The 56,473-nt window shown below is 44.7% G+C and overlaps 1 protein-coding gene and 1 long non-coding RNA gene across 2 annotated transcripts; both read right to left on the bottom strand.

Annotated features, from left to right (window-relative positions):
- Positions 1–18,796: 18,796 nt before the first annotated feature.
- Positions 18,797–55,892, bottom strand: LOC141104971 (uncharacterized). The gene is given in 9 exon segments (XM_073594782.1): positions 18,797–20,053; positions 20,056–20,616; positions 47,294–49,069; positions 52,095–52,236; positions 53,180–53,323; positions 53,429–53,514; positions 53,631–53,754; positions 53,841–53,975; positions 55,756–55,892. Coding segments are annotated over 7 exon segments (2,841 nt in total). The 5' UTR covers positions 53,716–53,754; positions 53,841–53,975; positions 55,756–55,892; the 3' UTR covers positions 18,797–20,006.
- Positions 33,827–37,247, bottom strand: LOC141105018 (uncharacterized). Its single transcript, XR_012235521.1, has 3 exons — positions 37,064–37,247; positions 34,206–34,386; positions 33,827–33,925 (listed from the first exon to the last, which is right to left on the bottom strand). It is a non-coding gene; the product is annotated as an uncharacterized lncRNA (long non-coding RNA).
- Positions 55,893–56,473: the final 581 nt, after the last annotated feature.

Raw genomic sequence — 56,473 nt, 5'->3', positions numbered from 1 at the left:
TCCCCATCTGATCATAGAATCATAGAAGCTAGATATAAAAGTTATTTAAACAAAATAAGGAAAGCAGAATTTAGGCAGGGAAATATTAAAGAGTTAAAAGAAAGTGAGAGAATGATATGCATGTGTTGTGTACAAATGGGAAAAATGTAAGCGATTTTAGAGAGATATTGGTGTATGTGTGCGAATGCTGGGACCTTTAGTTCTATTGCTTGTGTGTGTCATGTACGCAGATGTGACCCCCTCCTTTGTGCTCTCCTGAAAGAATGTGGTCAGTGATAAGCTGGAAGGACACCATGCCAATTTCTGTTTTTTAGACAAAACATTTATAACAAAATGTGCCGGGTTAACGAATCTAATGGTAAACAATGTGATCACAATTATTTTGAATCTGTTTTCCAAACATGGTAAAATGAAGGTTACATTTAACCGTGTATTACACAAATTGAATATCCTTTGATAGTGGAAACAGTGCATTTAAAAAAGGGAAATTAAGTAAAATTAAGTAATAATGAGTATTAATTTCTAATATGAGTTTAACAATTTTATTAATAATATAGATATATTGAAACTGGTTTAGACAACCTTTGGTTGGAAATGAAGTCGAGGTTAATGGGGAAATTTGTAATGAATGAGATTAGTTTAGATTAAGATAACAATTTTGTAATTTTACATTTATTCAATAAGCCCTTATTGAGAGAAAAAAAAGATTAAGATGAGGTTGTTATTTGGAATACAGCTGACATAATATTTAACAAAGCCAAGATGAATGGGATACATAAAAAGTTTTTCTACAAAAATGAAATTTCAAGGTTCTTGATAATAACTTGATGTCAGTCCATGATGTGAGAGTTGTTATAAATAAAATTTAAATATAACAGACCCATCACATCAAGTCCACACACCCTGTTAGGATAGACGTCACCTGCAGCCAGTTGTTTTATAGTTTTTGATGCTTTCTGGTCCATCATACAGATTGGTCCTTTTGTTTTTATTTATTTTTATTTTTGAAATCCAAAGCAGAATGTGTGGATTGTGAAATGATGTGCCCCTTTTTCTTGTAAGTGCAGTGGTATAAGCAGAAGAATAGTTTTGGATTTATGGGCATCTCTCCATGACCGCAGGGTATTGTTATCATTTATTATAATATTGCCAGGAAAAAGTTGTCTTTTGAAACATGAGACTGGAGTTCTTACACAAATAGCGTGATAGAAAACAAGACATTGTAATATATTTATGCAAGCTGGACCCAGTAATGAAGGGTTCACCCCGATATATCAGAGCTGTAGCTTTTATGCAAAGGTGCTATTAGACAAAGTTAGATATTGTTTTGGTCAAACATTTAATTTTTAATGGTCCGACATTCTGTGCAGCAAATATACAGCTAACTAAATGTTTGTTTAATGAAAGGTTTAAAATATGAGTTTGTTTATGTACAAATCTAACCATGACAAATGTGTACATTTATTCAAAAGAAAGGAAAAGACACATGTGTTAAATTGATGGTGTAGGAATCAGCTGCTGTGAGCCCAGTGCAGGACACACTCCCTGAAGACCCAGATATTTAATTTTTTGTAGATTTGAGTATGCAGTTTATCACCCAGAAGGATACTCTGTATTCAAAGTCATTGGATCCTTTTTCCCCAGCTCAAGAAACAGAGCTCCATGTTTTAGCAAAGCCTGTGAGCTGTAAAAAGAGTGTATATTTATATAGATAGTCAAGATATAGAGAGCTTTTGGTTCCATTTAAAGGGCCAGAAGTTTGTGTTTACTTCGGCAGGTAAACCAATAAAGCATGCTAAGTTAATTTGATCGGCTGTTTTCAGCCTTCCAGGTTCTTGCTGAGGTAGCCATATTAACTTTCACACATGGAAGCAGACCAGGTGACTAAGGATGCTGCATTTACAGCCCCGGACACTTGATGGGTCTGTGCAACTCACAGATTCCACCCTAGTTCTGGCCCAGTATAGCTGGGATTAATAATTCAACTTTAAGGACCCCAGAACGAGAAGAACAAGTGGTCCACAGGGGGCAACTTCTTATGAAACAGGACTTTGGAAAAGGTGATTATTTATGTCTGCCAGCCACTCTTTTCCCTTCAGCTTGACACATGGACCGTGTCATCAGTCACAAGCAGTTATGGCTGCCTTAGTAAATGAGCATGGGATAGAGCCAGGGTTCTCCACAGTTGTTTTTATAACATACCACTTCTTGTTTTACCTGTTACCAAAGGTGTTATCAAAAGCTGAACATCCCTCCCAGAGATTACATAAAAGATATATCCAGATGCCCAAGTTAGGATCTTACGAGTATGCATTTTGTCTGTATGGACATGTTTTTTGGATGTCCAGTGGCAAATGCTACTGCAAAGGCCACAGTAAAAAGTGTTATCAGAAGTAGTTTGTAAGTACAGAGTGCCAGGGAGTACAGAGAGTAACAGAGGAAATCTTTTTTTATAGGAGAGTCCTTACTAGAAGTTTTGAGGTTTTATTTTTACACCCCCTACTGTCTACAATGTATCAGACAAAGTAGAGTAAGAAACTAGAAAACTTTTGCCTGAATGTTTTCTTATATTTTATGAAGCCCCTAAGGGGGATGTTGGACTCTCTCCCTATGGGATTTTGTTTGGGAGTGTGTTACTCACTTGCTTATATTTTGTCTCAGCAGCTGAAGTCCTTCATTCGGATCTCATAGAGAATGTTGCTGATCTTTTAAGGTTTTTGACAAACTCATTTATGTGTTTTCTCCCCAATTCCAGATCCTAAAAGTTTGGAAGGATCTAAAACTAAAGCCAGGTGACTTGTGGATTTTTAAGAGACATTTATATATAAGGAAATGTTTGGAGACTCAATACAGCATCTATTTCATGTACAGTTTTTGCAAAACTTGAAGGAAAAGTCACCTGGATCCACACCAGACACTGCAAAAATGACTAAATTAAAGAAATCTCTGTTTGATTTGTTTCCCTCTTGTGATCACAGTCTAGGGTACTTTTTGATTCAGTTACTTTAATTGTAAGGGATATATATATTTGAAAAATAGTTTAGCCATGTTGAAGTCATATTTGTCTTTTGTACGTCTTCCATTTTATGTAGAATTGTCTGTGTTTACATGTGCTGATAAGTCAGCATGCCAACAATTAAGCTAGAAGGCCATTCTGGCCACAGGAGTGTACAGCCAGTACTCTGTAAATATGTCTTATCAATCATTTGTTTTTCACAATAAAAAGTCATTTGGTAATGAAAAAGTTGCTCAGCTATTATTTTCTCCACAATGGAGTTTTTTGCCTCTTTGGCCAGGACTACCTCCACCTAAGCGTGTGGAGGTTCCAGGTTAAAGGTGATAGCAGGTATGGTTAGTGATCAAAATATTGATCAAAAGAGGGGAGACTGTAATGGAAATTTGTAAGTTGTGTATATAATTGTATTGTATTTTGTATGTATTGCACTCTGCCCTCACTGTGCACACGGCACTAATAATGTTTTCAGTAAATGTTTAAATTCTTTTGAGTCCTGATTAGAATAAGCCTGCCTATGTAACGCCCCTTGTTACCATAAACGTACAATTGTAATATTAATGTGATACCTACGTAATCATGTGCATAAAAACCTTCAATTGCGTCATAATAAAGCAGAACAGTAATTTGGAAAGATGCTGAGCGTATCTTTTGCGTCTGTTCCCTACTGCAGTAGTTATTATTAATTTGGAACCACTAATCAATATGAGGATAGGAGTTGCCTATCATCAATTCAACCGAGTCACTAGCAAAGGGCCAGGTGTCCAGAGGACGCGAGCTGGCTAAATTGCTTTGAGATTAGGCCTGCCCAGGCGGGTCGGAAAGGGGCTGGTGGACCATCAAGACGGTCTCATCAGGTCACACACGGTCCTCCATCAGCATTCCTTCCCCCAGATTCATCTGTACCCTGCTACAACGGCTAGAAGAAATAAGCAAGTGTTGCTGTCCTACGTGGATTAGCTGAAAACACAGGGAGCGGTGGTGCCCGTCCCGAACGGCAAAGAGTTCCGAGGAGTATACTCCCCTCTCTCCCTAGTTCATAAAAAAAAGAAGATTGGTGTCTCTTGTTAGACCTGACTTATCTATCCAAAACGGAGACTCTGGCTACCATTCAGCAAACTACACAAGCAGGAGATTGGTTAATCTCAATAGACTTGAAGGTTGCTTATTTCCACGTTCCTGTGCAGAGGTTTTCCACATATACCTTCAGTTCCAAGCCAGCCAAGAACATCTGCAGTTCACCTGCCTCCACTTTGGGCTGACAATCTCACCCCGAATATTCTTGAAAGTCCTTTGGGCTTTGGTGGCCCTCATCTGAACAAAAGGGATACGCTTGTACCACTACCCAGGCGATCTCTTGGTGCTGTCCCTAGACAAAGAAGCAGCTGCTGGTCCACAAGGAGCAAGTTAAGTACATATTGACAGAATTCGGGCTGCTCCTAAACCAAGAGAAAAGCCAGCTAAAACCAGTCCACTGCTTGATATACTTAGGGGCTCAGTTCATCAATGATGGAGAACACCATCTCTCTTCTAGTAGAGAAGATTCCAGTCATCTGCGGGAGAATCTCTCTGGCTCTGAGCTAAGCATGCCTGAAGGCCTCACAGTGTTTGAAAATTATAGGCACGATGGTCTCTAAGATCCCTATGGTTGAGTGAGCCCTATGGAGGGTACACCCTTTTCAGTCAGGGTCTATTCAACAATAGAATTCAGGGGACGTCAATCAGTCGATTCATATAACATCATTGATGAGGAACAGCCTCTTCTGGTGGCTTCAACGCAAAATTTGATCAATTACCACTCCATCGCTCCAGTCTCCTGAGTCACGGTCACAGCCGATGCCAGCAGGGCTGGTTGGGGGCCCTCTGCAGGGCCGAACTTGCACAAGTCAAGTGGGATGCCCTTCTTTAAAATCTGGGCTAGAATGTCCTGGAACTTTGGGCAACCTGGTGTGCCCTTCAGTCCTTCTCCTGGATGGGGAGTCAGTATTATTGGAAATGGACAACTCCACAGCGGTCTCCTACAGGAAGGGACAAGGAGATACTAGGAGCTCCATCCTGCTCCAAGAAGTCTAGCCCATCATGTCTTGGGCTCAGAAATATCTAGCCAATGTTTCAGCAGTCTTCATCCCCGGTGTCCAAAACGTCCAGGCAGACTTCCTGTCGCACACTCAGACAACAATGAATATTCTCTTCATGTACAGACATTCGAGCAGTTTCTGTCACTGAGTCAATCCCAAGATAGATCTATTCACTTTCCCCTGCAATTAAAAAAGAAAAAAAATTTTTACACTTGGGGCCGTTGCAGCCAGGCCTTCCGAATAGATGTGAAAGAAAATACATAAGTGCGCTTGCAATATAATGACTAACATATAATGATAAATCATATGTGAAAAAATTGGTCAGAGAATGGTGATTAAAGTTCATAAACTCTTTAAGAGGTGAATAAGGTCCATTCATAAACAAAAATTCAGTGAAAGAGGACAAGTGAGTCCAATAGACAGGAGTCCCACATCTGAAGTTCATCCACCTCAACCCACATGAGAGGGAAGGGGAAGAGCGAGATGTGAAGGGAACGCCCAGACTCCAGGTACATCCAGGTGCCAATAAGGTTATGCGCTTACCAGAATGGATGGACCTCCTCTGTGGCAAGGTCATACACACAAGCAGATACAGCCCTCTGCAGGGACAGATGAACTCCCACGTCAGGATCTCTGGATACTTGTAATAGTCGACCTTATTCACCTCTTAAGGAGTTTATGAACTTTATTCACCATTCTCTGACCAACTTTTTCACATATGATTTATCATTATATGTTAGTCATTTTTGTCACAGCTGCATCTTTCTATTAATTTTTTATGCTCTCAGCGCGGTATTTTTTCTTTATTTTTCCGAATAGATGCCCCGGCAGATCAGTGGAGATTCAGGAAGGCTTACCCAATTATCCTCCATGCAAAAGCGGTCAAAGTGGTGACGATAGCTCCCTATTGGCCGAACAAACCTTGGTTTCCCCTCCTGAGCCAGCTGTGCTTCCGGTCCCTCTCTTCCTCCTGGGCCGGACCTTCTTTTTCAGGGGGGACAGTCCTGCACCCTTGTCTGGCATTTCTAAGACTACTGTCTGGTGCGTGAGAGGGAAGGACTGGAATCTTTCGGGTACACCTCAAGAATGACTTAACTATTTTTCCTTCATGAGCTCAAGGAAGAAGAGCGTGAATAAAGTTTATAGCTGAATATGGGCTAAGTTAGTCAGGTTCTCATCTTCTTCGGACAGATCAGGTAGAAATCCAAAGCTCAGGATATCCTCAGCTTCCTTCATTCCGGTCTAGGTCTATCTCTATTCATCGGCTCTCCTAGAGTCCGAGCCTCAGCCTTGTTGGCTTTCTCTGGTACATCGCTGTTCACCCTTTAATCCAGCAGTTCTTCCGTGGGGCGTCAAGACTCAGACCACAAAGGAGACCAAGATTTCCCAAATGGGATCTACCCCTTGTTCTCAACTCAGTAACACGGGGTCCTCCCCGCTTTCCATTAAAGTCGCTTTCCTAGTAGCCATTACCTCAGCTAAAAGGGACCCGGAAGATCGGGTAACTAGGTCACGAAGAACCTTTTCTGACATTCTTTCTGGACCAGGTGGTCCTTATTCCTAGGCTCAAATACAAAAGTTACCTCAGGGTTCCTTAAGTTTCCAGAAATCATTCTGCCTACATTCAGGACACCCGAAGCCAACTAAGATTCATCCGCTAAACATAGGCAAAATTTCTGAAAGTATATCTGCAAGTTACTTCCTCCTTCACACACTCTAACTACCTGTCTGAACAGCACTCTGGCAATAACAGAGCGACTGGGCCTGGATTGTCCAATTCATCCAATACGCTTATAGAGCTAGGGGCCTGGCTGCTCCGGAGGCAGTAGCGGCATGCCCTATCATAGCGGCTTCATGGGCGGCAGCCCGGCACGTGGCTCCAGACATCATCTGCAAGCGGCCTCATGGGCCTCTGTTAAAACTTTAACGTCACATTACTATACTGAGCCTGCTCCGCTATCTTCTGTGAACTTTGGTTTATAAATCCTGTCGGTTGACAGGTCAAATTAAATTTATTTCTGTTCAGCATACCCACCCATGTGGATTGGCTAGTTATTTCCCACACGTAGGCTGCCATGGAGTCTGTCAGGAAAACTGAAAATTTATTATCAAATACTTACCATAATTTTCCTTTCCTGATGGACTCCATGGCAGACGGAGTTCCCACCCATCGGTCAAGAGTAGGCTAGTTATGGAACACAGTCCATACAGGTGAGCTCAATATTATAGGGTAGGGGGTCCTATAGCATTGGAGAGAAGGTGGGGTTAACCCACACGTAGGCTGCCATGGAGTCCATCAGGAAAGGAAAATTACGGTAAGTATTTGATAATAAATTTTCAGTTTTTTAGCATTGGTACATATCTCGCAGGCCACTACCCAGCTCTCTGTGTTCGACAATCCCTTGCCTATTAGCCCAGAAAAAACGGATTTTTAAAACAGCTTATCTGTAAAATCCTTTTTTTGGAGTACATCACGGTACACAGAGCACCTTAATAATGACTATGTGGGTTATACGCTTACCTTTAGGTGATTGGACACTGGCAACCAATAGTAAGACGGTTCCTCCCATATAACCCCTCCTATACCGGAAGTATAGGTTTATACCTCAGTTTTGTAGCAAGCGATGACGATCCCAGAAAGAGGGGCAGGACCTCTGTGTCCCGTGATGTACTCCAAGAAAAGGATTTTACAGGTAAGCTGTTTTAAAAATCCGTTTTTCTTTATCGTACATCACGGGACACAGAGCACCATAATAATGACTATGTGGGATGTCCTAAAGCAATGCACCTGGGGGGGGGGGGCACATTATTCCTAAGCCCAACGGGCCTGAGACTATAAAGCTGCCTGCAACACGCTGTGGTCAAAAACAGTCTCATTTTGAGATCTCACATCCAACTGGTAAAACCTGGTGAACATATCAACTGGAGACCAAGCGGCCGCTTTGCAAACCTGAGCCATAGACACCTGCTGGCGTACTGCCCATGATGCACTAACCCCTCTAGTGGAGTGTGCTCTGAAATCCCGGGGTGGAACCCTGCGCTTTAATCCATACACCTGGATAATAGTCTGACGAATGCACCTGGATGTAGTTGAACATGTTGCCGGCTGTCCTTTTTTATTACCCTCAGGCAAGACAAAAAAACAGTCAGTCAGTCTTCCAAAAGGGAGCTGACATTTCTAAGTAAACTTTTATTACCCTCACCACATCCAGTGAGTGAAACGACCTTTCCTCCCTAGTCTTAGGGTTTGGAAAAAAAGGAAGGTAAAATGATATCCTGATTCAAAAGAAATTTGGAAACCACCTTGGGTATAAAAAATCTGGACGAGGGCGCATGACCACTCTGTCCTGATGAAGAATCATAAAAGGTTCCTTGCAAGAAAGGGCGGCCAATTCTGACACCCTTCTAGCCGATGTTATAGCCACTAAGAAAACCAATTTCCTGGTCAATAGGACAAAAAGGATATGCCTAATAGGTTCAAAAGTTTGACTCTGTAAGGCTGACAGTACCAAATTTAGGTCCCAAGGACATAAAGGTGGTTCAAGCGGTGGCCTCAGGTGTGTTACTCCCTTGACAAAGGTTCGCACCAAAGAATGGGATGCAATTGGTCTTTGGAAAAAAAAACGATAATGCCAAAATCTGTCCTTTAATTGTCCCTAAAGAGAGCTGTAAGTCTACTCCTGTTTGAAGAAAGGCGAGAACTCTTCCAATCGTATACCTACGAGGGTTCTATTTCCTTTTCTCACACCAAGAAATGTATGACTTCCAGACTCTATAATAGATAGCTCTAGAAACTGACTTTCTAGAGTTTATCAAAGTGGACAAGACTGAACCCATAATACCACGGTCTTTCAATAGTCTGGTCTCAATAGCCAGGCCATCAAATTCAGCAACCGTAAAAAAGGATGGAATATGGGCCCTTGAGACAACATGTCTGGATGGCAAGGAATGACCAACGGGTCCCCTACTGCCAATTTCACAATCTTCGAGTACCATGATCTCCTGGGCCACTAAGATCACCGTCTTCCATTCCTCCCGTATTCTGCGTAGTAAGTGCGGCAGAATTTGGATCGGAGGGAAGGCATATATCAGAGAATACTGATCCCAAGGAACTATTAATGCGTCTATCCCGACAGAAAGCGGATCCTTGGTCCTGGATACAAACCTGTCCAGCTTGGCATTGAATCTTGATGCCATCAGATCCACATCTGGGGTCCCCCAGTATTGGCAGATCTGTAGAAAAACCTTGGGATGCAGGGACTATTCCCCTGGTAACAATTTTTGGTGACTTAGGAAATCTGCCTGCCAATTGTCCACCCCCGGAATAAACACTGCCGACAGAAACGGCACATGTTTCTCTGCCCAAGTCAATATATGATCTACCTCTCTTTGGGCTGCCCGACTCCTGGTACCTCCCTCGTGGTTCATATATGCCACTACTGTGGAGTTGTCGGACTGGACTCTGACAGGAAGACCCCGCAATCTGGATGTCCAGAATCACAGAGCCAGACGAGCTGCCCGGATCTCCAATAGATTGATGGGCAGGGTCCTTTCTGTCTGGGACCATACTCCCTAAACAGACGCTTCCTCTAGGACTGCTCCCCAGCCGAGAAGACTGGCGTCCGTGGTTACAACTTTCCAGGCTACCGGTGGGAAAGATTTCCCTCTTTTTAAGTTGCTGGTTCTTAACCACCAAGAGAGGTTCCATAGAACCTGTGGAGATAGAACCATAGGCTAATCCAGGGTTCGAGCTGACTTGTCCCAGGCCTTTAGAATACTGTTCTGGAACTTTTTCTGAGACCTTAGGGAAGCCAACACTGGGGCCAGTATCTTTGTGAAAACCCTGGGGGCCGTGGCCAGACCGAAGGGTAGTGCCACGAATTGGAAATGACTGCCCTCTACAGCAAAGCGTAAGAACCTTTGATGTGGACCGAAGATCGTCACATGAAGGTATGCGTCCTTGATATCTATGGACGCTAAATAGTCTCCCTTTCTCAGGGACTTTATTATTAAACGAACCGACTCCATGTGGAAGGATCGGACGTCTACAAAGAAGTATAGAGCCTTGAGGTCCAAAATGGGCCTTACTTCCCCATTTGGTTTTGGCACGGTGAATAGGTTTGAGTAAAACCCCTTGAATCTTTCCTTGTGTGGAACCTTTACAATTACCCCCTGCGTCAGCAGATGGTGTAAAGCTAGGAATAGGCATCTTCTTTTCTCTGGATCCGACGGGACCCTTGAGTACAGAAACCGGTTTGGGGGGGATCTCCCGGAACTCTATTCTGTAACCGTATTTTACAGTGGAAATGACCCATCTGCCTTGAACCAGTTCCTCCCAGGCCTCCCCGAACAGCCGAAGCCTGCCCCCCACCCATGAGAGCGGGGGCGCCCCTTCACAAGGTAGACTTGGAGTTGGGCTTGGGTGTCTTTGGGGCCCAGGGTTTCTTCAGATCCTGATGTCTTTTAAACCCAGACGGCTGAGGCCGTCGATACCGCCTAGGGGAAGGGGCACCAGGTCCTGGAGCATTAGGAATTTTATAAGAGGGTTGCTTCCCTTTCTTTTTAATAGGAAGCAGAGCACTCTTTCCTTCAGAGATCTTTGGATGTATTTATCCAGATCCTCGCCAAACAGGCGCTCTCCATGAAATGGAAAAGCTGCGAGTAGTCTTTTACATGGCGTTTCAGCAGACCAGTTCTTTACCAACCTTTTTAAGCGATCCTTTGGGGATTGGCAAATCCCAATAGCTGCGACTGCTGGCTGAACTGCTGCACCAGCCACCGAAAAGGAAGCCTTTAATAAGGACTCTAGCTTTTTATCAGCCGGATCCTTGAATACCTGGGCATTATCCACTGGACAGGTTAAACTTTTATTCACAGGAGATATGGCGGCGTCCACCAAAGGTGTGCCCCATTTTTTCCTGAACTTCTCCTCCATAGGATATAAGACAGAAAACCTTTTTGGAGGCAAGTATATCCTGTCAGGGTGTTCCCAGTCCGCGTAAACCACCTGCTCCAGTAACGGATGCAAAAGGAACGCTTGGGAAATTTGCTGAGGTCGCAAAGATCCCAAAGTAGAACAGGAGAGTGCAGACTCCTGAACCAGGGGTAACTTAAACCCAATTCGTACCATCTCCATTAGAGATTGGATAAACAATTTTTGGGAATGGGAGGCTGAAATTGGCTCTTCAGAGCCAGAGTCCTCACCCGAGGATTCTTCAGCCTCTCCTTCCTCTCGGTCCTTTATGACCACCTCTTCCAAATCCTCTGCCCATTCTGGTTCCAGATCACCTGGACCCATCTGGCTATAAGAGTCCTGGTGCTATAGTGACTCTCCACTTGGCCCATGTCAGGGCACCATTGGCACCGAACCGGGGCGTCGGCGTACGCCTATGCGCCGGCGCGCGCCGTTGCGCGCTATTCAGCAAAGGCCTGCTGTTCCCGGGCATCAGCGCGGCGCTAGGGCGCGCGCGGGTTCGCGGCGCTTGGGCGCGCGCGCATGTGCACGTGGGCGCGGACGGGCGTGCGCGCGTTCGCGATAGCGCCGGTTTGGCGCCAAAGTGCATTTAAAAGCCCCTCTGTGCTGTGACACATTGCTGCTTCGTCTCAGCTTCGTGATTCTAGTGTTTGTGATCTGTTTGCTTGCTACCTATCTGACCCGGCTTGTTTGACCATCCGTCCTGCTCCAATCCGACCCGGCTTGTCTGACTACTCTTGTGATACCTACCTGATACCGTTGCCGAACTCTGCCTGCCTTCTGACTCTGCCCCTGCCTGCTGTACCTGCCTTGTGATACCTACCTGATACCGTTGCCGAACTCTGCCTGCCTTCTGACTCTGCCCCTGCCTGCTGTACCTGCCTGCCTTTCTTCCCAGCTGACCCGGATCGCCTGACCCTGCTTGTTCCTGTTGTCCTTGCTGTTGCACCTTCAGCTTCAGCTCCAGTGACCTCTGCACATTCAAGTGTTCCAGTCTGCTGCTTCCAGTCGCATCTGATTTGCAGTCCAGCCATCCAGCTCAACAGGCACTCCTACCCCACTGTGCTCAGGAGACCACTGTCCCCACTCCAGTGGCTCCTGAACCAGCGTTGTATGAGAGGTCTTCTCCTACAAGTCAGGCTCTCCTACCAGGTACCTAACAGTACGAAGCAGCCATGTCTGAGCCTGCAGGAGATACCTCTCCATTGAAGGAGATATGCACACACCTGGCAGCCCTCACCCAAGCAGTGCAGGCTCTTCAGGACAATTACAATAGACTGGAAGGTCAAGTCCAGAACCTCGCAGGGATTAATCCTTCAACCTCCTCTTCACCGGCCGCCCCAACACAGACTGCTCCAGGGCCTTCAGTGGTAATGCTCCCTCCTGAACCAAGAGTCCCCACTCCTGAAAGATTCTCCGGAGACCGATCTAAGTTCCGAGGATTTCGCAATGCCTGCCAGCTCTTTTTTGCCTTACAGCCCAGAACCTTTTCATTGGAAGCCACAAAGGTTGGATTTGTCATTTCCCTCCTCCAAGGGGAACCACAGACCTGGGCACACCGCTTACTTGAAGGGGACTCAGCCCCAACCCAATCCTTATCAGCCTTCTTTGAAGCTATGGCACAGTTGTATGAGGATCCTCAACTGACTGCCACAGCTGAGTCTGCTCTGCTCGCGCTCCAACAAGGCCGCAAACCTGCGGAGGACTATGTTGCTGAATTTAGACGTTGGAGCGCGGATACCCAGTGGAACGACGCGGCTCTGCGTCATCAATTCCGCATTGGACTGTCTGAAAATCTCAAAGATGAACTGGCCCGGGTCGGTATTCCAAACACCCTGGAGGCCTTGATCACCCTAACTATCCAGATTGATCGTCGCCTCCGAGAGCGCCGATCCGAACGAGCAGTTCAACCTAACCGCCCGACCTGGATGACACCACGTGCACCGATTCCTGCATCTCGCTACTTACCTGTGCCAAGTCCACCGCCAGTCAATACCACTTTGGATACTTCTGAACCAATGCAGCTAGGTCTGATGCGACCTGCCCTGACCCCCGAAGAACGTGCCCGTCGCCGACAATTGAATCTGTGTCTCTACTGTGGAGGAACCGGGCATTATGTCCATAACTGCCCAATCAGGATGAGTAAGTGTTCATCTCCTATACCTACCAATCTCTCTGCTTTATCCACAAATTCTACCCATCTTGCCATTCCTCTCTCATTACAGCTTCAAGAAAAGACACTCCAAGTCAACGCAATTATTGACTCCGGGGCATGCAGCTGCTTCATAGACTTGAGTTTTGCCAACCTGCACAACATCCCTTTACGGACTAAAGCCCATGGACTCTCTGTCTTCCTTGCTGATGGCTCCCGTATTAAATCTGGACAAGTGACACAAGAAACCCTGCCATTACCCACTACGACTTCTCCTCAACATAAGGAACTGCTGACTCTTGACGCCATCTCCTCTCCCATGTTCCCCATTATCCTGGGCATTCCCTGGCTTCGGGCCCACAATCCACACATCCAGTGGACAACTGGAGAAATAAAATTCCTGTCACCCTACTGTCAGGAACACTGTCTGGCGAAAGACTCGGATCCCCAAACTACTCTACTTTGTGTGGACTCCGATCAGACCAATCGTCAAGCTATTCCCAAACATTATCATGACTACTTGGATGTCTTCAGCAAAAAAGGGGCAGATTCTCTCCCACCTCATCGCCCCTACGATTGCCCCATCGAGTTGCTGCCAGGATCCGAAATCCCCTTTGGACGCATCTTCCCCCTATCCGAAAAGGAACAAGAAGTGTTGAAAGCATACATAGATGAAAACTTAGCCAAAGGATTTATTCGTCACTCTACTTCTCCAGCAGGGGCAGGAATCTTCTTTGTTACCAAGAAGGACAAGTCTCTCCGCCCGTGTATTGACTACCGGGAATTGAATAAAATCACGATTAAGAATCGGTATCCCCTACCCTTGATACCCGAACTATTCCAGAAATTAAGGACTGCTGTTATTTTTTCTAAACTTGATCTAAGAGGGGCCTACAATCTGATTCGCATTCGGGCTGGGCATGAGTGGAAAACAGCTTTTCGGACCCGATTCGGGCATTATGAATATTTAGTCATGCCTTTTGGACTCTGTAATGCCCCTGCAACTTTTCAACACCTAATTAATGATGTGCTTAGAGACTTCTTAGACCTGTTTGTGATTGCATATCTAGACGATATTTTGATCTTTTCAGAATCCCTGGATCTCCATCGAAAACATGTGTGCCAAGTGTTGGGTCGTCTCCGTTTACACAGACTTTATGCAAAAGCGGAGAAATGCGAGTTTGAGCAAGAAAGCATTCAGTTCTTGGGCCTGATAATCTCCTCAACTGGCATCAGGATGGATCCACTGAAGGTTTCTGCTGTTCTGGACTGGCCGGTACCCCTAGACAAGAAGGGGGTGCAACGATTCATCGGATTTGCAAATTTCTACAGAAAATTTATCAGGGGTTTTTCTGCGATAATCGCACCAATCACACAACTAACCAAACAGAATACCCGTTTTTCCTGGAATCACCTAGCCCAAGAGGCTTTTGAGAACCTCAAGAGACTATTCACCTCAGCACCTATCCTCAGTCATCCTGAACCATCTTTGCCTTTTATTTTGGAAGTGGACGCTTCTGAAATAGCGGTCGGAGCGATACTCTCACAACGAAGGGGCAGTAAAGACGATATGCATCCCGTAGGATTCTTCTCCCGAAAACTCTCCCCGGCAGAAAGAAACTATGATGTCGGTGATCGAGAGCTTCTCGCCATCAAGACTGCATTAGAGGAGTGGAGGTACCTGTTGGAGGGGGCTGTGCATCCAGTACTAATTTACACTGATCATAAGAACCTAGAATATTTGCGATCCGCTAAAAGGTTAAAACCCCGTCAAGCCCGCTGGGCGCTGTTTTTCTCACGCTTTGCCTTCCACATCACGTATCGACCGGGTTCAAGAAATGTTAAACCAGACGCATTATCTCGAATGCATGACAACCCAAAGGATCTATCTGCCCCAGACACCATTTTACCTGCAAACAATTTTTTGCTCATTCAAACTGATCTTCTTTCTCAGATTAAGGAAGCATCTTCTGAAGTAACCAGACCCTCAGGCCCTACCCTAAGTAGCAAGGACGGACTGTTATGGAAAGGTAGTCAAATTTTTGTTCCTGAGGAGGTTCGGGTCAAGGTCCTGGCACTCCTTCACGATCACCCACTGGCAGGTCACTTTGGGGTTCGTAAAACCTTGGAATTGGTACAGCGTACTTTCTGGTGGCCCAATTTGAAGGACTTTTGTGAGAGATACGTCAAATCTTGCCCTATCTGTACCCAGAATAAGATATCCAGGAGTAGAGCTTGGGGTCTGTTAAAACCCTTGCCTGTACCCGATAGGCCCTGGAAGATGATATCCATGGACTTTATTGTGGAACTCCCATGTTCAGAAGGGTGTTCTGCTATTTTTGTGATAGTAGACCGTTTTACCAAGATGGCCCACTTTCTCCCATTAAAAGGAACTCCGTCAGCTATGGAAACAGCTCATATCTTCATTAAAGAAATCATTAGACTCCACGGAATTCCTGTAAACATAACCTCTGACAGGGGGGTACAATTTACCTCACGTTTTTGGAGAGCCCTGTGTGAATCTTTAAAAATCAAACTGGCTCTGTCTTCAGCCTATCACCCTCAGACCAACGGTCAGACGGAAAGGACCAATCAGACTCTTGAGCAGTACATCAGATGTTTTACCTCTTTCTCACAGGACGATTGGGTGTCCTTGCTGCCACTAGCAGAATTTGCCTACAACAACGCCAAGCACTCAGCCACCGGTCAATCCCCTTTTTTTTGCCAATTATGGTTTCCATCTAACCTTTTTACCTGATTTCCTTCCAGAGTCTTCAGTCCCGGCAGTGCAGAGTACAGTGGACTTCATCAACCACAACAACCAGATGTTGCGGGAAGCTGTATCCAAGGCTCAGGCGGACAGCAAGAGGATCTTTGACCGAAAGAGAAGAGGGGAGTTGAAGCTTCAGCTTGGTGACCAGGTATGGCTATCTACAAGTAACATTAAACTTGCATGTCCCTCTAAGAAGTTGGCACCTAGATTTATGGGACCATTTCCGGTCAAAAGAAAGATCAATGAAGTTTCATATGAACTGTCTTTACCTGACTCTCTCAAAATACACCCCGTGTTTCATGTGTCATTGCTCAAACCTGCTGTACCTGATCCCTTCCCCGGCAGAGGAACTAGACCTCCTGAGCCCATTGTGGTCGATGGTAACGAGGAGTTCGAGGTCGAGGCTATCCTGGATTGCAGGAAAAGACAAGGTCAGATCCAGTTCTTAATTAAGTGGAGGGGCTACGGCCCAGAAAGTAATTCTTGGGAACCAGATTGTAATGTACATGCCAGACGTTTAGTGCAAGCCTATTTTTCTAGTCATCCGGAGAAGAGAAGGCTTTTGGGCACCCGGAGGTTGCCCCTTGGGGGGGGGCAATGTCAGGGCACCATTGGCACCGAACCGGGGCGTCGGCGTACGCCTATGCGCCGGCGCGCGCCGTTGCGCGCTATTCAGCAAAGGCCTGCTGTTCCCGGGCATCAGCGCGGCGCTAGGGCGCGCGCGGGTTCGCGGCGCTTGGGCGCGCGCGCATGTGCACGTGGGCGCGGACGGGCGTGCGCGCGTTCGCGATAGCGCCGGTTTGGCGCCAAAGTGCATTTAAAAGCCCCTCTGTGCTGTGACACATTGCTGCTTCGTCTCAGCTTCGTGATTCTAGTGTTTGTGATCTGTTTGCTTGCTACCTATCTGACCCGGCTTGTTTGACCATCCGTCCTGCTCCAATCCGACCCGGCTTGTCTGACTACTCTTGTGATACCTACCTGATACCGTTGCCGAACTCTGCCTGCCTTCTGACTCTGCCCCTGCCTGCTGTACCTGCCTTGTGATACCTACCTGATACCGTTGCCGAACTCTGCCTGCCTTCTGACTCTGCCCCTGCCTGCTGTACCTGCCTGCCTTTCTTCCCAGCTGACCCGGATCGCCTGACCCTGCTTGTTCCTGTTGTCCTTGCTGTTGCACCTTCAGCTTCAGCTCCAGTGACCTCTGCACATTCAAGTGTTCCAGTCTGCTGCTTCCAGTCGCATCTGATTTGCAGTCCAGCCATCCAGCTCAACAGGCACTCCTACCCCACTGTGCTCAGGAGACCACTGTCCCCACTCCAGTGGCTCCTGAACCAGCGTTGTATGAGAGGTCTTCTCCTACAAGTCAGGCTCTCCTACCAGGTACCTAACAGCCCAGGCTTAGGGGAGGAAGATCTATTACGCTTCCTCCCCCCTTGTGTTACAGAGGCAATCATGCCCGCTATTTTGCCCTCAAGGCCCGCTACGGCAGATGCCAAATCCTCCTTTGTAACATAAGCCGAGGCAGGTACATTGGTAGTGGCCACTATGCCTGACAAGTGCAATGGCTCAGCCAGGTCAGAAGCCGCAGGTCTTTCAGGAGAAACTGAGGCTGCATCAGCATGGGGTTGGTCTCCTGCTTTTTGTGGAGGGACTCTTACCCCTATGCTTGCCTTGTTCCCTATTCCTCGTTTTCTGGAAGACATTGCTTACACACGAGGAAGAAAAAAGGAGTAACCTTTTTAACCTGTCTTTAACCTGTCACCACTTTGTCCAAGACCACCAGACTCACGTGCCCACCACTTGCTCTGTGTTTACTCCATGCGCATGCCAGGAGCTGCAGCCTATAAGTACTAGCTTGAGAGCGAGCGCGCGCATGAGTGATCGGCGGCACGCCTACCGCACGGCGCATGCGCCGTCCTGATGCACGCTCGCATGTGCACCTCGCACACGCCAGAATTCAAAATGCGCGCCAAAACCAGCCCTCTGTAATCCTAGACACAGGTTCAAGGTTTATACCAGCAGTTTACAAAAGGGAAATACACTATATATATTTATAAAATCCCAAAGGGAGTACTCACCATCCCAAGCAGCAGGGCCTGTCTTGCCAGGCCCAATCTTCCCCCATCACGGCGGGTAGCGCCTCTAAGGACCTTCAGGGACCGGGTCCCCAATATATTGGGGTCTACACCACTGGACCTGTAAAGCACCTTTTCTGGTTTACCTTGGGCAAGATTGATTAGAAATACCAACTTAACAAGGGTCCAGCGCCTATATAGGACACATTACAAGCAATACCTCGTTCTTGAACCGAGGCTCGGGTACCATCCACTTTAACTTTGTTATGCCATCCGAATGTATCAGATTATAACGTCCTCAGTGGGACATTCTTTGAAGAAATTTGAAGAGCTTCAACAGCCATGACCATCACCTTCAAGACACTGGCGAAAAAACTGAGGTACTTCCGGTAGAGGAGGGGTTATATGGGAGGAACCGTCTTACTATTGGTTGCCAGTGTCCAATCACCTAAAGGTAAGCATATAACCCACATAGTCATTATTATGGTGCTCTGTGTCCCGTGATGTACGATAAAGAAATGGCCATTACTGAAATATAAGGTTCGGCTTCGGAACGCAAACTTCAGTAACATTCGCTGAACCTGTGCTGAATCAAACCAAGGTACTTTGGCTCATCCATATTTATAATTATGGCAAAACAAAAGAATGAAAAACAAACGGTAATTGATGCACAGATTAATAAAGTACACACAATAATTGTATAAAGATATTATATTTTTAATAGCGTTTTCAAATGGTTATCAATATACACAGTACTTATTTAATGAATATCGTTCATGCCCCTTCATTGTAAACCTACAGATTTGACATCACTGTAAATTATTCTTCTATAGTTGCTCTATTTGGTGGATAATATATTTTCCTATTTTTATCAAAAGATAATGGAATTTTCTGTTTTGGTCTGGGATTCTACCATGTGTTTCCTGACAGTCTTCAGTGCGTAGAGACCAGATCTGAGTATTTAGCCCGACCTACAGTGCTGGAGAATTCTATCACCAGAAATGAATGTACTACTACAGCATATGCAGCTCTTACCAGATCCAGTATTTTCTGGAGTTTTACACTGCAATGCAGAAAAGTTCTCAACATGGCACGCTGGTAGGAACATTCCTTTATTATCAGTATCTACATCCTCACCACACATTGTTCCCTCAGCACTGTCCACATCACTAGCTATGCAGCCCCTGTGTTGTATCTATTGTCTCAATGTCTGTACTACATTCTCTGGGAGCTCCCGCCATTCACACTATATTTTTCTGACAGCTCTCCCCCGACCATCCAGACTACATTCTCCGACAGCTCTCCTCTACCATCCACACTACATTCTCCGACAGATCTCCTCCACCATTCACACTACATTCTCTGACAGCTCTCCTCCCACCATCCACACTACATTCTCCGACAGCTCTCCTCCACCATCCACACTACATTCTCCGACAGATCTCCTCCACCATCCACACTACATTCTCCGACAGATCTCCTCCACCATACACACTACATTCTCCGACAGATCTCCTCCACCATCCACACTACATTCTCCGACAGCTCTCCTCCACCATCCACACTACATTCTCCGACAGCTCTCCTCCACCATCCACACTACATTCTCCGACAGCTCTCCTCCACAATCCACACTGCATTCTCCGACAGCTCTCCTCCACCATCCACATTATATTCTCCGACAGCTCTCCTCCACCATCCACATTATATTCTCCGACAGCTCTCCTCCCACCATCCACACTACATTTGCTGACAGCTCTCCTTCTGCCATACACACTACACTGTACTTTCTGGTGTTGGACAAGATTTCTTTTTTTATAAAAAGATTTCCCGCACTCTGAACATGATTATGGACGCTCACCTGTGTGAATTCTAAGATGTGTAACAAGGTTTCCTTTATGACTGAAAGATTTCCCGCACACTGAACACGAATAAGGATGCTCACCTGTGTGAACTCTCTGGTGTGCAACAAGGGTTCCCTTCTGACTGAAAGATTTCCCGCACTCTGAACATGAATAAGGACGCTCACCCGTGTGAATTTTCTGGTGTGTAACAAGGTGTCCTGTTTGTATGAAAGATTTTCCACACTCTGAACATGAATAAGGACGCTCACCTGTGTGATTTTTCTGGTGTTTAACAAGGTGTCCTTTTTGCATGAAAGATTTCCCGCACTCTGAACATGAATAAGGACGCTCGCCCGTGTGAATTTTCTGGTGTGTATGAAGGTGTCCTTTTTGCATGAAAGATTTTCCGCACTCTGAACATGAATAAGGACGCTCACCCGTGTGAATTTTCTGGTGTTTAAGAAGATGTCCTTTTTGTATGAAAGTTTTTCCACACTCTAAACATGAATAAGGACGCGCACTTGTGTGATTTTCCTGGTGTTTAACAAGGTATACTTTTTTCATGAAAGATTTTCCACACTCTGAACATGAATAAGGACGTTCACCTGTGTGAGTTCTCTGGTGTTTAACAAGGCCTTTTTTCTGACTGAAAGCTTTCCCGCACTCTGAACATGAATGAAAACGCTCACCGGTGTGAAGTCTCTGATGTATAACGAGGCCTCTTCTACGAGTGAAAGATTTCCCACACGCTGCACATGAATAAGGACCCATGTGACTTTTATAATGTTTAACAAGGTCTCGTTTATAAGTGAAAGATTTCCCACACTTCGAACATGAATAGGGAAGTGTGTGAATTCTCTGGTGTTTAACTAGGTTATGTTTATTATTTAAACATTTTCCACACTCTGAACACGGGAAAGGATGCTCACTTGTGTGAACTCTCTGGTGCTGAATAAGATTTCCTTTCCAAGGGAAACATTTCCCGCACACTGAACATGAGAATAGATTGTCACCTTGGTGATCTCCTTCATGGGGTGGGGAAGATTCCTTGGGATTAGAAGGATCTGTTGATCGATCTGCAGTGTGAGATCTTACATGGATATTTACAATCATAGTATGTGATTGATGAGAAGATTCCCCCTGATCAGAGGGATCCATTGATGTCTCCGGACAGGAAGGTCTGTGATGTATATTTGGTGTATTTGGATTTCCTCCTGGAGAATCCTGTGTGATGACATTATCTTCTGAGTTACCAAAACGCTCTGAGATACTCCTGGCCTCACCGCCATCTGTTGGAAAAAAAAAATAGTTAAAATTGTCAGTAGATGACACATAACTGGAGTTTTAGCTCCTCCTCCCCGTCGGTGGAATAAGTGGAAATGCCGATCTCACAGCTGGGCTCCTGTTCTCCCTCCAAAATCAAATCAGAAAAGTCTTCACACCAAGTCCGTGCATGATTCATTTGTGGGCATGGTGTGAGCCAGCCCTGAGTCTTCACTAGCCAAAACGCATTTGTGATGTGTTATGACAACGGATTGCCACTATTTGTTTGGATTTTAAATGATAAAGAATTTGCAGATCCTTTATGGACTCCAGTGCAAACACTTTTCTAAAAAGTTCATTAAGGCCTCATGTACACTTGCTGCTGGTAAATGGACGTTCAGAGGCAGTTGGCTGCTTTTTTCAGCTGCCCCTGAACTCATCCAATGTTATCTTATGTGTACATGTACACAGGTTCCTTTAATGTCCTTTTTAGGCAGTTGCGTTTATAGGCTCTTCTTTGAAGGCAAAAAAATGAGTTCAGACATCGAAGTTTCCAACGTTTCAGCCGCTAAGCGCAGCAAAACGCGGTACCGCGTTTTGCGGCAATTTAGTTTATAAGCGTTTTTACAGGTGCCCTATTTTTTAACATTACAAAACTTAAAAATGATAGCAAATGATGAAAAAACACTAAAAAAATAATTTTAAAAACTTGTAATTGCTTGCTATGCTTCATAGAGCATTTATATACCCCTAATGAGCATGATCCAATCCAATACACCACTAGCATTACTGTTATCCAAAGTATAATTGGAATTTGACCTATATGTTGTTAGATTTCAACCAGATGACCCCCACCATTGATCTTCACCCCCGACTTGATCAAACATAGTTGCATGCAATTTAGGGTTACGGGTTAGGGTTAGTGTTTCCTATTAGGGTTAGGGGGTTATGGTTAGGGTTTTCCCCTTGAAGTACAAGTTTAGGGTTATGGTAAGTGTTATGGTTTCCCGCTAGGGTTAGGGGGTTTTGGTTTTCCCCCCTTGAAGAACAAGTTTAGGGTTATGGTAAGTGTTATGGTTTCCTGTTATGGTTAGGGTTTTCCCCTTGAAGAACAAGTTTAGGGTTATGGTAAGTGTTATGATTTCCCATTAGGGTTAGGGGGTTATGGTTTTCCCATTGTAGAACAAGTTAGGGTTTCCGGTTAGGGTTAGGGGGTTAGGGTTTGGGTTTTCCCCTTGAAGAACAAGTTAGGGTTAGGGTTTCCCATTAGGTAGGGTTGTCCCGATACCACTTTTTTAGGACCGAGTACAAGTACCGATGCTTTTTTTCAAGTACTCGCCGATACCGATTACCGATACTTTTTTTTTAATGTCACGTGACAGTGTTTTTTTTTTTTTTTTTTTAACAGTGCTTTTTTTTTGGGGGGGGGGGGGAGGGGGTGAACGTTGTATGTGTGTGTGTGTGTTTTTTTTTTTATTTACAATTTTTATTTTTTACAATAATTTTTTTTTATTCTTTATTGCAATATGTGTTTTTTTGTTTTTTTTTTAATCAGCCCTGTTGGGGGGCTTTGGTGAGATATCAGGGGTCTTAACAGACCTCTGATATCTCCCCCTTGAGACAGAGAAAGAGAACGAGGATAGAGATTCCCCAGTCCCTTTCTCTGCAGCCTCAGCTGCACTGAAAATGAATGGAGAGAAGACAGCGGCTCCTCTCCATTCATAAACTGACACATCGTAATCACAGGAGGTTACAATGTTTCAGTTATGTGAATGAACAGAGTCAGCTGACTCTATCCATACACAGGAAGGAGGAGGGGGATGGCGGAACGGAGGGGGAGAACGGAGGGGACAGAGAAGGAGAGGGGAACGGAGGGGACAACGGAGGGGACAGCGGAGAGGCACAGCAGAACGGAGGGGACAGCGGAGGGGGACAGAAAAGGAGAGAGGAACGGAGGGGACAGCGGAGGGGGACAGAAAAGGAGAGAGGAACGGAGGGGACAGCGGAGGGGGACAGAAAAGGAGAGAGGAACGGAGGGGACAGGAGAGGCACAGAGAATGAAAGAGGAACGGAGGGGACAGCGGAGGGGGACAGAAAAGGAGAGAGGAACAGAGGGGACAGCGGAGGGGGACAGAAAAGGAGAGAGGAACGGAGGGGGACAGAAAAGGAGAGAGGAACGGAGGGGGATAGCAGAGGGGGACAGAGGAAAGGAGGATGCAGTGACAGTCAGCGGTGACCGATCACCGCTGTATGTCACTAAAGCAGCTGAAAGCCGCTGGGGGAGAATCTTGTAACTTCCCCACGCGCCGATCACAGCTGTCTTCTAGGTATCGGGGGAAGCATCGGGAGCATTTGCCCGAGTACAAGTACTTGGGCAAATGCTCGGTATCGGTGCCGATACCGATACTAGTATCGGTATCGGGACAACCCTACCATTAGGGTTAGGGGGTTATGGTTTTCCCCTTGAAGAACAAGTTTAGGGTTATGGTAAGTGTTATGGTTTCCCATTAGGGTTAGGGGGTTATGGTTAGGGTTTTCCCCTTGAAGTACAAGTTTAGGGTTATGGTAAGTGTTATGGTTTCCCATTAGGGTTAGGGGGTTATGGTTTTCCCCTTGAAGAACAAGTTAGGGTTAGGGTTTCCGGTCAGGGTTTCCCATTAGGGTTAGGGGATTAGGGTTAGAGTTTTCCCCCTGAAGAACAAGTTAGGGTTTCCGGTTAGGGTTAATTAAAAATATTTTCAAAATTGCAATTAAAATTTGTATAAAAAGACAAAATAAATTAATAAAAAAATAAAATACATATGCAGCATATAAAAAAAGAAACAAAAAATATAGAATATACTAATCAATTGCAATTTAAAAATTAAATATATTAAAAAAGTAGCATTTTTTCCTCACATATGCTCATTATGGGATCCATAGAAAAAGCACCGAAATTGAGGTAGATACAAGTACACTGCTGCTCTCTCAGCTGCTGCTCTGGTCTCACAAAATGGCTGTGATAGTTAAATAATATAGTTTTATGGGCTTTGGGAGCATCCTATGATGTTATCTTAAACGCTCGTAGACGCAAACGCTGCAAAACGGCGTTTTTAAACGCCGGTTTAAAGCTGTCAAAAAATTTGTTCAGAGGAGGTTGCCTCAGCGTCCCGTGTACATTAAGCCTTATAGAAGAGTCACAATGGTCTAACATTCAACAGTTTTACAGAGCTCTGGTATAGAGTTGGGTACAATTGTAACATCAAAATATGAAAACAAACCAGTTAAAAGATATAAAACAACTATGACACACTGGGTAACATTTCTTTGTGCATTAATGCCAGCTTTGGGGAATAATGGGGATGCCAGATCATTTTGCGGAAACATGACATTATATTGAGGAATAGAGATGGTCCTTTCATATGGTGTACAGTATCTCCTCCTCATTTGTTGGGAAAATGACTTTATATTGAGGAATGGAGATGAACCTTTCATATGGTGTACAGTATCTCCTCCTCATTTGTTGGGAACATGATGTTATATTGAGGAATGGAGATGGACCTTTCATATGGTGTACAGTATCTCCTCCTCATTTGTTGGGAATATTTTGGTATATTGAGGATTGTATATTGAAATTGTCAAGCTCAATTTCATCACGGGCTACATCAACATTATGGTTGGCCTCAAAGGGCCATTTGTATCCGTAAGACTATATACAATGTATCTACTCTTTTTCATGTTAAATTACTGCCTCTGCAGTAAAGTGTTGCTAAACCCACATCAGCAAAATCAGTCTGTTTATTCAGTAAAGCATGTTCGTTATACTCACTTTGAAACCTAAGGGGTTAATCCCCTGCATTCTGTAAAAAGGCTGTTTGACCCTATATGCACAGATCCTCCTCTTCTTCCACTGACTCCAAAACAGGTCCATATAAGAGAGAATTACTGGAGTCAGGCTGCACATGCTCAGTTTGGTGTGTATTGCTAGAGAGTTTTTTTTTTATTTTCTTGGGAGAGTGCATGTGATCAGGACAGGGCCATTCAGCACTGTCCAGGCAGAGGATCAGGGGGTCCTGCTGTAGTTCCTGAAAGGACAGCCAGTGGAGTACAAAAACTCCTCCTACAAGCTTTAACCAGACACTGATGGAAGTGACAAGACTGCTATATACTGCTGATGAGAAAAGGTATTTAGCAGTTTATATTTACCAAAATGATTGTATTTTCATGTTCTGTGGGTGGCCAGATATAGTGAATGCATGGTTCTGGGTTTAGTAACACTCTAAGCTGTGAAGGGCAAGTACAGACCACTCACACTTGTAGCGGATGATGCAAGTCTGAAAAGCAGGGTTGCACAAAGATGGTGTGATCCATAAGAAACTTTATTGGAGACTGCTCAGACAGGGACGGCCGGGGGCATTTGTATTGTGCCGAAGACGCAAGCCTTTCAGGTCACTTCACTTTCATATCCCCCCCCCCCCCCCCAAGGGATAATAACTTTGGCGCCTACCTAGGCCAACACAGGAACAAAGGACTTCACCTATTGGAGAATAGTGACAAGGCATTGTTGAAAATCAATAAATGCATCGAAAGTCAGGTGACTGTGATGGCCACTCCAGAACCTTCACCTTTTTCTGCTGTAACCACTGGAGAGTCAACTTGGCCTTGTGCTTAGGGTCATTGTCATGCTGGAAAGTTCAAGTGTGTCCCATGCTCAGCTTTCATGCAGAACAATGCAAATTGTCTACCAGTATTTTCTTTTTTTGTTATATGCTGCATTCATCTTGCCATCAAATTCACAAGATTCCCCGTACCTTTATAGCTCACACACCCCCAAAACATCAGTGAGCCACCACCATGCTTCACAGTGGGGATTAAATTCTTGTTGCTATAGAATACAAAGCACTTTGTGACCATCATACTTTATTTTGGTCTTGTCATTCCAGATTACAGTGTGCCAGAAGCTGTGAGGCGTGTCAAGGTGCTGTCGGGCACATTGTAACCGGGCTTTTTTTGGCACTGGCGCTTTAATGGCTACTTTCTAACAACTCAACCATGTGGATCATTTTTGATCAAGTATCGTTGTACTGTGCTCCTTGAAACAATCACACCTTCTTTTTCCAGAGCAGACTGGATTTTTCCTGAGGATGCCTGGGGGTTTTTCTTTGTATTTCGAACAATTCTTCTGACAGTTGTAGCTGCAATCTTTCTTGGTCTACCTGACCTTGGCTTGGTACCAAGAGATCCCCAAATTTTGCACTTCTTAATAAGTGAATGAACAGTACTAGGGCCAAAAGTTGCCAGCCGATTAGTTGGGCCTGCATACGGAATGCATTATTTGTTTACATATCAGGAAATACAGTGCAGCACACATACAGCTCAGTACACCATCCATACATGTCAGTAAGTGCCTGAGAACTTGTTAATGTGTGAGGAGCAATACCTCATGGGACATGTAGTCCTGGGCAGGAGGTGAGTGGTTCTAAAAGGCAGAAGTTTTTTTTACCTTGCTATAGAGGCACTCTATACTATACTTTGCAGCTTGCTATTGGGGCACTCTGAAGGCAAAAAGGAGCCAGAAGTGCCGGTGGGGGACACCAGAAGAGGAGAATCAGGGCTGTTCTGTGCAAAACCATTACACAGAGCAGGTAAATATAACATGTTTGTTGTTTAAAAAAAAAAAAAAAAAAAAAAATCACTTTAAAGACTCTGTGCAGGGAAGATCAGCATCTGAACACAGAGAAGGTGGAGGCTGATAGACTGGAGGTAATAGAAGGCATTACAATTACATTTAAAGTAAACTTTTGCATTCGCATAAGTATTGTGCATTGTATTTAAAATGATCATATCCATGAAAAAAAGTCAGCTTCCTCAAGCCACAGACTTTGAGCACCAGATGAGACTCTAGCCTGGGACTGGGGTCACGGAAGAGTGACCTTCTTAAAAGGGGGAAGTATCAAGCTTTTGGTTGAGTGTCATTTGTCTATTCCCTGGTTTTCTTTCCCCCCCCCTAGGTGGCTGGGGTGCTATCCATAGGCTGTGAGAACTTTGACTGACCTTCCCCCAAGGTGCCATGGATAGGTCACCAACTTCATGCAGCCAGCCCTCACGCACTAGGTATGTGTGGGCGAGGGGGAGGCTTAGCTCTTGGTGGGTCAATATGTCCTAATGTCACCCCCTGCGTTTTTTTCTTTACCTTTTTCTTTTTAGCCCTTCCAGGTTAATCGCCAAGTTATGGCTTGAGATGACAGAGACCTTGCCATGCCGCAACATCAGCATTCATCACCCAGGTCCAGAAGTGACTCCCTGTCTAGGACCCAACAGCAGGAGGAGACGCTCTCATTCCTCCTCCAGACACCGCACCCACTGCCATGACAGGCGCTCTGATCGCAGAGCCTGCTGGGGGATGTGGAGCACGAGTCCCGGAGGGCAAATCCTTATGCGATCCATGCTATGCCCGAGCGGTTGGGGAAAAAGACTGCAAATCAGAAAATGGAGTCTCTAGTGAAGCATGTAATGCAGCAGTCCCTGAAGGAGTGGGGTACGTCCCGCACGCGGAGCCAGTCCACCACTATATCAGGCTCCCTGGCTGATGGGGCCCAAGAAGATCCCGGCCTATCCCAGCTTTATGATGCATCTCCCGGATCTTCAGACAGCGAAGTGGAGGGAGATGAGTTTCTCTGAGGCTTTGACTTTGCCCTTGTCTCGCCACTCATTAAAGTGGTCAAAGAGGCCCTTAAAATGGGAAGACCCTTCCACTCCAACTAAGCAAAGAAAATTCTTTAAGCACTTGGGGAAGGAGCGCCCTAATTTTCTACTCCCACATCAAGAGCTGAAAGATATCATTGTTGAGGAATGGGGTAAAGTGGATAAGAAGACCTCTTTGTCAAATAAAACCTCAAGACTCTACCCCTTCAACTCAGATGATGTGAAGCACTTGGAAAATGCTCCCCTGGTAAACATGGCACTGATGCGTCAGGCTAAACACGTTACTCTTACTCCGGAGGACGCTGTGTCCTTCAAGGATGGCCTTGAGAGGAGAATAGATCAAGATCTTAAGAGAATCTATGAGCTGGCCTTTGCTTTTGCCCGGCCTCAATCTCGGACTACTGGACTATCAAGACTGTCTCAGGCCACACATGGTCCTTCACCAACACTCCCCCCCCCCCCCCCCCCCTCCTCAGGTTTACTCTTACCCTGCTGCCACGGTCAGAAGAAAAGAAAGGAGGTGCTACTGTCCTATGTGGATTTGCTGTCGATGCAGGGAGCCGTGGCACCTGTCCCGAAATGCGAAGAATTCCAAGGGGTGTACTCCCCTCTCTTCTTAGTATTAAAAAAAAAAAAAAATGGCTCTTGGTGCCCCGTGATAGACTTAACCTACTTAAACAAGTTTATAAAGCACGAAAGATTCAAGATGGAAACTCTATTTATCATTCAGCAGGCCATGCAGCCAGGCAACTGGCTAGTCTCAGTCGACTTAAAAGATGACTATTTCCACGTGCCTGTAGCAGAAGAAGTTCACAAAATATGTCCAGTTTGCGGTCGGGCAAGAAAATCTGCAGTTCACCTGACTCCCTTTCAGGCTGAGAACCTCACCTCAAGTCTTTTTGAAAGTTTTTCTGGCCATGGTAGCTCTCATCAGAACAAAAGGAATACGGCTGTACCACTGTATCTCGACGACCTTCTGTTGCCATCTCAAGACAAGAAGCAGCTGCTGATCCACAGAGCTCAGGTCATCACCACACTGCTCGAGTTTGTTTGGTTGCTTCCCATCTGGAACCAGTACAGCGCCTGGTATACTTAGGAGCCCAGTTCGACACTATGGACAGTACCATTTCTCTGCCAGTGGTGAAGATCCCGGTCATACAAAAAAAGTGTCACAGGATCTAACCTCCTCACGTCTGAGGGCCTCACAGTGCCTAAAAATCATCAGCACGATGGTCTCTATGACCCCCATGGTCAAATGGTCTCTGTGGAGGCTACGCCCTTTCCAGACAGGGTTTCTCCAGCAACGGGACTCAGGAGACAGCAACCAACTGATTCACATAACAGTGATGAGGAACAGCCTCTTCTGGTGGCTACAACGCAGGAACCTGCTCACGTGCCACTCTATCGCCCCTGCCTCGTGGGTCACGGTCACGACCGATGCCAGCGGTGCCGGATGGGGAGCTCTTTGCAGGTCAGAGCTGGCACAAGGCAGGTGGGATGCCCGTCTCCACAACCCAGGCTCGAATGTCCTGGAACTGCGGGTAGCCTGGTAACCCTTCAGGCCTTCAGTCATCTCCTGAAAGGGGAATCAGTTTTATTGAGAATGAACACCACAGCAGTCTATGAAGAGACAAGGGGGGACTCGGAGCTCCATCTTGCTCCAAGAAGTCGAGCCTATCATGTCATGTTCCCAGAAAAACCTGGCCAATAGCTCTGCAGTTTTTGTTCCCAGAGCCCAGAATGTCAATGCGGACTTCCTGTCTCGCGTGCAACTAGACAACAATGAATAGTCCCTTCATGCGGAGACGTTCAGGTGGATCCTGTCCTTGGGAGTCGATCCAGAAGTGGACCTATTCTCATCCCCCTGCAACTTCAAGATCAAGAAGTATTACACCTGGGGTTTTTGCAGCCAGGCCATTGAAGTAGATGCTCTGACAGATCGGTGGATCTTCAGCAGGGCATAAGCCTTCACCCCGTTCCCAGTCATTCTCAGATTTCTGCAGAGACTCCGAACGGAAGCAGTCGAGATGGTGGTGATAGCTCCTTACTGGCCAAACAGGCCATGGTTTCCCCTCCTGACCCAGCACCTCTTCCCCTCAGGCCAGACCTTCTATCTCAGGGAGCAGTCTTGCACCCTTGTCCGGCGCTATTGAGACTGATGGTCTGGTTCTTGAGAGGGAGAGGCTGGAAACCCTCGGCTGTGCGTCAGATGTAATTTCCACTCTCATGAGTTCGAGAAGGGCAAGCACAAATAAGGTCTACAGGAGAATATGGGCCAAGTTCATGGAATTTTCATCCTCTATGGGAAGATCATACAGAGATCCAGGAATCCAAAACATCCTGGAATCCTTACAATCTGGTCTAGATCTGGCTCTATCCATCAGCTCCCTCAGGGTCCAAGTCTCAGCCCTGTCGGCCTTCTCTGGAACATTATGGGCCATTCAACCTCTAATCAGACAGTTTTTCCGAGGGGCAGTAAGACTCAGGCCCCAAAGGAGGCCAAGATTCCCCAAGTGGGATCTCCCCCTTGTTCTCGACTCACTGGCTGGACTTAGAAACCGGAACAGTTCCCGTGGTTCTATCAGAGATCTTTCTGCAAAAGTCGCTTTCCTCGTGGCCATCACATCGGCCAAAAGGGTCTCTGAGATTGGGTCCTTAGGTCATAAAGAACCATTCCTGACTTTTTTTTCCGGACCGGGTGGTCCTCATTCCTATGCTTGGCTCCTCCGGAGGCGGTGACGGCACATTCGACCAGGGGCATGGCAGCCCGACAAGTAGTTCCAGATGTCATCTGTAAAGCAGCCTCGTGGGCCTCCATTAATACTTTCATGTCACATTATCGCATAGAACCTGCATCCTTATCGTCTGTAAACTTTGGTCTAAGAATCCTGTCAGTTGACGGGGCAAATTAAAGTATCAGCATACTTGCCCGTGTGGTTTGGCTAGTTATTTCCCAAACGTAGGCTGTCTTGGAGTCTGTCAGGAAAATTTCCTATCAAATACTTACTGTAATTTTCATTTCCTGATGGACTCCATGGAAGATGGAGTTCAAGAGTTGGCTAGTTACGCAACGCAGTCTCTAGCTGGGAGCTCAAAATTATGGGAATGGGGTCCTAAAGCATTGGAGCGGCAGCAAGGTTAACCCACACGTATGCTGCCATGGAGTCCATCAGGAAAAGAAAATTACGGTAAGTATTTGATAGAAAATTTTCAGTTTTTTTTGGCATGATCAGTCATATTTTCACAATTTGTGCCATGAGATTCAAACTATTGAGCACAACTGTATATTCACAGTTCTGTACAGGTTGCTTATAGGGACATCTGTGCGATATATGGAATCATAATTGAATTTTCACTCTCTCTCTCTCATAGAACACTGTACCAGATTTGGCTGTGTGTTGCTGTCCACATCTTTTTATAGCTTAGCTGCATCCCAGTAACATCATCAAAAGTCCGGTCCTCGGTACCCTTCCTGGGGTCCCGCTAAGGGGAAACTCCACCACACAGTTTGGTACACATATTTACAGCGTCCTCACTGATCACCTACCACACATGGACAGAGCACGTATATCACTTCAGAAGCAGAAGGTGACACATGTAGGGGAAGGCACCAAGTGTTAACCCTTCCCACACCTTTATTAGGCAAACACATATTTGACCTTTTGGCACCTGCCTACAGGATGATGGGAAGATCTGATAATTATCCACCAGTTTTCTTAAACTACAATTCTTATACTCATAAGTAAAATGAGACTGAACTATTTCTTCCACAGTGCCTATACTTACTTGTGTTAATAGGTGGAGAAATGTGGTCCTGTTCACTTTTCATAATCATCCCAACCTCCTCCGTGGACGGCTGATCACCCCCCACATACGTCTCTACTTCTTCCTCTTTAACCTCAACTTTTATATTAATCCATTCTTCATCCTAAACCCCAAAATAATAGAAAACATCTATTAAAGCCGATTTCCAGACAGGTATAAAAGACACAAATGACAGCAGCTCTGCATTTCTTACTACATCAATAAATGTGTTTTTTTTTTTTTTTAAATAAATGTAAGCAGTGTAAGTACCTGAATGGGACCTGGTATCAGGCTCTCTTTTAGAGAGTGACAGAGAGAAGAGATCATCAGTCTGCTGCTTCTCCTTTCTCTGCCCAGTCACAGGCTGGGGAAGAGCCAAGACCGGCGGGTGTTACTGATCTCAAGCAAAAATTAATCAGGTCTACTGCCAAGTTCCTGTGAGCCTAGGAGACCAGGGACCTGTCCCCTAGTGGCACATTATCACATCAGCCTGGACTTACAGGAGCACAGCAACAGCAACACCTCATTTAGAATGCACCCCCGGTTGGAGGAACACAGGGGGGAAGAGGTCAATGACATGTGACGGGACTTAACCTCCCTGGTGGTATTCCCGAGTGTGGCTCGGGGTTAAAATTCAGTACCATTAGCGGTAACCCCGAGCCACACTCGGGATCGCATTGCAGGATCCTGGGGCGGCGTTACTTACCTTGTCCACGGGATCCTGCGATGTCCCCCGCAGTGTCCGAGGGCTCCGTCCTCCTCCGAAGCCTCTCCGTGCCAGGCTCCGTTCCCTGCGAGCGGCGCGACGCACGGGGGCGGAGCCTGGCGGCAAATTCGAAAACTGTCAAAATCATAACACATACAGTACTGTAATCTTACAGATTACAGTACTGTATGAAATGATTTCACATCCCTTTTGTCCCCAGTGCACTGGCCCATGCCCTGCATGCAGTTTTATATGATATACACTGTTCTTTCTGCCTGTAAACTGGAGATTGTCCATAGCAACCAAAAAGTGTCCCTTTACGTCAAAAGTGGCTTTAGACCAGCTAGAAAACAGCGATAGTAAATTAGAACACTTGCAGAATTGAGCGATAGTGAATTGTGGGGAAATTTATTTTATTACTATTTTTTTTTATTTTTTTTAATTATTTATTTTTATTTATTATATTATAATTTATGTTTTTGTGTTTCAAACTTTATCATACCCGGGATATCTACTAGACTCTGGTTTGGACAGATTTAAGTGTGTTATTGTTAAGATTTACAGACCTACAATATAAAACGCCAAATTTCCATGCAAAATAATGGTACCGCTTTCAGCACCTAAAATCCGAAATAATCATACCGCCAGGGAGGTTAAGACCCACAGAAAAAAAAAAAAAAAAAGTATATTTATTAAAAAGAAACAAAAAATACAATAAAAAGAAATGTAGGGTGCTCAAATGAGCTAGAAACTAAAGATATAGAAGTATGCATTAAAACAAGCGACTAAATAGAAATGTCCTCTCACAGCTTAGAATACATATTTAGTTCTACAGGCCCAGTCCTACTTACCCGATCCTGGTGAGGGATTATGTGATCTTCCTGTATGGAATCCTGAGAATACAGAGGAGGGGAACATCTCTCACCCTAAACCCGAAAAGGTGATAAAATACATTTATAAAATGGAGCAAGAGGTTACATAAATGTCATCTCATAGCTTTTGAATTGCTCAGTTCCATCTACCTGATGATGGTGAGGGATGGTGTGATCGTCCTGTATGGAATCCTGGGAATACAGAAGATCTCCCTCCTTCATAGACTGCTGATCTCCAAACATCTCTTCTTTTTCCACTTTAACCTCAACGTTGGTGTCTTTCTGTTCTGTACCCTAAAGTGCAAATACGATAGAATGGATTTGTAAAAGGAAAAAGATGACATAGAAGAATAATATCTCAAACCGTAGAATTCTACAATGTATTTGAGTTCTAATTGCTCAGTCCCACCTACCTGATGATGGTGAGGGATGGTGTGATCTTCCTGTATGGAATCCCAAAAATACAGAGGAGGGGGGCATCTCTCACCCTAAACCCCAAAGGTGAAAAAATACATTTATAAAATGGACCAAGAGGTTATATAAATGTCATCTCAAAGCTTTTGCATTTGAAATGCTCAGTTCCATCTACCTGATGATGGTGAGGGATGGTGTGACCTTCCTGTGTGGAATTCCGGGAATACAGAGGAGGAGGACATCTCTCTGGTGGGTTCCCGTTACTGGATCCATCTGCAGGAAACACACACACTGACTGAATACATTGTTTCTATGTGTTTATCAGATGATGGGGGATCTAGGTGGACCCTCCATACTGCTCTCTCCTTTACAATAAAGTCTCCTCTTACCCGGTGATGTGAGGGGCGGCTGATTCTCCATCATGACGTCCTTGTAGAGATCCTTGTGTCCTTCTAAATACTCCCACTCCTCCATGGAGAAATAGACAGTGACATCCTGACACCTTATAGGAACCTGACACATACAATGATACAGTCACCATCCAGACACATACCTTGTCTGTTACTGGATAATGTCCCAGAATTCCCGGCTCCGCTCTCCTCTCCTGTCAGCAGATCAATGATCTTGTTGCTGACTTCTACAATCTTCTAGTAATTATTTCTCTTGGGTTTCAGGAAATGAGGTGAAGGCACTGTGATGGTTAAAGGGTCACCAGACTTTACCGGTGGGACACACTGTATTGAAAAAATAACACTAATGTCATGTGAGCTCACAGGATCCTCCTCACCTCTCTGGTCACGGTTGTTTTTTATTAATAAAATTGACTGATGTCATGTGACCTCCCAGAATCCTCCTCACCTGCCTGGTCAGCAGGTAGTTGATCTCCAGGGTGAGGTTTAAAGTAGAATTCTAGCTAATGCCTAACTAGTCTTAAAAATGTTCCCTCCCCCCTCCTAACACCCATACTAACTAACCTGTGTAAAAAAGATGTATACTTACCTATTTTCCACCCGCTCCAGTACGGTCTTGTGTTCCCCTTTGTTAGCAAGCATTGGCTGCAGAGGAATAGAGAAAGTGCCTAACAATGGTTGTGAAAGTTGGGAGCCATGACTTCACCCATAAGATCCCATGGTAAGGTCACTGTCAGCGGTCCTTCCTCTCTTCTGCAGCTTCCGATGGCTGACACATGGCAGCTGCATGACATGACTGCAGAATTAAGAGTGGGCTTAAGCTAGGTAAGTATATACTTTTTTCTACCCAGGATAGTCAATATAGGTGTTTGAAGGGGGGGGGAGCATTAAGGATAGTCAGTCTATTATACACCAGCTAGACTATACCGAATGCATAGGAGGGAATCTGCTATTTGTCATAAATGTAAGGAGGAGGAAGGCACTTTCCTACACATGGTGTGGGAGTGCAAAAAAGGTGAGACCACTATGGTCGCAGGTGACTGAATTTATCTCCGATAAGTTTGCTTTGCCTAACATTTGCTCCCTCCTACGATGCCTCCTCAGGGTTTTTGATTAAGAGGAGATTAATGCATGCACTAAACTGTTCCTATATTTTGGGGGTGAGGAAACTCATTGCCAGACGCTGGATCCATAACGAACAATTGACTCTGGGAATGTGGATAAAAATAGTAAATGCAGACGTGATGATGTATAAGATGGCCTATGAAGCTAGAGGGGCTCCCAAGAAGTTTAGGAGGGTATGGTTCAGATGGGTGGACTCTGAGAACACACTGGAGGAGGAGGGGCCATAGACCATTAGATAGTCAAGACCGTTTTTGTTACCTAATGGATAGAAAAGGGAAGATAGTGGGCATACTCCTCTCACTGTAAACAGGCTTGGTTTCTTGTGTATTATTAAACACAATACTGAATGTTGACATCCCCCGGGGGAGGGGGGGGGGTCTTTTCTTTTCTTTGTTTGATTTGTACAGAAGAGGGCCTCTCCCCGTTGGAGTGGAGAGACACAGTCTTTTTCACTCCCGGAGGAAGCAACTGGTTGGGGGGTGGAGGGGGGGGGGGTGCGTTATCTCTTTGTCATGAGATATGTATTTTTTTTTTATTACTTGGCTGTTTAATATAATTAAAAAAAAAAAAAAAAAAAGCACATATACTGCAGTAGGGTCGAATACGGATATCTGCACTGTTGTTAAAATGGATGTGTGATTTCTGCTCTAAAATTGAAGATGTAACCCCTATCTGATGTAATGTATGATTCCTTTTTTGTGTGCACAATAAAAATTTTCTTCAAAAAAAAAAAAAAAAAAAAAAAATATTAGTCAGTCTTTAGGTGAAATTCTACGTTAACCACCTCCCATCCTGTGACATGTAAGGTATCTATTAACGAGCCATAACATCATCTTTATGTTTTATCACAACAAATGGGCATTATATTGTATTTGTGTGCACTAAGATTCATTAAAGTGTATTTTTCCTAAAAATTTACGTTTGATAAATCACAGCGCAAATGTCACGTGTCATAAAAAAAATTGTGCCAACAACCATTTTATTCTCCAGGGCCTCTGCTTAAAATGCATAACAATTGGGGGTTCTATGTAATTTTCTAGCAAAAAAAAAAAATTTGAATTTTACAAGTAATCGAGAAATGTCATAAATTGTCTGGAGATGGTTAGTTTCCTTTCAGTCATGTGACTCGGGTTCTCATCCATCCTCATTAATGTGATCCATACAAGACTCTGATCTCTGTAGACAGATAATATAGCGGCCTCGCTGGTCAAGCAATTAGTCGGTGTAGAGCAGGGGTCTTCAAACTACGGCCCTCCAGTTGTTCAGAAACTTCAATTCCCCTCATGCCTAGTCATGTCTGTGAATGTCAGAGTATTACAATGTCTCATGGGACGTGTAGTTCTGCAACAGCTGGAGGGTCGTAGTTTGAGGATCCCTGCTGTAGAGCAATATCTCTGATATTCATTACTTTTTGGTTATTCGTTATTTTTAATTTTCCCTTCCCAACATTACTTCCATACTCATAGTTTATACTGTAAGAAGCATAGTTAAAGTGGTGACCTTCCAGTCCTACAGCTTGAACCCAACCGGGGTAGGCTGGACTAGGCCATCAAGGTTTATATCAGTACTATACTTCATGCCTTCTCAATTTTTGAATTACAAATGTTGTATAATATATGCAGCAACTTCGATTGATTTGTATTTGTTTGATAAAATAAATAAAAATTATTGTTGAAAAAAAAAAAAAAAAGAACTCACAGACAAGTAGAGGTTCATTGTAAATCCTCCATGCAAAAGTGAGGAAGGTTTTGTGTCTGTGTTGTGTTATTAAATACCAAATATATTCAACATGAAACAGGACAGTGAGGAAGAAAGGAGGAAGAAGACAGACATAACAGGGGTTATTGAGTGTAAAAATAAAATAATATCTTATTACCTCCTCTGATGCCACATGGAAGGTCTTCTCTCTACTGCCTCACGGCTCACCCAGAAGTTTTTATGGACCCCTACATCACTTCCTGTTCATAAGCTAACTCACTTCCTGTCTGTACCTGACATCACTTCCTGTACATAAGATACCTCACTTCCTGTCTGTACCTGACATCACTTCCTGTACATAAGATACTAACTTCCTGTCTGCACCTGACATCACTTCCTCCCCAGCTGTGGTATCACTTCCTGTGTCTGTACAATCACACTCTTCCTGTCTCCAGGTTCCACTCCCTATAATAGGAAAAGATCTCCACTGTAAAAGTAATGTTATTAAAGGGGAATTCCCATCTATTTTCAATGTGATTATTATAAGATAACACTGCAATGGTTATAAAAAAAAGAACCACCAGATCCTATAACCATCTTAAAAATTGCAGATATAAGCACAAAAAAATGAAAGGGGTTGTAAACCGTCGTGATTTTTCACCTTAATGAATCCTATGCATTAAGATGAAAAAACACCTGGCAGTGACCGCCCCCCCCCTAGCTGGAGTTGCCACCTCATCCCTTTAACCACTTCAGCCCCGGAAGTGTTTACCCCCTTCCTGACCAGAGCACTTTTTGCAAAACGGCACTGCATCGCTTTAACTGACAATTGCGCAGTCCTGCGATGTTGTACCCAAACAAAATCGTCCTTTTTTTCCCCCACAAATAGAGCTTTTTTTTGGCGGTATTTGATTGCCTCTGCGGTTTTTATTTTTTGCGCTATAAGCAAAAACAAAAGCGACAATTTTGAAAAAAAAGCAATATTTTTACTTTTTGCTATAATAAATATCCCCCAAAAATATATAAAAAAAACAATTTTTTCCTCAGTTTAGGCCGATATGTATTCTTCTACATATTTTTGGTAAAAGAAAAATCGCAATAAGCGTATATTGATTGGTTTGCGCAAAATTTATAGCGTCTACAAAATAGGGGATAGATTTATAGCATTTTTATTATTAATTTGTTTTTTTATTAGTAATGGCGGCGATCTGCAATTTTTATCGGGACTGCGACATTATGGCGGACACATCGGACACTTTTTACACTATTTTGGGACCACTGTCATTTATACAGCAATCGGTGCTATAAAAATGCACTGATTACAGTGTAAATGACACTGGCAGTGAAGGGGTTAGCCACTAGGGGGGCAGTGAAGGGGTTAAGTGTGTCCTAGGGAGTGATTCTAACTGTGAGGGGGCTGGACTTCAACACACGGGACAGTGATCACTGCTCTCGATGACAGAGAGCTGTGATCACTGTCCTTTTACTAGGCAGAATGTGGAAATGCTTTGTTTACAAAAGTATCTCCCCGTTCTTCCTCTCCGTGACACAATTGTGGGCACCCGGCGGACATCGAGTCCGTGGGACCCGCGGTCGCAACAACGCTTCTTAAAGGGGACGTACCTGTCCGCCCTTTTGTCTGCCAGTGCCATTCTGCCAACGTAAATCGGCGTGCGCTGTTTGGCAAGCAGTTAAACATGAACACATATGAATTACACAGATTCTGAGGCAAGTTTAATGCAGATAAGGCACCAAGTGAGTTTAATTACCACCTTAATCAGCCACAGAACCTGTGTAATTAATATGTGTTAGGGTTGCCACCTCATCCCTTTAAACCCGAACACATATTAATTACACAGGTTCTGTGGCTGATTAAGGTGGTAATTAAACTCACTTGGTGCCTTATCTGCATTAAACTAGCCTCAGAATCTGTGTAATTAATATGTGTTCGGGTTTAAAGGGATGAGGAGGCAACCCTAACCCCAGCCCCCCCCCCCCCCCGTTTTACTTACCCGAGCCCTGTATTTCCCTTGGCGGAGACACGCTGTCCCTCTCTGCACGGGGTCCCGGCCCTTGATTGGATAGATTGATAGCAGCGCAGCCATTGGCTCCCGCTGCTGTCAATCAAATCCAATGACGCGGGCGCCAGGGGTCAGGGTCGAGTCCTACATTCGGAGTCTATGGACTCAGGAGCGCGCCCGCAAGGTAACCCCCCTGGAGAGCGCTTCTCTTAAAGGGGTTATACGATGCGGGGAGGAGCCGCCGAGGGACCCCAGAAGTTGAGGATCGGGGCCACACTGCGCAAAATGAACTGCACAGTGGAGGTAAGTATGACATGTTTGTTATTTAAAAAAAAAAGCTTTACAATCACTTTAAGCATGTTAATACTTACCTGCTCTGTGCAAGGGTTTTGCACAGAGCAGCCCTGATCCTCTTCTGGGGACCCCCGCTGGCGCTCCTGGCTCCTCCCTTACAATAGGGTGCCCCCATGGGAAGCCACGTTCCATGGGGGCACCCGTGCGGGCACACTCCCCAGTACCACTACTGCGTCCATTGACACAGGCAGCAGGACTCAGCATAGAATGCATTAAGTTGAAAAAAACATAAGACTTTACAACCCCTTTAATTGCTTACTTGTCGTGTTTTTCCATAAAACATTTTTTCCCCCACTAGCATTGCGTGTTTATGTTTCTGTATGACTCCATTTGTTCCACTTTAATTAAGGAGAAATTTGTGTGTACAAGGAATACTGCAAACGTGTGGTATAAGTAGGCTCAGAACCAGCAGCTTTGGATGTACAGTTGGATAAATGGCTCTATATTTAGGGTGTATCTGGTCTATAAACCAGAGGCTCTGGCTGGACAGTTGGATAAATTGCTCTATATTTAGGATGTATCTGGTGTATAAACCAGAGGCTCTGGATGGACAGTTGGATAAATGGCTCTATATTTAGGGTGTATCTGGTCTATAAACCAGAGGCTTTGGCTGGACAGTTGGATAAATGGCTCTATATTTAGGATGTATCTGGTCTATAAACCAAAGGATCAGGGTGGACAGTTGGATAAATGGCTCTATATTTCTATATTTGGGATGTATTTGGTCTATAAACCAGAGGCTCTGGATGAACAGTTGGATAAATAGCTCTATATTTAGGATATATCTGGTCTATAAACCAGAAGCTCTGGATGGACAGTTGGATAAATGGCTCTATATTTAGGATGTATCTGGTCTATAAACCAGAGGCTCTGGATGGACATTTGGATAAATTGCTCTATATTTAGGATGTATCTGGTCTATAAACCAAAGGATCAGGGTGGACAGTTGGATAAATGGCTCTATATTTCTATATTTGGGATGTATTTGGTCTATAAACCAGAGGCTCTGGATGAACAGTTGGATAAATAGCTCTATATTTAGGATATATCTGGTCTATAAACCAGAGGCTCTGGATGAACAATTGGATACATGGCTCTATATTTAGGGTGTATCTGGTCTATAAACCAGAGGCTCTGGATGGACAGTTGGATAAATTTCTCTATATTTCTATATTTGGGATGTATTTGGTCTATAAACCAGAGGCTCTGGATGAACAGTTGGATAAATGGCTCTATATTTATGATATATCTGGTCTATAAACCAGAGGCTCTGGATGGACAATTGGATAAATGGCTCTATATATTAAGGATGTATTTGGTCTATAAACCAGCGGTTCTGGATAAATGGCTATGTTTATAGGCTGCCAGCACTAATCTGATATAGGTTGGACGCTAGTTTTCCAGCATGCTCATGCAACAGAAGTCAGTAATAAGATCGGCGTCTGTAGAGTAGACAGCTGTATACATGTGCGAAAAGTCAACCAGTTCCTCCCCACTGTGCGTTTTCAGCCAATGCGTACCCAGCTTGAGCTCAGACCTACCACCAGCTATTCAGGGCACAGAGAGTGAATGATCAGTGTTGAAGAGGTACATTTTAATTCATTAAAATACAAACTGACAACAGCACAAACCAGCTACCACACCTGTCCCAGAAAAAGACAAATGTAGTAGCTAACAGTTTCTCTTTGTTCCCTCAATAGCTGGTAATGGGGGCCTCCTCAATCTGCAATAAACAGAAAAGATAATGAGGCAAAGTATAGCAGAATGAAGAGGGGGCAGGGCTCTGTGCTGGCTGCACCTCCCCCCTATATGGACACCCATATTTTAGGTGTAGCAACCTGGAGTTTAGGCAGGGATGCTCCTAAATTTACCTGCCAGGAGTAGCTACCTAGGCTAATTGTTAGGGATCATTTGATTTATCCTTAAGTCTGGCATTGCTGCACTTTGCTCTTCTGCCGCTAGGTGGCTGGGTACCTGGTGGCATTAGATACGAAAAGGGCAATGCAAGGTCAGATTATGGGTATATGGGGTATCTCAGCCAATTGGCAGGGGTTTTTTTTAATCCCTTGGTCTGCTGGGGGAACCTATATATTTGGGTGGAATGAGGTGATCGGTGTTCTGTGCCATATGGACGGCTGTCTGGGTGGACTATGTTGTATTGCCTGGGCTGCTAGGCCGGAGTTTGGGTCTATCCCGGGCACATCTGGCTCCTAGGCTGTCTGAGGGCCTATCCAGAAGCAAGAGAGCAGCTGTCAGAAACAATGAATCAGACCGAGACAGAAGTACAGTTAAATCCCACCTGCTTAATAATAAAAGTAAATAGAACAAACGTAGTCAAAACATAGCCAATGTTCGGTAACCGGAACGGATAGTCAGACAAGCCAGAAAGTCAGGAAGCCAGGAATCAGCGTAGTAGAACAGCAAGAAGGATCTGGAGCCAGAAGGAATGTCAGCCAAGCAAGTCTTTAACAGGAGTGCTGGAGAAAGTCTCTGTGATGTTGACCAAGGCGAAGGCAGAGATCATCTGGGCTGGATGGCTTAAGTAATCAGGACTGACGAGTAGGATATCATCAACAGGTGAGTCACTGTGGAGAGATAGGAGCTGGCAATTAGCCGACAGCTGAGCGGCCAGCTCAGAGAAGGAAGGGCTGAGCCCAGCCCTGACAACAGTGCAGGGTTGGGATTGCAGCTTGTAGTCCAACCAGAAGTGACGATTCTGCCAGGGACCAACCACCCTATTACAAGGGACCACAGTGAGTAGCTGAAGCAAGTACCGGAGCAGTATTCTCACCAACCGGGGACGGTGAATCAGGAAACTTCAGCGGTTATCAAGCCAGGGACCCAGCCAGCGGAGGTGACGCTTGCAGAGCAGCCTTGTGTGTCAAGCCAGGGACCGAGCAGTAGCTTGTGAGCTTGCTCAAAGTATCCCAATATCCATGGCATGGAACCAGTTATCCTTGGTGGTCCTGCATATGGGAGAAACAAATCTTTTGTTCTCATAGGATCAGTGGCGGTTGGTGCTCAAAATGTTTGGGGGGGGGGCGCAAACAAACTGAAAAATTCTGAAAAATACTGAAAAAAACATCAATTGCAGCTTCACTGTGCTCATCAAATGCAGCCACTGTGCCATCAATTGCAGCTACTGTGCCCATCAAATGCAGCCCACTGTGCCCATCAAATGTAGCCTCACTGTACCCATTATGAGGGGTTCACTTCCCACAATCATTCCTTTGCTGAGTTCCCGGCCAGGCATGTACACCTGCTGTGCTCATTATGACTGTCCCCACTCCCCACTGATGCAGCGCATCAGCAATAACCCACTGCACTCGTCCTGCTGCTCGCTCCGAGTCCCAGGATGACGTCTGGTCCAGCAGTGCTTACCACAGACATCAGCCCAGGCATCCACTCTTCCCTAGCAGCACGGCAGCATATGCCCTGGCCGATGGCCGTGGATGCTCACCAGCCGGACACTGTATCATTCTGTGTTCCATCCCACTGAGGCGTTTGTGAAACCGGAAGTGATGTTGCGGCTCCAAGGGAAAGCACCGCCCATGTCAAAAAAAGACATCAACAAGAATGAAGGAGTGTTCAGGTGCATTGCGCCACAATGCAGCAAAAAAACAGGCAAATGAAGGATCTCGTCTGCAATTATGCGATTGCATTGACGGCACGCTTCCCATAGTGCACTGTGTCTGGCACTCAAACCCAGTGCATTTAAAGGACCTTTTTTTGTTTTTATTTTTAAAAGGGCCCTTTTTTTTGTGACTGGCTTTGGGGGGGCGGCGTCCCTGCACTCCCTATGGATGGGCCGCCACTGCATAGGATGCTGAAGCCACCTCAGATTGCAACCCAGAATGGATATAAATACTACCCATACTAAGCAGCATGCCAACAAGGATCCCTCATAGCGCAAGGCCCAGATCCTGGCAAACCTCCTGACTGAGGAAAAGACCCTTGGGCTGCCATCATGACCAAGCCTTTACTCTAAACTGGTCTGAAAGAGATCCCATCTGGAGCAGCAAGATGCCAAAGAGACCTAAAGACCTTGATTCTGGCAAACTTCCTGCTGAGGCTGCTGAGAGATTGTCATCATTGTTCAATCCTTACTATAACTGAACTGGATCCCATCTGCAGCTGTAAGTCACCAAAGCTCTGATCTTGGTAAATTTCCTGGGTGATCAGATAGCCCTTATGCCGCGTACACACGGTCGGACTTTCTGACGGAAAATGTGCGATCGGAGCTTATTGTTGAAAATTCCGACCGTGTGTAGGCTCCTTCTGACTTTTTCCATCGGAATTTCCGACACACAAAGTTTGAGAGCTGGATCTAAAATTTTCAGACAACAAGCTCTGATCACACATTTTCCGATTGTGTGTAGACAATTCAGACGCACAAAGTGCCACGCATGCTCAGAATCAAGCAGAAGAGCCGCACTGGCTATTGAACTTCATTTTTCTTGGCTCGTCATACGTGTTGTACGTCACCGCGTTCTTGACGCTCGGAATTTCCGACTTTGTGTGACCGTGTGTATGCAAGACAAGTTTGAGCCAACATCCGTCGGAAAAAATCCAATGGATTTTGTTGTTGGAATGTCCAATCGTGTGTACAGGGCATAAGAGTGAATATATTGAAAGCAGAGTCTTTACCCAAGCTAGACTGAACAGAGATCTCATCTGGAGCTGAAACAGACTCAAAGCAAGTAGTAAATCCCACCTAGAGAATCTTGGTTCTCCCTTGAGTCTCAGATGCAGCCCCCTTTTAAAGTATTGAGTATGAGGATTGAGGATGAGTAGGGGATATTCCACCCATGAGACATATGACAGGAACTGCAGAGATCTGCCCTCTAAGAGAGCTTAAGATCAGTTGAAGTCCAGAATGTACCTGACCTGAGGACTGAAGCAAAAGAAAATAAAGAAGTCCAAATTGAACAAGCTTCATTCAAATCCTGTTGTAGGATTTATTCTGTAGATATCAGTTTAGAGAAAAACAGCCAAGCCTGATCAGTCTCTTCCTCTCAGGATGAGAAACTGGAAGAGATGAACAAGGGTGGAGTATTGCACTCTGCGACAGAAGATCTCATCTGAGAGAAAGGACTGGAATCTGATAACCCGGTATCAAAAGCAGGAACCAAGGCCTGTTTGGTCAATGGGGATTTACTGAAATAATTGCCACAGCCTGTAGTAACAGACCCAAAAAAACTGTATATGGATTAGACTGGAGGACAAGCATATGGCTTGTGAGACCTTTACCGCACGGGACCCTGCCGCCAACATTTCCTAAAGGTAGGAATGCTTCAAACAAAATTGGTCCTATGAGTGAGGAGGACAAAACAGGAACGGCCTCAAAATTTATGGTAGTGGGGTACTATGGGGTAGGAGCGAGAGCAGAGCTACCAAAATGTATGCTGCCGTGGAGTCTGTCAGGAAAGCCTTCATTTATGTAATGCAAAACCTAAATGTTTTATTTACAGTTGAAATATGCCCACTCAGTCATTCAGAAATTGAAGCCTGTCTATAGAGGTTTAAGATCTGTGGCCAAATCTGTAATACCGCGTACACACACAATCGGAAATGCCGCCAGCAAAAGACCGATCTGAGCTTTTGGTCAGAAAATGCGACCGCGTGTATGCTTCGTTGGACTTTTGCTGGCGGAATTCCAGCCAGCAAAAGATTGAGAGCAGGTTCTCTATTTTCTGGTCGAAAAAAGTTCCTATCCAAAAATGCGATCGTCTGTATGCAATTCGGAAACGCAAAAAATCACGCATGCTTGGAAACAATTTGATGTATGCTCGGAATTGAACTTCTCGGCTCGTCATAGTGTTGTACATCACCGCGTTCTTGACGGTCGAAAGTTCAGAGAACTTTTGTGTGACCGTGTGTATGCAAGGCAAGCTTGAGTGGAATTCCGTCGGAAAAACCATCCAACATTTTTCTGACGGAAATTCCGCTTGTGTGTAAGGGGCATTACAGTTTTCTGTCTTCAGTCTTCAGATGGAATGTGCTTGCTCTAACCCTCAGAAATTGCAGAACATCTAAGAAGGGTTCTTTTAAATTTGTAACAAAGAATTCTTTTTTTATTTCCAGATGCAATATACCTGCTCAAACCCTAAGAAGTTGTAGCTTAAAGAAATCGTAAAAGCCATGGTGCAGCACTGTAATATTTTAGCCTCATTAGTCTCTGAATGAAGACAAATTTTTTATTTTATTCCTAGGTGTAATATGACCACGCAACTGCCCTGAAATTTGAAGGCTGTCCATACAGGCTTAATATCTGTGGTGTAAATCTTTCCATTTTCAGTCTACTAAAGAACACTTTTTTTTTTTTTTTTCTAATGTGCTTGCTCTCTCCCTAAGAAATTGTGGACTATCCAAAAATGACTTTAAAGGTGTGCTGAAAATCTTAAATAGAATCGTCCTGCTCTCTCCCTCTGAAAAAGCAGACTATCAATTGTTTAGAGTGATCCCTTCTGCGCTCAGTAGGTTAGATCCATTTACATGCTTTTCAGCTGATCCCAAAAATAAATGGCAGAGCTTCGGTTGTTGTACTTGCATTTTTCCTATGTATTGCTACCATTGCTCATTTCTTGCCATATAATAATAAAATTGTCCTTGTATTGTCACAATTGTTAGTTTGTTACCCACAGATTGGACAATTTCAATGGCTGACTATACAGGTAATGGAGTAGCTCAGTACTGGTTCATATGAGGACTGTATTACTATAATGTAATCCAAATGGCTATAGAATGCTCAAAACCACCCTCTTAAAAACTCAATTATTTTCCCTATGCCCCCAATGTATGGTGATGTGCACTGTACATCACTTGACCTATCTGCCCCTCTGGACAATCTGGGGCTCATGGAATTAAACTTGTTCCCTCGCAGTGGCGTTTCCAGCTTTCATATTTAGGGGGGGCACATGGGGGGACAGGGACAAAAGTAGGGGGGTAACTATAAAATGCAAATATATATCTCCATATCCTGGGGCCCTTTACTACGATCCCACAACAGCCCTTTCACATGTTCTGCAGTGAACTCCCTTCCTACTGTATTGGGTAGCAGAAAACAAGAGATATATGTCAATGTCACCAGCATACCAAGAAAATATAAGGGTCCAAAGCAGTGGGAGAACTATCAGGGTTGCAAAGGTTGTCTTGCCACCGGGCCCTGGTGTTCTGCCACTGTGGGGTTCCCCAGCCTCCCCTTTTGCTGTCCTGCCCCTGTTATTGACACCGCTGGTCTGGCATCTCTTGGAATTTACAGGCTGGATCTCCTGTCCTAAGGATGGGAGAAATCAGCCTGTTTTTTCAGTAACTGAGAGTCCTGGTGCAGTCCTTTCTGCAACTTGCTCTTCTCCCTGCCAATGAGGATGCAGGGGAAGGAGCAGATCGGGCGGCCATGGTTGTGTTAGCGCTAACATTATGCAGTGTCAGCGAGCAGAGGGAGGGGGAGGAATCACCCCCAGGAGCTGACTGGGAACGCTCTCCCTCTTAGACATTGACTTTTTAAAAAAAAAATATATATATATTTTTTTTTTTTAATTGGGGGGGCACATGGTGGGGCACAGCATAATGCTGGGGGGGGCCAGGGCCCCCTCTGCCCCCCCTAGGGTCGCCATTGGTTCCCTGGTATGCTTATATCCTTATGTATCCCTGTAACCCATTATAAGGGGCTACCACTCTGTGTTGTATGTTTGTTAAATGTGCAAATATTAAAGAAAGCGGAACGGGGATACCACAAAGCGAAGGGTAGAAACTGTAGCAGACACATTCCACCATTGAAGACTCCAAGAAATACAAGAAGCCAAAACTCCACCTACAAATTTAATATCACTTTTGCTAGGATGCACCCCCTTTATAAATGAAACATTTTCTTTCTACAGTCGTGCTATGGATTACTATGTTCCTGCAGCAAAAACCATCATACATTTGCCAAAATAATCGTCAGTATCTTTCACTACACAGTTCTTCTTTCTGTGGAGGATTTCCCGTAGTCTGTATTCATTGAGGACGCAGTGCGCTGTGAGAGCTCTGATGTGTAACAAGGGTTTCTTTCTGACTGAACGATTTCCCGCACTCAGTACATGAATAAGGACGCTCACCCGTGTGAGTTAGCTGGTGTCTAACAAGCCCTCCTTTTTTAGTGAAGGATTTCCCGCACTCTGAACATGAATAAGGACGCTCACCTGTGTGAATTATCTGATGTATAACAAGGCTTCCTTTAGTAGTAAAAGATTTCCCGCACTCTGAGCATGAATGCTCACCTGTGTGTTTTCTCTGGTGATCATCCAGGTTCTCTTTCTTAGAGAAAGATCTCCCGCACTCTGAACATAAATAAGGACGCTCACTTATGTGAATTCTCTGGTGTCTAAGAAGTACATTTTTCTCAGTGAAAGATTTTCCGCAGTATAAACATGAATAAGGACGCTCACCCGTGTGAACTTTCTGGTGTTTGGCAAGGACTCCTTTGTGAGTGAAAGATTTCCCGCACTCTGAACATGAATGAGGACGCTCACCCGTGTGACTTCTCTGGTGTTTAGCAAGGTCTCCTTTATGATTGAAACATTTCCCACACTCTGAACATGAATAGGGATGCTCACCTGTGTGAATTCTCTGATGTTTAACAAGGTCTCCTTTATAAGCAAAAGATTTCCCGCACTCTGAACATAAATAAGGACGCTCACCAGTATGAATTCTCTGATGTTTAACAAGGTCTCCTTTATGAGTGAATGATTTCCCGCACTCTGAACATGAATAAGGACGTTCACCCGTGTGAATTCTGTTATGTTTAATAAGGTCTCCTTTATAATTGAAACATTTCTCGCACTCAGAACATGCATAGGGATGCTCACCCGTGTGAATTCTCCGATGTATACCAAGGTCTACTTTATGAGTGAAAGATTTCCCGCACTCCGAGCATGAATAGGGACGCTCACCTGTGTGAATTCTCTGGTGCTTAATAAGATTATCCTTCTTAAAGAAAGATTTCCCGCACTCCGAGCATGAATAGGGACGCTCACCTGTGTGAATTTTCTGGTGTTTAACAAGATTATCTTTCTTAAAGAATGATTTCCCGCACTCTGAACATGAATAGTTTCGCTCACCCTTGTATTTCCTCTGGTGTTCATGTAAGTTCTCTTTTCTAGAGAAAGATTTCCCGCACTCCGAACATGAATACGGTCGCTCACCAGTGTGAAATCTCTGGTGTTTTGCAAGGTTTCCTTTCTGAGCAAAAGATTTCCCGCACTCTGAACATGAATAAGGACGCTCACCCGTGTGAATTCTCTGGTGCTGCAAAAGGTTTCCTTTCTGAGCGAAAGATTTCCCGCACTCTGAACATGAATGCTCACCCGTGTGAACTTTCTGGTGTGCAACAAGGCTTCCTTTTACAGTGAAAGATTTCCCGCACTCTGAGCATGAATAAGGACGCTCACCCGTGTGAATTCTCTGATGTTTGGCAAGGTATTCTTTATGGGTGAAACATTTCCCACACTCTGAACATGAGAATAGATTGTCACCTCGGTGATCCCCTTCATGGGGTGAGGAAGATTCCTCGGGATTAGAAGGATCTGTTGATCGATCTGCAGTGTGAGATCTTACATGGATATTTACAATCATAGTATGTGATTGATGAGAAGATTCCCCCTGATCAGAGGGATCCATTGATGTCTCCGGACAGGAAGGTCTGTGATGTATATTTTGTGTATTTGGATTTCCTCCTGGAGGATCCTGTGTGATGACATTATCTTCTGACTTACAATCAGCAGATAATAGAAGATGTCTCTCCGAGGAATTCCTGACATCACATCCATCTGTTGGAAAGAAGTTGAAAAAAAATATTTAAAAAAAAGTCAGTAGATGACAAATAACTGGAGCTATAACTCTTCCTCCTCACCAGTGGAAATGCCGATCTCACTACTGGGATCCTGTTTGCCCTTCAGTTTAAATTAGAAAAAGGTTCACACTGGAGTCTGCGTATAATCTACAAGCAGCTCAATAGCCTGGAGGGCAGAGATGGACAAGTGTCCTACCCTGAGGAGAGTGAGTTAGTACTACCAAAGAGGGGAGGAGAGGAGGACTGCATAGAGGGGAGTAAGCCTAATAATGTATCTCTTGTGGTACGTTGGGACAAGACCCAGGGCATATTGTAAGTATGAGGAATCAGATTGAAGGCAGTATGAGGGATTTGCATGCTGAAGCATTTATATTGTCTCACATGTGGGTTACCGTCAACTCATGGTTAAAGGCCAAACTACTTCACCAGGCCCCACACTAAAAGGATTACGTCTTATCACCTGCCAGTGACACCTGTCCTACTGTCAGGGCTGGGCTCAGCCCTTCCTTCTCTGAGCTGGCCGCTCAGCTTTCGGCTAATTGCCAGCTCCTATCTCTCCACAGTTACTCAGCTGTTGATGATATCCTGCTCGTCAGTCCTGCCTACTTAAGCCATCCAGTCTAGAGGAGCTCTGCCTTCGCCTTGGTCAACATCACAGAAATGCTCTCCTTCGATCCTGTTCAAGACTTGCTTTGCTGACATCCCTTCTGGCTCCAGATCCTGCTTGCTGTTCCACTACATTGATCCCTGACTTCTGGCTTGGCTGACTATCCGTTCCGGTTACTGAACTTTGGCTATGTTTTGACTACGTTTGTTCTTTTTTACTTTTATTATTAAACAAGTGTGATTTAACTGTACTCCTGTCTCGGCCGGATTTCATGGTTTCTGACACCTGGCACTGGAAAGACATTTTGAGGCAGGGTCCCAAGGAGGGTTTCGTGCCGCAGTGGGCCCTAAGTTAGAAGCCCAGCCGCTCAGTAGAGTTCGCCAAGTGCCAAGCTATCTCCATCTACAGAAAAGTACTGGCCACCACCATTCCCTCTCCCAAACTGACTGCTCTTCCTCCTTATCATGCTTTACTCCATAACCTCTTCAGTTAACTGAATTGTACATATTGTTACCCAGTTCTCCCCGATATACTGTAAAGCACCTTCTCTTCCAAAGTAACACAGACAGTTATGCCGCGTACACACGACTGGTTTTGCCGTCGGAATAAACTCCGAAGGTTCCTCCGACAGAACTCCGACGGAATTCCATTCAAGAGGTCTTGCCTACACACGGTCAAACCAAAGTCCGACCAAGTCCGACTGTCCAGAACGCGGTGAGGTACAACACATATGACGGGACTAGAAAAAGGAATTTCAATAGCCAGTAGCTAATAGCTTCCGTCTCGTACTTGCTTCAGAGCATGCGTCGTTTTTGGTCCGTCGGAACAGCATACAGACGATTGGTTTTCCTGATAGGAATTGGTTCCGTCGGAAATATTTAGAACATGTTCTATTGCTAGGTCCGTCAGAATTTTCAAAAAGGAAAGTCCGATGAGGTCCACACACGATCGGATTAGACGATGAAAAGCTTCCGTCTGACTTTTTCTGTCGGACATTCCGCTCGTGTGTACGCGGCTTTACTTTTAACCAATAACTTCTTTACTGAATAAAGTTATATTTATAGTTCTGTACAGGTTCCATGGAAGTACATTTGTGCTATATACGGAATCACAATTGCATTATCACTCTCTATAACAGTGGTCTCCAAACTGTGGCCCAGGGGCCAGATGCAGCCTTTTGCTTGGTTTTATCTGGCCCTTGAGGCACTATTTCATCCACTGATATATCAACAATTGAGTATAATTCCCCCCCAACTGAGACCAGTGAAGGGGCACAATTCCTCCCAGTTACACCAAAGATGGGCTACAATTCCTCCCAATGACACCAACAATTGGGCAAAATGACACCAATGATGGGGCACTATTCCTCCCACTGACACCAATGACGGGACATTATTTATTCCCACTGATGTCAGGACCTTTTCTACTCCCAATGGTCACAGTCCAGCCCCCCTAAAATCCGAGGGACAGTAAACTGGACCCCTGTTTAGAAAGTTTGAAGACCCCTGTTCTATAACCCTGTACCAGATTGGGCTGTGCTATGCGGTGCTTTCTATTCCTTTTTTACGAGGTGGTACCAAAAGTTTTTAAATCACTCCAACAGATGGCAGCACAAGGCTTTATGCACAGTCACAGGGAGCACCGACCTTCATAAGTCGGTGTGCCAAAAGACAACGTCCTGTGTACATCGGGAGCTGTGCAACTGGTGCTATTCTGACCACGTGCGTTACCACGTTTGCTATTTCATCATGGACAGCAAGTTAGAACAAAAAGCAAATGTGAAATTCTGCGTGAAACTGGACAAATCTGCCATAGAGACGTTTGACACGATTTGGCAAGTTTACGGTGATGCTGCAATGAGTCATTCAAGGTGTTTTGGGTGGCACATGCGATTGTTTTCCGATTATCATGCACAAGTTTCCGAATGGTTTCAACATTTTCTGGGGTCGAACTGGTTGAAGGTTTCCCTGATCTCTTGTCTTCCAGTGATGTTCTCCCGCTCTTGAAGTGCGCGTGCCACTCAAAACACCTCCAACGACTCATTGCAGCATCGCTGTAAACTTGTCAAAACATCTCTGTGGCAGATGCTTGGAACCTCACCATGTCCAACCCAAAAGGCGAAGAGGGGAACCACCATGCGAGGCGTCACGTCATGGTTAAAAGCACAGTGCCCAGGAAGGTTTCATTCCACAGTGGGCCCTCAGTTAGAAACCCAGCTTCTTAGTACAGTTCATCAAGTACCAAGCCACCCCTACCTGCAGAACCCTAATCACCAGAAACTACTGTTCCCTCTACCCAAATGGCAGTTCCTCCTTCTTATCATGCTTCACTCCACAACCTCAAAGGTTAACTGGATTGTAAATTTCGTTCCCCATTTTCAGTGTCTGGTACTTACCTGTGTTGATAGGTAGTAACATTTCTTCCTGTTCACTTTTTATAATCATCCCGACCTCCTCCGTGGACGGCGGATCACCCACCACACACGTCTCTACTTCTTCCTCTTTAACCTCAGCTTTTAAATTAATCCGTTCTTCATCCTAAACCCCAAAATAATAGAAAACATCTATTAAATCAGAGCGCCGGGCAGATATATAAGACACAAAGCACGGCAGCTCTGTATTCCCTAAAACAAAATTAAATTTGCTTTTGTTAATAAATATAAGCAATATAAGAACCTGAATATGACCTGGCATCAGGCTCTTGCAGTTCCTGTACATAAGAGCTTACACTGGGAGATGGAGAAGTAGGCCAATGAGCCAATCAGCTGTACTGCAGTTCTAGCAATGGGCATGTTGATAGCAGGAGAGAGCAGAGTGACATGGAGATGAGCTCATCAGTCTGCTGCTTCTTCTTTTACTGTCCAGTCACAGGCTGGGGGGGTGGGCAAGACCGGGGATGGGACAAGATTGGCAAGTGTTACTGACCCGAATCAGTGATAAATCAAGTCTACTGCCCATTTCCAGTGAGCCTAGGAAGCCCAGGACCCATTCCCTAGTGGCACATCATCACATCAGCCTGGACTTACAGGAGCGAAGAACAGCACCACCTCATTCATTATACACCCTCCATTGGAAAAACACAAGGAGGAAGAGGACCCATTATGACATGTGACTGGACTTGCCACACAGAAGGAATGTAAATTGCTTCAAAATAAATAAATATTGGGGTGAAAAATGTAGGGTGCTCGGAGAAGCTGAAATGGGGATGGGGGCTGCGGGGAGCAAAGACTGCACTTCAAATGTAGAAGTAAGCATTAAAACAGCAGCATACACAGAGGAATGTCATCTCATGGCTTAGAATATATATCTAGATCTACATGGCCAGTCCCACCAACTAGAACCTGGTGAGGGATGGTGTGATCCTCCTGTATGGTACCCTGGGAACACAAAGGATGGGGACATCTTTCGCCCGAAACCCCAAAGATGATAAAATACATTTATAAAATGGAGCAAGAGATTACATAGAAACATATCATCTCACCTGATGATGATGAGGAATGGTGTGATCCTCCTGTATGGAATCCCAGGAATACAGAAGACCATCCTCCTCCATAGACTGCTGATCCCCAAACATCTCTTCTTTTTCCACTTTAACCTCAACTTTGATGTCTTTCAGTTCTTCACCCTAAAGTGAAAATATGATAGAACAGATTTGTAAAAAGAAACAAAAGATGACATAAAAGAATGTCTATGTATTTGATTTCTACAGTAGTTGCTCAGTCCCATCTACCTGATGCTGGTGACCTTCCTGTGTGGAATCCCAGGAATACAGAGGACGGGGACATCTCTCTGGTGGGTTTCCATTACTGGATCCATCTGTAGGAAACACACACACTGACTGAATACATTGTTTCTATGTGTTTATCAGATGATGGGGGATCTAGGTGGACCCTCCGTACTGCTCTCTCCTTTACAATAAAGACTCCTCTTACCCGGTGATGTGAGGGGCGGCTGATTCTCCATCATGACGTCCTTGTAGAGATCCTTGTGTCCTTCTAAATACTCCCACTCCTCCATGGAGAAATAGACAGTGACATCCTGAAACCTTATAGGAACCTGACACACACAATGATAAAGTCACCATCCAGACACATCCCTTGTCTGTTACTGGATAATGTCCCAGAATTCCCAGCACCGCTCACCTCTCCTGTCAGAAGCTCAGTGATCTTCTTGGTGACTTCTAGAATCTTCTTGTCATTGTTCCTCTTGGGTTTCAGGGGATGCGGTAAAGACACTGTGATGGATAAATGGTCACCAAACTTCACTGAAGGAAAACCCTGCATTGAAAGAGCAACAAAAATGTCAGGTGACCTCCCAGAATCCTCCTCACCTCTCCGGTCAAGGTCTGTGTTTTATTAATAAAGATAAGGGTGATGTCACATGACCTCCCAGAATCCTCCTCACCTCCTTGGTCAGCAGGTAGATGATCTCCAGGGTGAGGTTAAAAGTCTAATTCCAGCTAAAACCTAACTAGTCTAAAAAATTCTCCCTCCCCCCTCTTAACACCTTTACTAACCTGTAGAAAAAAAGATGTAAATACTCGCCTATTTTCACCCTTCTCCAGTCCAGTTATGTGACCCTTTATCAAGCACCTGTGGTTGCAGGAGAATGGAGAGCACGCCCAACAATGGCTGTGAAAATTGGCTGCCATGGTGCAGTCATTGTTGGCGGTCCCTCCTCTCCCATGCAGCTACCAGAGGCTGACACAGGGGAGCCGGATCATGTGATTAGAGCAGGCTGAAAACAGGTAAGTGGATATATCTTTTTTACACAGGTTAGTTAGTATAGGTGTTAGGAGGGGGGCGGGAACATTTTTAAGAATTGTTAGGCTTTAGCTGGAATTTTACTTTAATATCCCCTTATGTGACTCGGGTCCTCCTCCATCCTCATTGATGAGATCATGTGATCCATACAAGACTCTGATTTCTGTAAACAGATAATATAGCGCCCTCGCTGGTCATTAGAACTCATAGACCAGTAGAGATTCAATTTAAACCCTCCGTCCAACAGTGAGGGAGGTTTACAGCTGTGTTTGTGTTGTGTTAATAGCAGGGCTTTTTTTCTCAGAGAATAGGTGCGGAGTTAGCCCTTGTCTCTGCTCCTACCCACCTCCGAGCACCGTTACTTAGTTCCACCCCCTACCCACTTCCCAATACTGCCCATTTTAGAAAATACAGAATCAAGTAACATTTGTGGTACTAAGTAATTTGGATATAATTTGTTAATGATAACAAGAAAAGCAGTAAAAAAGATCCCCTGCATCCACCAATAGACCCCTTCTACCCCCCCTCCCCCAGCAACAATGGACCACCTGCAAAAAATACCCCCCTCCAGCAACAATAGACCCCCAGCAGCAACAGCAGATCCCCCCTCCCATAGACAGCATGAATAGACCATCCAGCAGCCAGCTACAATAGACTGCTCCCTCAACAGTAAATCCCGCCCAACAACTGACCCCCCCCCCCAGCAACAATAGACAAATAGATTGCTTCCAGAGACAATAGGTCCCCCAGCAGCAACAATAGACCTCCCCAGCAACAATAAACCCCTGCAAAAAAATAGCACCTCCAGTAACAACGGATCCCCTAGCAGCCAGCATCAATAGACACTGTAACATAATCCAGCATCCCTTGCCATTACATACATTCAGTGCTGAAGGTGCCGGAACTGCGTTCCCCCCCATTCCCGCTGAAAAAAAGCCCTGGTTAATACCAAATATATTCAACATGAAAACCACAAAAAGCTTGAATTATAAAAAACTAAAAAAAAAAAAAAAAAAAAAACTATAGTACCCAAAATTGTTAATATGCAACAAATAAAAACACATGATATGGTGTTCAATAATTCTTTAAATATTTTATGTTATATTTAACATTAAAAATAAGTTAAGGAGAAGTTCTGTTTTTGGAAACATCATACATTTATTTTGTGGGATATATGGCCCTCTTATCTTTATAGGTAATATTTCTGTACTAATTATAATATATATATATATATATATATATATATATATATATATATATATATATATATATATATATATATATATCTTATTACCTCCTCCGCTGCCAGCTTCAGGGTCTTCTCTCTACTCCTTCCCAACTCACTGCTCTCTCACGGAACGTCCTATTTAGACCCCCTACATCACTTCCTGTTCATTTAGTACCAAACTTCCTGTCTGTATATCACTTCCTGTCTGCACCTGACATCACTTCCTATCTCTGATTCCCTGTGTCTGTACGATCGTGATCTTCTTTTGTCCATGTGCCACCCCTCAATAAAATTGCAAAAGATCTCCACCATGAACAAAATGTCATTAAAGGGGGAGTCCCATCTATTTTCAGTATGTGAATATTATATGGCAGCACCCAGCACGGCTTAGTGTTCTCTGTACAGCACTGCGCATAGCTCCCAACTGTCCCTGATTTCGAGGGACTGTCCCTCATTTGGAGCAATGTCCCTCTGTCCTCATTTGTCCCTCATTTTGGTCTGATCTATATAGATGTATATAAAATGCACTTTTTATCTTTCAAAAAGTGTTTTCCAGCGCTAAACCTTTCTTCTGATTTCTAAATTGCTGCATTTGTAAATTCCAAAAGCCAATATAAAGGAATAGTAGTGGTAAAAAAAGGCACTTGTGGGTTTAACCAATCTTGTTTTTTTTATGCAATTCTCCTTTAAGGGGGCGTGTCAAGGGGCGTGTCCTATGCCTGCATACTTTTGCTGATAGGTGTCCCTCATTCCCATCTCAGAAAGTTGGTAGGTATGTTAGAGT

Source organism: Aquarana catesbeiana, linkage group LG08 (genome assembly GCF_042186555.1).
Source record: "Aquarana catesbeiana isolate 2022-GZ linkage group LG08, ASM4218655v1, whole genome shotgun sequence".
Taxonomy (NCBI): Eukaryota; Metazoa; Chordata; class Amphibia; order Anura; family Ranidae; genus Aquarana; species Aquarana catesbeiana.
The sequence above is the reverse complement of the archived record's forward strand: the minus strand, read 5'-3'. Positions and strand labels throughout refer to the sequence as shown.